Raw genomic sequence first — 72,089 nt, 5'->3', positions numbered from 1 at the left:
AGGCTTTGAGGGACCTGAAGAGGTACTTATCAAGCCCTCCATTACTTTCAAAATCAAAAGAAGGTGAAATATTGCTAGTCATCCTCGCAGTTTCAAAAGGTGCGGTAAGTGCGGTTTTAGTCCGGGAGGGAGAAAGTACGCAATTTCCCAGTTATTACATTAGCAAAATTTTAACGGGAGTAGAAACTCGCTACTCACATTTGGAAAAACTGGCCTTAGCTCTAGTAATCGTCGCTCGGAAGATAAGGCCCTACTTCCAATGCCACCCGATAGTTGTGGTCATTACTTTCCCTTTGCGGAACATCCTTCATAAACCAGAGCTCTCGGGCAAATTGGCCAAATGGGCCATCGAAATGAGTGAGTTCGACATAGAATATAAACCAAGGACTGCAATTAAGTCGCAAGTCTTGGCTGACTTTGTGGTTGATTTCAGTCCAAGACTACTGCCTTTGGCGACCAAGGAGACAGTAATGGTGTCGGAATCGACATCGGGGGTTTGGACCTTATTTACGGACAAAGTTTCCAACATAAAAGGGACCGGACTCGAAATAGTTTTAATCACGCCTTCGGGGGAAACCTTAAGGCAAGCCATCAAAACGATCCCTTTAACTAACAATGAAGCAGAGTATGAAGCTTTGATTACAGGGCTCGAATTGGCCCGGGGAATTGATTCCTAGGTTATCGAAATCAAATATGACTCGCAACTGGTGGTAAATCAGGTCTACGAGATCTTTGATACCAAAGAAGAATATATGCAACAATACGTGGTAAAGGTCCAGGTTCTTTTGGCACAATTCCGGGAGTGATTAATTACTCATATCCCGAGGGAGGATAATGCAAAAGCAGAGGCATTAGCAAACTTAGGATCATCGACAGAAATAAAGGGATCAGATTCCTTGACGGTAGTGCAACTGATGAACTCAATCCTGGATACGGATGGTTACTATGAGGTAAATTTGACTAGTCTGGTCTGGGACTGGAGAAATGAAATAATCGACTATCTCGAGCACAGGATGTTGCCCGAAGACCCCAAAGCATCACATGCATTACGCACCAAAGTTGCACGTTATAGCTTCAAGATAGGCCAATTGTATAGAAAATCCTTCCAAGGCCCACTGGCCCGGTGCTTAGGAGCGTCAGAAACTAATTATGTCATGAGAGAAGTCCACGAAGAGATATGCGGCAATCGCTCGGGCGCAAATTCTTTGGTGCTGAAGTTGGTACGGGCGGGATATTACAGGCCTCGCATGGAACAAGTCGCCAAAGACTTCGTCCGAAAATGTGATAAGTGCCAACGCTACGCACCACTAGTACACCAACCTGCAGAACCCTTACATTCGGTTCTGTCCCCATGGCTGTTTATGAAATGGGGGATGGACATCGTCGGACCGCTGCCACCGGCTCCCGAAAAGGTAAGGTTTCTTTTAATTCTGACTGACTATTTTTTTAAGTGGGTGGAATCAGGTCCTTATAAGAAGATCGGAGAAAGCGAAGTGGTCGATTTCCTGTGGAAAAATATAATTTGCAGGTTCGGAAAATCAAAAGAGATAGCATGCGACAATGGGCCACAGTTTATCGGTGCAAAATTTATAAAGTTCCTCAAAGATTTGAAAATAAAGAGGATCGCATCTTTTTCTTATACGGTCAAGCGGAGTCAACAAATAAAGTGATTATTCAAAACCTCAATAAAAGTTTGGAAGCAGCAAAAGGCAAATGGCCCGAAGAATTGCCCGAAGTTTTATGGGCCTACTGAACAACGGCCAAATTGAGCACGTGAGAAATTCCTTTTTCCATTGTGTACGGTCCTGAAGCCCTATTCCCGGTGAAAGTGGGTGAACTCACTTTGAGATATTTTTGGACAGATGAAGAATCGAACAACAAAGCAATGTTAATCAACTTGGAACTGCTCGAGGAACGCAGGGACTTGGCACGTGTAAGAATGGAAGCTCAAAAGCAGAGAATGGAGCGATATTATAATCGAACAGCCAACCTCCGTTATTTCAAAGTAGGATATTTGGTTCTAAGGAAAGTAACCCAAAATACACGGGAGCTCAACGCGGGTAAGCTAGGTCCGACATGGGAAGGTCCCTAACGGATTTCAGCTATCATTGGGAAAGGTTTATACGAGTTGGAGAATGGAGACAAGTTGCCTAGAAATTGGAACGTAGCACACCTCAAAAGATATTATTGTTGATGAACATTATTCAAGCGGAAAGTATGTACTGCACTTTTTTTTTCCCTTCGTTCAGTTTTTGTCCCAATTGAGTTTTTCTGGCAAGGTTTTTAATGAGGCAGCGATAGAAAGTATACTACGAAGACAACAACAGTAAGACCTTTGATAGCAAGGCAAACAAACAAGCTTCCACTCGGGAACGATTAGATAATCTTTGGTTCGATAAAAAATTCCCACTGGGAAGTTAAGTTTTCTACCAAACAAAGGTTACCTGATTGTTCACGAGCACAAACCACTAGAGGATTGTTAGATATTCTTTCGCTCGATAGCATGGATTCCTGAGGGGAAGTAAGGTACGTTGCCGAGTTAAGGATTATCTAGCAATTCATTAGTGGAATCTTTGAAGACACAAGACTTCCAGTGTTCCATTTCGCATTCTTCGCATTCGAACACTCGAGGGGAATGATATGAGGATACGACAACATTAACTTCCACGTCAATCGAGAAACAAAAATCCGGAAACTAAATGCATCATCGAGACCAGGGACTGTGCAGCTAGCCCCGTAGAAACATGTTGTACAAGATAGCCACAAGTAAATGGCAATTTATTTTAGCATAATAAATGGTAGCCACAAGTAATGGCAATTTCTTAGCATAATAAATGCTTGTGTACTTTTGAAAATAGAAGGAATTATATGAATTGAAATCCTTTTATTTTTATCTTGTTTCTTATTTGAACGATGAACTAACTTTGTCATTTGAAAGTTAAACAAGTACTTCAAATGTTAGTGTCATAATGAACAGGAGACGTCCTCTTCAAGAGCGCCATAAACATAATATGGCCCTTTCTTATGAAAACCCTTACGTTAAAGGGTTGGTTTCAGAAGAATTTGTGCCCGAAATCAAAATGCCTTCGAGGAAAAATGCACCCGAAGACATACACGAAAGGACGTAAAAAGTAAACTTGCGCAAATACTTATAGAAACCCTCACATAAAAGTAATAACGCTCGGAACCAAAGTGCTTCGAGGAAAATTCATCCGAGGCTACACATAATAAAGCGCAAACAGAAAAACGTGCGTAAAATTCTTAAGCAAATGCAAAGGTTAATGACTTACATGGATATTCAAATGAAAGTAAGACTCAAATAATACTAGAGCAAAAATATGTCTTTATTTACAAGAAAGTGCCAAAACGGTAAAAGTACAAAATGGAAAAAAGAAAGTAAAAGCCAAACTGCAGTGTCTCCGGAATCAGGAAGAAGAGAAGTGTCCGCATCCCCGGGAGAAGTAGGTGGGTCCATCGATGGTGCAACATTTTCATCAGTTTGGCCTTCGGCATCATCATCTTCTAATTTTTCATCAGTTCCCGAAAACTCAGAACCAGAACCAGAAGGGTCAGGTACATCGGGAGTCGACTTTTAGCAGCTAATTCAAGCTCGCGTGCCTTAGCAATTTCGGCATCAAAGTCACTGACACTAGCTTTGGCCTCTTCCAAGGTTTTTCTCCTCATGCTGTACATGGTGTAAGTTTTTTTAATAACGAGGGAAGCCTCTCGGAGCTTGAGTTCTTCTTTGAGTTCGGTTACCTCGGCAGAAAGTTTTTCCCTGGCGGACCTAGCAAATTTGAGGCTGACATCAAGGTCGCGGACAGTTGAAATAAAAAGCCTATTATGCTCGATAGTTTTCCTGTACTTATCTTCTAATTGGGCATGTTTCTCCCTCACAACAGCAAGCTCTTCGATTTTGGAGTTCAAGGCTGCTTCTAAGTCAGTCACTTTTTCAGTAGTAGCAGCCTCGTGCTCGGTTACAGCAAGAACAACGTCCTAAACTTCAGCCCATTTGGCCTTGGCTTCATCAAATCTAACTCTCAGCGGGCCAATTTCTTGGCTAAGGGTTACCACTTCTTGCTCACTTTTCCGCAAACGAGCTTCCAATACAACAACCTCAGCAGCTTTGGCTTCCAGTTCCGAAAGGCGAGCGATATGTTGCTTCTGCTCTGTCAAATATTGATCCCGTGCGGAAATAATCTCTTCGTTTTCATGAATCAACCCCTGAAGGACCTCGGAAGCAAGAAAGTTGGCCTACAAAGTAAGAAGGGTAAAATTCAGGATATGCTTACACCTAAAAATAGAAGAAGTAATAAAGGAAGAAAGGAACGTACCACTGTGGCGTTGTGCATGGCGTTGTTCAACAAACACTTTCCCAAGAGTGCCTGAATCTTTTCCCAGTCTTTCTCGACTTCAGATAATTAGCAAGCTCCACCGGCCGGGATAACAAGTTGCATCCAGTAGAGACCGAAAGAGTAACGTTCCTCATCCTTTGTGGATCTTCAGAAGGGATAACATAATTTTGCGCCAAATTCTCATGAATTGGGGATTGTGGAAGAGGAACACCTTTTTCATGGTTAGGTGCAACTGGTGGAGGTGATGTAGCAATTACTAGTGGAATAGTGGATGAAGATGGAAGTGATGTAGCAGTTGCTGGTATTAGTGAAGATGGAAGTGATGTAGCAGTTGCTGGTATTGGTGAAGATGGAGATGAAGCTGATAGAGTTGAAGAGTGAGAAGTAGCTGCATCAAATACAGTGCTAGATGTTGGATGCTCGCCAACAAAAGACGGCAAGGACCCGGTACTCAGCCCCGCAGTACCGAGAACAATAATTGGGGTCCGAAAATGGGAGTTGACATTATCTACCAAATCAAACTCTCCCCAAAGCGCCGAGGCATCATCCTCGGTTGGTGTAACTCTCTCAACAGGTCGAGTATCCTGTTGAGATGATGAGGATCGTTGTCTTCTATGTATAGAAGCTCCATCATCACTAGCTTCTTCATCATTATCAATCATCACGGTGTCTATGACCGGCCCGGAAGGAGGGCTCGTCACCATCTCTACCGGAGATGACTCGGGGGCATCAATCCTTGCCATTTTGTTCGTTTCCCTAGCCGCGGAGGAACGTGTTCTCTTTAGTTGTTTATCCTCCGGCCGAGGACTCCGTAAAGAAGTATTTGCGCCCGAAACAGGCCCGGAGATACCTGTTCGAGTAAGTGCCTCCTGATGCAGCCAAGACATCCCCCTCGGGGATAACAACAGAGCCCGCAGGTAGACCTAATTTCGTGAACAACTCAGAAGGGTTCAACCAAGTTCTCCATATACAAAAAAATAAAAGTAAGGTAAGTTAAAATTACCATGATTTTTGGTCTCCCACCCGTATTTAAGGGCCAGATCTTTCCACAAACGAGTTTCAGGCGTCGTGATGTCCAAGATCTTCTGAACCTACCGGTCCAAGCCTTCCACCACCGGTGGGATCCATCGAATTGCTGAAATATGCGAAGGGTGAAGAGTCGATACCACCATAGAAGAATATTTAGTGAAAGAAAATATATTAAATATAGATCTTATGAGTGTGGTTCCAAGCGGCCGGAAAGGATGAAGTCATTGTCGGAATAATATTATTAGTGGCAACTGCAACGAACCGTTCCGTCCACCCACGATCGTTATCATCATCCATGCTAGTCAACAGAGCATGGTGACTACGTTTGCAGAGGTTTATCATACCCCCACGGAAAATTTTGGGAGAGTAGAGATTTATCATACGAGCTAATGTTAGATCTTCTCCAGTTTCCAGGCACAAACGTCAAAGGTAGGCGACCGTCCTCCACACTGAAGGACTTACCTGTGCCAAACACACCTAGTAGCGAAGACAAAACTCCGCAATCAAGGAATCAAGCTCTCCACTCAAAGAAAACGCATCTAAAGTAAAGGGATACGTGTAAAAATATGTAAAACCTTCCTTGGGAAGGGTCACTCGCTCCAATAGATCAGGAGCAATGATATCTAACTCATGGAAGCAACAATTTTCCTTCACAGCAGAAATACTAGAAGGACGAATGGAAGAAAGGTTCCTACTAACAACCCATGTACGAGGGTTAGCAGTAGGGAATTTCTCTTCAAAGTCCTTTGTGGTACTGAGTCTTCTTGGGATGATGGAGCCCACCGTTGGAGGAGTAGAGTCCTCGGCTTTGTTCTTATTCTTTAAAGAACCAGCACGCTTGGAGGAAGAAGCCATTGAATAAGAAGAAGAAAAATGTTTTTATTTGAAGAGAATTAGAGAAATGATGGAGAACAAAGATGCAAATAAGAAGCTCGAGAAATTATGAAGTGCAAAGGAAAATTATGATGCATATAAGTAAAATTTTGGCAGCTAAATTCATGGCCGTGATTACCTCGATAATCGGCAAAAGTTGTGTTGAATTGTGAGATAACGCATGTTCGGGGCATTAAATGCGGAGAGACGTGCGTCTAATCAACCGTCAAAAGTCTTCAGAGGGAGTTATAGTAATTTCCTCCAAAAGAGTGTTTCTACCAACTTCCCGGTAACACAAAGTTATGTCACCGAAAAGCAGGGGGACTATCTTTATAGGGTGAAATATGATGTGGTCATCTAAAGGAAAGACATGTGGAACCCAAGACTGGGATGACCGAAGACCGAACGTATCCATTCTGCTTGTCACCGGAAGGGATAACATTCATAAAGATGTATTAAATGCTCTGCGTCCGGTAGCATTTAATAAGGAATATTCTGCAGCATTAAGAGCGACGACCCGTTACAGAGAATTTGGTATTTATGTTCACCGTTACATCTTCATCAATGACGCTCATAATTGACATTAAATGAGAGCACGATCCTAGAACCTCCTTTTCTAGACACAACTATAAATAGTGAGCCCAATTATCATTGTAAAGGACACGAATTTTCTCGCTAAACTTACACTATATTCTATACAAAGTTTAATACAATCTTACTTTTCCGCTTTTTGATTTCATCATTGTTGTGCCCGGAAACCTTGTTCCCGGAACTGTTATCTTTGTTGTTTCATCTACATTTTTAAGGCCAAGTATTCAAGTTTTTTTCACTTGTGGACTTCTAAATTCAGGTCCAAATTTAAGCTCAAAAACAAGAAATGATAATTAAAAGACCAAACAAGTATATTTATCGGATGATTTCAAATAAAAAGCAATTATTAGTGTCAGTATAGTAAATACATAGAAAATAATCATGATAAATTAAATAATACCACACAAAAATATTGTAAATGAAAAGAAAGAAGACGCACTTTGGAAGCCAATGGTAGGCTTTTACGTTACTTTCTTTCCTGGAAAGAGAGAAAATAATGTAACTGCTGGACTTTTTATTATATTTTTCGATTAATTATTGCCATTAATATAGACGGGTCGTAACAAATCTTAACCTTTGGAACGAAGGACACATATCTATAATCTAAACAACCATTGATATTTACTAGAGTAAAGTTCACACCGAAACTCCACTTGTAAGACTACACTGAGTATATTGTTATTATTGTTATTTGTAAAGCTCACTGGAGCGGAGCTGAACTCCTCTAATGTCTATCATTTATGAACTCATTTTATAACGCTTGAACTAAGATCCATAGATAATGTTTAATGATGCACAAACAATCAAACAAGTAAGAGCGTAACAAGAATGGGTAAATAGCTCAATAGTCAGTACGATAAAAACCAATTCACAAAATAATTAGAATCCACAACAATTATGCCAAGTTCTAATAACCCTAAATAACAAGTTTAGCCACATATAGCCATCGAAATCAACAAAATATATGAATAAAGAAAAAATAGATATCAAGGAAAAAAGATAGAAAAAAAAAAAAGATCTCCGTCAGACCTCCAACTCCACAATATAGCTCTCAAGAATCTCCACAAGTTTGATAACAAAATAACGAGCACCACAAATATTTATCATTGATACTTAAGTCTAGGAAAATATGAATTTGCCCCCAAAAGTCGTCTCTGTTAGATGGTTCAGCGCGGCATGCATTTTTAGGTGTCTTTAAATTGTGTATCTTGTTGCCCTCGCATTGCAATAAATGGTTTTTTGACAGTGCATTGCCATAAAACAACGGCAATACGTTTGTCTTTTGTTTCAGGGTAGTTTCTTTTTTTAATAATAGCTTGTTTTGATGATTGTTATGTATGATTTTATAATGTATCGTCTTAGTATATTATATTATATATTGTATTGTTTTGATGTATATAATGTTTGCATAAATTATATTGTTTGTCATTATTTCATAATCTCATGCATAAATAATACGAAGAATAAATTTGTAATATTAAAAAACAAGCTCTTCTTTTATGCTCCAAATAATTTCGAAGTCCATCTTTTTAGCCGCAAATAGTTCCATTATCTTCATTTTTTTCCATTAGTGGCGTCAAATAATTTGCCGACTTTATTGATGGGCAGCCGGCGAAAATATTTTGATTCTATTACCAACTCATTCATACTAGCATATACAGTTGAAAAGGCCATTCTTTTGTATTAATCACTAAAGAAGCTGTACAAACCATAGCCATGCTAACACGGCTAGCTATTTAAAATCAGACATTCAAAACAAATCAACTAATCTGCCTATCCTATTTTTTATGTATCAATCGTTAACTTTTGTACTAAAATCTTCTCTAGAAGCTAGGGGTGTACAAAGGAAACTGACAAATCGTATCAAATCGATAATTCGAGTCAAACAGAGAAAAAAAACTCGATTATGGTTTGGTTTGATTTGGTTTTGTATTGAAAAAAATAAAACCCGACCATAATTGGTTTGGTTTGGTTTTAACTAAAAAAAGTCAAACCGCAACCAAACCAACCCGACATTACACATATAGAATTTTTAGATATATTTAATACATAAATATACTTATTGTGATGTAATTTATAAATATTTCTTAAACTTTTTCATAATTTTATCTTTTAAGATATTTTTTCAAGGTTGTACTTAGAATTTTTGAATGTTCCAATAAGTTTTATAGCCATTAATATTAGTAACTCAAATAATGTTAACAAAAGCTCAAACCAAAATCAAATCAATAATAATGCTAACAAAAAGACATTCAATTCAATACTAGGAATGACAATGTATTGAATATCTATTGGTTGTTTTGCAATGATTTAGATAAAAATGCATAACCTATTTTTATTTTTTCTTTAGCGTTTAGTCATGTAATTAATATTCCCTTATTAGTCTACTTATTTTAGCATGACTTAGTACTTATAGATTATGTTTATTTTTATTATGATTTTTTAATTAGCAATATTTATATTACATAATTTTATTGTCTTTATTGTTGAATATTTTAAGATAATGCCATGACACATCTCATATTTTTTGTATTATTTTCTTGGAAAATACTTCTTATATAACAGCTGCTCAAATGTTGCACGCATAGGCTATCTCTCGCACCAGTCCATCAGTTCCTCTATACCTCTGCTCGAAGATCCTCATGTTTCTTTTTATCCATACTGTATGGGCATGCCTCGGCATATATACTATCTTGAAGATACTGGCCCTCTGTGATTTCCCCTTGCCCTGTTTTACAGCCCATTGTAAGTGGACAGATAATGGCTTTGCACTTAGGTCGTAATTTTCTAGACCTAACGGTGTTGGGTATTATTGGATATGTTAGTTGTTATACTTAGGTCGTATTTTTCTTCCACAATTACGTTCATCAGTGAAAGCACAAGTAACAAAGAGGTGTTCATCCTACTCTTGGCATAACACACACTCCCTAGTTGGCCAACCGCCAGCCAATCAGTTGTTAGCCACATTGTAAAGATGGCATTTGGTCCGGAAGATCAGACATTTCCAATTTACTCTGGCATATCTCCTAGTAGTTTCAGATATATTTGTCTGATGAGGCTCGTTTTTGCATCAAAATTACAGTGTATTTATTTTGTAGCAGTGTATCTCTAGCTCCATTATAATTATTTGTCTCACCATCCAACTAGCTTGACGAGGTAGAGGCATGTGTTTGTTTGACCAAAAAATGTAGACGTTTGATTAACTAATTAATTTTTTTATGACGAAGGGCTAAACCTAGTTAATAATAATAACTTCAGATCTATAATTGATTAACACAAATAACGCAAGACCAGTGTTGAGAGAAGATTAAATGTGATGTACATTTAATGTTTCAAGATCATTAATGATGGGAGAATATCAAGCAACAAATAACGAAATGACATTAAAGTAAATGAGGAGAATGATTCACCCAATATTGAATGAGGTGCATGATTCTTCTTTCTAACAATGATGAATGATAGACAAATACTAGAATGTTGGGACCCTTCTCGGATCTAATGGAAAAAGTGTAGAATAGTAGACAATCGAATCTCTTTAGAAAGGTAGTGATTGTCTTTTATCTAGAGTGAGTCTGCTTTTTCAAAGAATATTCTTATCAGAGAATATTACCCATCTCCATCTCCCCCTATCTCTTTTTCTATTTACATGGGACATTCCCCAGTCAATCCTAAAAGTACAGACACAATAGAATATTCTCCTGAATATTATGTTACAAAAACTAGCTGTTAGCACTGCCCTTGATACTTGACCTCGACCGTTATTGACTACTCGGCTACGAGTCCCGTTATCTACTAATCAACCTCGACCATATCGCTTTCTATGATACCGTTTCATGCTAAATCCCACTGAGATAGATTTTGACCCATATAATTAGTCCCTCCGTTTATTTATGTCGACCCTGGGCGACCTTGATGAGCGGACTCTGTCAGGTAGGGTTGAGAAGTTTTATGCAAGCAGGTCGAGTAGTAGCGCTTCGGACGGGAAGGAAACGTGGCCTTCAGTGAGCCACAACCTAGGATCACGTCGTTTCAGAGTGACGTCATGTCATCATGCGTCATTATTACGCATTTTTCCGATACCCTATATCGTTTCCCGCGCCTCTACCATTTCAATTTTTGAGCTGGGCAACTATGGTTTGCTTCCTCGATATTGATGCCCTAACTCTTATAAATGAGGATACTCGATCCTTTGATTCACTCTTTGCATTTTAAAAATCGGATTTTCATAACTTCTTCTTCCTCAATCAGAATCTTTGCTTTCTTGACCTTACTTCATACTCATGCCTTCACTGATTTCGGTGGTTCCTGCTACTCGACTCTTCTGTGTTTACATCCCCTCTATTCATAAACCAAAATGGTTAATGTGTCTTCCAGTTCTGGGGGGGGGGGGGAAGGGGTACCTGACCCTGTTCCTTTGGTATTGTGCATGCCTCCCTATGACGTTGGGGCTGTCATTGCTGCAGAAGATGAAAGATTTCCTACGGTGGAGGAAATAATTCCCTGTAGCGAAAAGGCTAGAACTGACTTCTCAAAGCTGCCAGAGGATGACCCTGAGGCCGTAGAGTCTGATATGGACGCGGCCGCCCTTGCTAATTTCAGGGCGTAGTTCAAAATTCCAGTCCACATCGATATGGTCCCAGCTGGACGCGATGTGGTGCAGATTCATCGCCCTGGATATTGCGTGTTCTACGCATATCCATTCTACGTGGGCTACTCTTTTCCCATTCTCCCATTGGCAGAGGAATTTCGCCGCTACTACGGCGTCTGCCCGGCTCAGTTTTCTCCTTATATATACAAGCTCATCCTCATGCTGACGAAGTATGCAGAGTTGGCTGGCTGCGGGGTCTCTCTTCGCCACTTGATGTACCTCTTCGCGCCGAGTTTCCATAGAGGGACGATGTTGCACCTTCGTCACCGTGGAGGCAAAAGCTTGGTAGTAAAGATGGACGATAAAGAAAATTATCGATTATGGTTTAATTACTTCTACATCAAGACTGAGGACGTGGTGGCGAATGCAAATGGATTTCCTGAGGCGTGGAATATGCCCGTAAGTATTTTCACTAAGTGCTTATTTTGCTCGTTCTGGTCATAGTCTAACCGTTTTGTCTTTTTTTTCTTCAGCTGAGACCGATCCCCCTCTTTTGGTCGCGGATATTCACAAATAGGTTAGCCAGATCTTGCCCCACAGTGGGGATTCGTGGGTGGCCGGCCTTTTTCCAGAAGTTCGGACCCAAGCTTTCAGCGACCGGTGAGTTTGTCCATCCATATACTGACTTTTTACATATGCCGTCCTGACCTTGTGGTCACGTGTTCGTCATGACTTTGAGAGTCGCCGTTCTAATCACTTTTGTAGGCCGAGGGTCTTTGAAGAGGCGGAAAGCTCCTGCTCCGGCATTCCGTAAGAGGAAGGCCATTTCTGTTCCTATTGCTACGGTGAGACCTGCTCGGTCGTCGACTACTGCGGTGAGTGTTTCCACTTTCCCTCTGCGTCATCTAGTTGACGAGGATGATGAGGAAGTATCGTCGCCGACTGATGATAATCTGCTTCCCAGCAAGAGGCAATCCGTCGGTATCAGCGAGGGAAGTGTCGATGATGGATGACTTTGTCATCAGAGAAACGACGACCATAGATCTCAGAATTGATGCCGAGCTGCTGTCCATGATTCTGCCGTCATCGGGGGCCGAGGGGTGTACGTTGCTCCTTGAAGTCGGAATGGGTTTTGAAGGGTCGTCGGTGCGAGTCCCTGACGCCTTACAAGGGGGTGAGACATCAATTTCGTTACCGACCGAGGACCCTTCCTCTCGGGTTGATACCAAGGGAAAAAGTGTTGTCGAAGAGGATTATGAGGCGGGCTCCGATATGGACGCCGAGGAGGTTAGGATGATGGGCGAAGGACTCACCCTGCTTGAGGTGAGGTTGGAAGGGAGCACGCGGACTATTACGATCCCTTTGGACCGTTATCTATTAGTTGACACGGAGGACGTAGTCCCTTCTCTTGGTCTACTCTGTTCCGATATGGAGGGTAAGACCCTCGAGAAGCTGAAGGATTCCACTTTGTAGAAGAGCATAGCCGGCCTTGCTCTTAGGGTATGTTTGGTATTCCATTTCTATATTCATCTTCTTTTTTTATGTTGATTTTGACTTTGTTCTTACCCGCTCTGGCTTTCTTTTCAGACTGTGATTTTGGAGATTGAATGTTCCCGCCGAGAGGAGAGGCGTAAGGATATCTTCCAAAATATGGAGCTGAAATATCGCGAATATCGTGATAAGCACCGTGAGCTTTGTCGACGACTTAGTGTTAGTAGCAACTTCCAGGCCCTCCGAAATGAGCTAAAGGAGAAGGATGACGAATTGGTGAAGGTCATCGGAAAATGTAGTGAGCTCGAGGGGGCATTGAAGGACAAAGAGGAGGAGCTCAAGGTGAGTAGGGGGGTTGAGGCCCAATGCGCCGACCTTCAGGCCCAAGTGGTCTCGCTGCGTGCCGAGCTGGAGGAGTGTCAACTTCGAGCGGCAGTTTTGAGTGGCGAGGTCACCGAGAAGGTAGCGAATTTGAAGAAGTTGGAGTCGGCCCAGTTATCAGTTGTGCGTAAAGCTGCAGCTTTAGAGGACACGATCTGTGTTATCCGTTCTGAATGGGATTGTGCCATGGAAACGGCTAGGCTCAGAGAGGAGCGGCTCGATGAGCAGATTGGGGAGTTAGAAAATGAGGTTGCAGACCTTAGTGATCGAGTTGTTGCCCTCGAGGCCGAAAAGGCACATTTATTGGTGCAGTCGTCCTCATCCCGTACTGCTTTTCCTGATGTTCCTCGGGATCTGTATGAGAAATGGATTCACGCTGATGCCCAGCTCGATATATTCAGGGATCTGATGGGGACGGTGTTGTTTCAGAAGCCGACTTAGAGAATGAACGTGCTAAGGCACGTGAAGCTCGATTTTCTTGTGGCTATGACCCCGCTACACCACAAGCTGGTGATACTGAGGAAGATGTGGAAGGGATTGAGCAGGATGCCTGGTACGAAGATAAGTATCCTAGCGGCGACGGCGATGGTGGAGAGACATGTGGATATATTGTTGTTGAGTTGGGTAGCGCGTAGTTGCTTTTCTTTCTTTTGCTTGTAGTTCTTGTACACACTTTTGTTGGCATCTGTTTTAGCCTTTGTAAGGAATATATTTGAAGTAAGAAATGTCGTTTTTGTTGTTTCATATCTAATTCTTTTCTTTCTGTTCGGGCCTGCACGTTTTTTTGTCGTTTTAATCATAAAAATTTGGTTTTGGTCATGGTCGAGGATTAGTAGGTGTTAATTCGAACGAGGTCGAATGTAACCTGTATTGAGTTGGTTCGAGTGAGGTCAAATATGAGTTAATTCGAGCGAGGTCGAATGTGAGTTGATTCGAGCGAGGTTGAATGTGAGTTAATTCGAGCAAGGTCGAATGTGAGTTAATTCGAACGAGGTCGAATGCAAGTTAATTCGAGCGAGGTCAAATGTGAGTTGATTCGAACGAGGTCGAATGTGAGTTAATTCGAGCGAGGTCGGATTTGAGTTGATTCGAATGAGGTCGAATGTGAGTTAATTCGAGTGAGGTCGAATGTGAGTTGATTCGAACGAGGTTTAATGTGAGTTAATTCGAGCGAGGTCAAATGTGAGTTGATTCTACGAGGTCGAATGTGAGTTACTTAATTGTGTCTGGGTAGATATTGAGGCGATGTTGTTCTGGCGAAAACATGGGCGAACTTCATACATTTGTGTTTTTCTCACATACTTGGAGAAATTTGCATGTTTTTCGGGCTGACATTCCAGTCCCAGTCTATCTAGTCCCTTCATTGGGTGACCTGGAGACGTGTTGAGAGGTTGGGCAATTAACTAACCGTCTGGTGTCTCTTTCCGTTCGTATTTCGACTTGGAAGTGTCCCCCCTGTCTCCTCGTTAAAAACCTCCTCGAGAAAACACAATTGGGACAAAACTCAAGTGAGGGAAAAAGAGTGTGACTTGGAGGACGTTTTTTCTTAAAAGTTAAAGTACTTGAGGTGGGCGACGTTCCAGTTGTTTGGCAGTAGTTTTCCTTCCATTGTTTCTAGTTAAAATGACCCTTTATTTGTTGTTGCCATGATTTTGTATGGGTCGTCCCAATTTATCCCCAGTTTGCCTTCCCGCAGGTCTTTACTTGCTTGTGTTTTGGCCGTGAGCACGTAGCCCCCGACTTTGAGTGGTCTGATTTTGGCCTTTTTGTTATAATAGTGTTCGTCCTGCTATTTTTGGGCGACCATCCTTATGTAGGCCATATCTCTCCGTTCTTTGGCTTCGTCGAGCTCTTGCCTTCTACTTTCATCATTCCTCGGCCTGCTCTCATGGGAATATCGCAAACTGGGCTCTCCGACTTTGACCAGTATTACCGCATCAGTCCCATAAACTAAAGAGTAAGGTGTCTCTCCTGTGCTCGTCTTTGGCATTGTGTGATAGGCCCAAAGCACTTCTGGTAATAGCTTTGGCCGTAATCCCTTGGCGTCCTCAAGTTTTTTCTTCATGATGTTTAGTATTGATTTATTGGAGGATTCCGCTTGCCCGTTTCCCGCGGGATGGTATAGTGTGGAGAGTATTCTTTTGATATGCCACTTGTCAAAAACTTCGACGACCCTTTTTCCAGTAAATTGGGGTCCATTGTCGCAATTGACCTCTTTGGGGAGGCCGAAGCGGCACACAATGTTTTTCATATGAAGGCGATCATTTCTTGTTCGTGTATTTGGGAGAATGCTCCTACTTCTACCCATTTAGAAATATAGTCAGTTAAAACCAAAAGAAATCGTACGTTACCTCGCCCTGCAGGAAGGGGACGACGATGTCCATTCCCCATTTGATGAAAGGCCAAGGGGAGGTGACCGAGTGGAGATGCTTGGCCGCTTGATGGATCATTGTGGTGTATTTTTGGCATTGTTCGCATTTTTTCACAAAGTCTGTGACCTTTCTTTTTTATGATAGGCCAGTAGTAACCTGCTCGTATGAGACATCTGACTAGATCTTGATTGCCTGAGTGAGCTCCGCAGTGGCCTTCTTCTAGGATACACCGCGTCTGATTCGGGCCTAAGCATTTCTCTAGGGGACCGTTGTACGTCCTTTTGTATAGGTCGTTGTGAATGATGTTGTACCTGACCGCTTGCATCCGAAGCTTCTTGGCTTCCTTTTTAACATCTGGGAGTACGCCGTCCTGCAAGTATGTAACAATACGGTTGCGCCAGTCTCATGTTAGATTTATAATCCTTACCTCGATTTGATCTATCATTAAGTGGAGGAGGGTGACCACGTTTCCTTCTCTGATTATGCTTTTAGTTGCTGCTGACAATTTGGTGAGGCCGTCCGCTTTGATGTTTTGTGCTCGAGGGATTTGGTCGAGCTGGCAATCGTCAAACTCAGGTAGTAGTTTGCAGATCTCGGCCTGGTATTTTTGTAACCTTTGCTCTTTGATCTAGAAAGTCCCTGTGACTTAGTTGACGACGAGTTGAGAGTCGCAGTGTAAGATGACCCGCCTCACCCCCGTACTTGAGTGCTAACCTTAACCCTACAATCACGGCCTCATACTCGGCCTCGTTGTTAGTCATGTCCGGACACCTTATGGACTGGCGAACCACTTCGCCTATCGGGACTTCGAGCACAAGTCCCAGTCCGTCCCCTGATGTATTGGAAGCACCGTTGGCGTACAAAATCCATCGATCTTGTGTTCGCGGAGAAGCATGGGCGGCTTCTTTTTCGACTTCGAGCATTATTTTTGAGCTGAAGTCGGCGACGAAGTCGGCAATGACTTGTGATTTTATCGCCGTCCGCGATTAATATGTGATATCATGCTCACTCAACTCTATGGCCCACTTGGTTAACCTGCCCGATAGCTCAGGCTTATGCAAAATACTTTGCAAGGGGAAAGCTGTGACTACCGATATGTGCTGGCATTGAAAGTAGGATCTAAGCTTTCGTGAAGCTACGACCAAGGCCATGGCCAATTTTTTGAGGTGGGCATACCTCGTCTCGGCGTTGATTAAGGTTCTGCTAATGTAATATATGAGGGATTGCGTACCTTTATCTTCTTGGACGAGACTGCACTCACCGCTACTTCAGATACGATGAGGTAGACGAGAAGGCGTTCCCCCAATTCCGCTTTGGAAAGCAACGGCGGTAATGACAGATAAGTCTTTAATTCCTTTAGGGCTTGAATGCACTTGGAAGTCCATTTGAGGTCGTTGTTTTACTTGAGTACGCCGAAAAACTTACGACATCTGTCTGATGATCGTAAGATGAATCTCGACAGGGCGGCGATGCGGCCGGTCAGCCTCTGAAACTGTTTTTTGCAGGTTAAGTGATATGGTATTCCTTCTATGGCTTTGATTTGTTCGGGGTTGACCTCAATACCCCTTTGCGATACTAGGAAGCCCAAGAATTTTCCTGAGGTCATGCCGAATGCACACTTTTCAGGATTCAGCTTCATTCCGTACCACCTGAGTATATCGAAGGCTTCTTTCAGGTGGTTGATTTGATCTTCTTTCCTTTTGGACTTGACCAACATGTCGTCTATGCAGACTTTCATGGTCTTGCCGAGTTGGTCTTTAAACATTTTGGTCACCAACCTTTGGTATGTCGCCCCCGCATCTTTCAGTCCGAAGGGCATCACTCTGTAGCAGTACGTTCCTTGGTGGGTGATGAAGGTGGCCTTATCCTGGTCCTCCTCTTCCATGTGGATCTGATTGTAGCCCGAGTAGGCATCCAAGAAGCTCAGCAGTTCATGCCCAACTATTGCGTCAATGAGCTGGTCAATGTGAGGTAGCGGGAATGAATCTTTGGGGCATGCTTTGTTTAAATCCGTAAAGTCTACGCACATCCGCCACTTTCCATTCTTCTTTTTCACAATGACCATATTGGCGACCCATTGGGGGTATTTTGATTCCCTGATGGAGCCATTTTCTAATAATTTTTTGACCTCCTCGCGGACTGCATCGTTTATTGTGGAATTAAACTTTCGCCTAACCTGCCTTATCGGGGGTAGAGTGGGTCGACATTCAACTTGTGTGTGGCGACCTCCTTCGGGATACCTAGCATGTCTACATGGGAAAAAGTAAACAAGTCCGCGTTAGCAGTTAAGAATTGAGGGAATTTACCTGGTTCTTGAAGTTTGCGGCCAATGCAGGCTTTCTTGCTGTGGTCGTTTTCGTCAAGTTGGACGGGGTCGAGGTCTTCTACGGTTGATCTTGTGGCGTCTATTATTTCAGGATCTCTGATGAAGTCCGCTTTTTCATCACAGCTCGACCTCGACCCTGTTAATTGCTATGTATCCTCTGCTTTGCCCTTCATTTGTTGGGTATTTGTACAATCCAGGGCGATGCGATAGCATTCTCGAGATGTGCGTTGTTCTCCTCGTATGCTGAATACTCCCTATGGGGTTGGAAATTTGATAATTTGGTACAAGGTGGAGGGGATAGCTCTCATGGCGTGTATCCAAGGTCGACCTATTACGACATTGTATGTCGTATCCTAGTCCATGATGTGGAATGTGGTTTCCAGAGTGAAGTTGCCGGCCAGGACGGGGAGTGTGATTTCCCCGGATGTTCGTTCAACTGCATTGTAAAAACCTGTTAGCGTGATGCAGTATGGCACTATCCTATCCTCGAGTTTTATTTGTGCAAGTACTCGAGGATGGACAATGCACGCGTCGCTCCCATCGTCTATCATAATACGTCTTACATCTGTATCTAATATCCGTAAAGTGATAACAATGGCATCATAGTGAGGGAAAGCCAAACCGTGGGTATCTAACTTATCGAAGATGATACTTTGTTCGAGTTCGTTGTACCATTCATGAGTGATTGACCGTTTGAGCTTGTGGGTTGTGGCTAACTTTACGTTGTTGATCAAAACATTGTCGCCACCCCCGATGATCATTTGAATGGTGTGAATCGGTGAGGGTGGCTTCAGCGGTCCTTGGTGTTGTTCACGTCCTCAGGCAAAGTTGGTCCTTCCTCGGTCGCTCAATAATTTTTTGAGGTGTCCTTGGTGAAGCATGTTCACAACCTCCTATCTTAGGGCGATGCAGTCCTCGGTTTTATGACCTCTCTCTTGGTGGACTCGTAGAGGGCATTTGATTTTCTAGTGCTTGGATCTGACCTCATCTTTTGTGGCCTCTTTACTTTTGGTCCGAGCTTCTCCAATGCGTAGACTATTTCTGAGGGTGACACACAAAAATTATGAGCAGATAGTAAAGGGGGTATACCTCTTTCGTTCCGGCGAGTTCCTATCCTTGGCCTAGATGGGCCCTCTTCGTGGGGGGAGGGGGGGGGGGGATGATGGCGCTTCCGATATATGGCTGATGCCTTTCTCAATTAGATCGTGGAGCTGCAAGATCTCTCCTGGCATCATTTCTTCGATCCTTCCTGGTTTCGGCTTATACCGAGGTCAATCGATGGGTTGGCCCATTCAAGTCATCTTCGTCAGGCACGAACCTTAGCCTAATAGGCGTTGTGTATTTCATCCCAAGTGGTTGGAGGATATTTCATACGCCGACTTAATAGTTTTCTAGTCGCCCTTGAGCCATTCCCGTTCAGCCCGTTCTGGAAAGCTGCTACATCCATTTCTTCCTATACATTTGGTAAGGTCATTCTTACTCTATTGAATCGGGAGAGGAAGTCCCTCAATACCTCTCCGGGTGATTGTTTGATGGCAAATATATCGTTCACTCTTGCCTCCGCCTTCTTATCCCCAACATGGGCCGTTACGAACTTGTCAGCCATCTCTTCGAATATTTCAATAGAGCGCGCGGGCAGCTGTAACTACCAAGTTAATGCTCCTCCGGTAAGGGTCTCGCCGAACTTTTTCAACAAGATAGAGGAGACTTGTTCTTTGGCGAGATCATTTCCCTTTACCGCAGTGACATAGTGAGTTACATGATCTTTGGGGTCGGTCGTACCGTCATAAATTTTCAGATAAGGCGGCATCTTGAAGGTCTTGGGTATGGCATGTGGGGAGGCTTCATCACTGTAGGGTTGCTCAACAAACCGACCAGCATCTCTTTTTGGCAAGAGTTTTGGGGCACCCGGTATTATGTCGACTCTTTCTTGGTGTTCTCTCATTTGAACCCGAAGCATTTTGTTTTCATTTTCCATTTCTTCCATTTTTCTCAGAATGGCCGTGAGGGTGTCGTTACCTGCATTATTAATATTGTGAGTGATACCTATTATTGGAGGGGAGGGCCGTGCTGCTTGGCCGTTGCTAGTGCAATGCAAGTCCTTGCATTTTCTCTAACTACCTCCTGAGTGGGCTTGTCGAGGATGCCGGTCAGTGTATTTGTCAGCCAAGCCTCGAGTAGCTTCTTCACCGCTGGTGGCACCTCCACCGCTGTGGACGTGGAAGCTCATTTACCACGGGATGTTGTGATACTACCGTGAGGGAGGGGCGACCCACTTCGCCTGGTAGAGGCGTTAGGCGTTATGTCTTCGCCTTCTGTTTTAGAGACCTCATTGATAGTGTTTAAGAGGTTGGTAGTGAGATCGGCCACTGCCTTCATTCTTTCTTCTCCATTACCTGCCATGTCAGATCCATGTGTACAAGGAAGTAGGAGCTTTTTTTTGTGAATTGTGCTAGTTATAGATCTAGAAGAAACTAAAAATTTAACTTGATAGTCCCCACAGACGGCGCCAAATTGTTTGACCAAAAAATGTAGACGTTTGATTAACTAATTAATTTTGTATGACGAAGGGCTAAACCTAGTTAATGATAATAACTTCAGATCTATAATCGATTAACACAAATAACGCCAGAACAGTATTGAGAATCGATTAAATGTACAAGAGCAGTATTTCAAGATCATTAATGATGGGTGAATATCAAGCAACAAATAACGATAAATAGCATTAAAGTAAATAAGAAGAATGATTCACCCAATATTAAATGAGGTGAATGATTCTTCTTTCTAATAATGATGAATGATAGACAAATACTAGAATGTTGGGACCTTTCTAGGATCTAATGGAAAAAGTGTAGAATAGTAGACAATCGAATCTCTTTAGAAAGATAGTGACTGTCTTTTATCTAGAGAGAGTCTACTTTTTCAAAGAATGTTCTTATCAGAGAATATTATCCATCTCCATCTCCCATATCTCTTTTTCAATTTATATATGACCCAAAAGGTCATCTTATGCTTTAGAACTCGAATCTGCGCTCTTAAGCCTTTAAAATCTTATTTTTACCCTCCTCGATTTACGTGCACAGTCCGGGCAGGTTTCCGAAAAGCTTTTATGATGAAAACTAATGCAAATAAGAATTTTTGCCTTAAAAGTTGATTTTAGTTGACTTCGGTCAACATTTTTGGTAAACAGGCCCGGATCCGTGCTTTGACGGTCCCGGTAGGTCTGTATCAAATTATGGGGCCTAAACGTATGCTCAAAATCGAATTCGGAGGTCCCTAGCTTGAGTTATGAATTCTTGATGAAAATTAAAAGTTTGGAAATAATTTGTTTTTAAGAATTGATTGATATTTTGCATTGTTAGTATCGAGTCCGTATTTTAGTTCCGGATCTCTGTACAAGTTTATTATGATATTTAAGACTTGTCGGTGAAATTTGGTGAGAAACAAAGTTGATTTGACGTGATTCGGACGTCCAGTTGAGAAAATAGAAATTTTAAAGTGTTCTTGAGAATTTCATTTGATTTGGTGCTAAATTCGTAGTTCTAGGTGTTATTATGGCAATTTGATAACGCGAGTAGGTCCGTATGATATTTTTAGACTTATGTGCATGTTCGGTTTGGAGCCCCGAGGGCTTGGGTGAGTTTCGGATAGGCTACGGGGTGATTTGCACTTAGAAAATCTGAGATTTTTACTGCAGCAGATGTTCTAGTATGCCCTTCTTCGCGTTCGCGTAGGTAGTGTCGCGAACACGAAAGGTAAAATGGGGGCAAGGGAATTTTCTTCTTCGCGAACGCGAAGGACTGGTCGTGAATGCGAAGCGTTGGGGGTGGTACCCTTCGGGAACGCGATCTGTCTCACGCGAACGCGATAGTTTAAGGGACCTGGGAGAGGGGAGTCATGTTCTTCTACGCGAACGCGTCCACTAGGTCGCGAACGCGAAGGCTTGGGGGGAGATGCCTTACGCGAATGCGTAGAAGGATTCGCGAACACGAAGGCCTTAGGCCGTTGTGCATCGCGATCGCGACAGGCCTCTCGCGAACGCGATGAAGGCCTGTCCAGTGACTTAAAACAGACTCCAAACACGGGTTTAAGCCATTTCTTAAACAGTATTTCAAGAACCAAACGGGTAGAGGCAATTTTCAAGAGTCATTTTCTTCCCCAAAGTATTGGTAAGTGATTCTAAACCATTTTCTTTCAATTACCCATTACATTTTATGAATTATCAACCTAAAATCTAGAGTTTTCATGGTAGAATTAGGGATTAGGGTAGAAACTAGGGATTTCAAAAATTTGAGGATTTAGACCCCAATTTGAGGTCGGATTCCAAAACTAATTACATATTCGGGCTTGAGGGTGAATGGGTAAAAGGATTTTGGTCCGAACCTCGGATTTTGACCAAGCGGGCCCGGGGTCGATCTTTCGACTTTTTGGAGGAAATTTTGGGGAAATTAATTTATGAAATATAATTGATTCCTTTAGAAATATTTGATATTATTGAGTCATTTTTGAATAGATACGAGTGGTTTGGAGGTGAATTCCAAAGGAAAAGCTATGATTGGAATTATGTGGCCTTCAGAGCGAGGTAAGTGTTGTGTCTAACTTTGGCTTGAGGGAATAGGTATTATATGTTCATTTGCTACGTTTTTAGTTGTTAAATACGATGTATAGGTGAGGTACGAGCATCTATGCATCATTGTCGAGTCATTGCATGCGAGTAAAATTATATTCTTGTCTATTTTGTAGCCTTAAATTCTACTATCCATGCTTATCGGATTATTTGAAATGATGGGTGACTCATATCTGGTTTCACTGAGATTTGGTAACTTTCGAATATTGATTCAAGGTTGAGATTACATTGTGCTATTGATTATGGGTAAAATACTGATTTCTTTGTGATACTCTTATCTATCCGTTGATATTGATTTTGTGATTGGTGAGAAGGAGTGTAAAGCACGAAGGGTGATGTCGTGCATGCATTATTTATATTGTGAGGAAGAGTGTAAAGCATGAAGGGTGATGCCGTGCATGCATTATTTATATTGTGAGGAAGAGTGTAAAGCACGAAGGGTGATGTTGTGTATGCATTATTTATATTGTGAGGAAGAGTGAAAAACACGAAGGATGATGTTGTGCCGTTCTATTTATTTATTTATTTGGTGAGGTTGAGAGTAAAAGCACTAAGGGTGATACCGTGCAGTTTTCCTTTCCTATTTTAATTACTCAATTCGTTCAATGATTTTCTGTTTAATTCTGTCTTCTCATTATTCTTACTCTTTATGTTGTATTCCCCCACTGTATGCCCACTTCCCATTATTTTTGCGTTATTGCTTTATTTACTGTTATTGCCACTAGCATGATTATACTGTTCAGGTTATATGTGGGTGTCTTATCCTAGGCTCTTCACTACTTCGCCGAGGTTAGGCTCGACACTTACCAGTACATGGGGTCGGTTGTACTGATGCTGCACTCTGCACTTTCTGTGCAGATTTTGATACCGGCTCAGGTTGATCGAGATTTGCTACTGGTCAGCTAGAGGTCGTCCCAGGGACGTAGTTCAGGGTGGTGGGACCCAGCCCCGGTGTTATGCTTTCCCAGCCAGGCCTGAGGCTAAGTCATCTGACGATGTTATCACAGGTACTGTTTCAGTTTACAATAGAGATGCTTTAGTTCTATTTGATCCGGGATCTACTTACTCCTATGTGTCATCCTATTTTGCTTCCTATTTGGTTGTGCCCCATGATTCTTTGAGTGCTCCTGTGTATGTGTCCACACCAGTTGGAGATGCTATTGTTGTAGATCGTGGTTATCGTTCGTGTGTGGTCACTATTGGGAGTCTTGTGACTCGTGTAGATCTCCTACTTCTCGACATGGTTGATTTTGATGTCATACTGGGTATAGATTGGCTGTCACCTTATCATGCTATATTAGATTGTCACGCTAAGACAGTGACCTTAGCCTTGTAGGGGTTGCCTCGATTAGAGTGGAGAGTAAATCTTGGCCATTCTACCAGCAGGGGTATCTCGTATGTGAAGGCTCGACATATGGTCGAGAAAGGGTGTCTAGCTTATTTGGCTTATGTCCGCGATTCTGGTGCGGAGGTTCCTTCCATAGATTCGGTGCCGGTTGTTCGTGAGTTTCCAGAGGTGTTTCCTGCAGACATGCCGGGGATGCCACCCGACAGGGATATTGATTTCTGCATTGATTTGGCTTCGGGCACTCAGCCTATTTCCATTCTTCCATATCGCATGGCCCCGCTAGAGTTGAAAGAATTGAAGGAGTAGTTGCAAGATTTGCTTGATAAGGGCTTCATTAGACCTAGTGTCTCGCCCTGGGGTGCACCTGTGTTGTTTGTGAAGAAGAAAGATGGATCGATGAGGATGTGTATAGATTATCGGTAGTTGAACAAAGTCACCATCAAGAACAAGTATCCATTGCCGAGGATTGATGATTTATTTGATCAGCTTCAGGATGCCATGGTGTTTTCAAAGATTGATTTGAGATCTGGATACGATCAATTGAGGATTAGGGCATCCGATGTTCCTAAGACAACTTTTTGGACTCGGTATGGGCATTATAAGTTTCTAGTGATGTTATTTGGGCTGACAAATGCCCCAGCATCATTCATAGATTTGATGAACCGGGTGTTCAAATCCTACTTGGATTCCTTTGTGGTTGTGTTTATTCATGATATCTTGATCTACTCCCACAGTCGAGAGGAGCACGAGCAGCACCTTCAGATCGTTCTTCAGACTCTGAAAGACAACCAATTATATGCTAAGTTCTCAAAATGCGAGTTTTGGTTGAGTTCAGTTGCTTTCTTGGGTCACGTTGTATCAGCAGAGAGTATTCAGGTGGATCCTAAGAAGATTGAGGCAGTCCAGAACTGTCCTAGACCCACATTAGCTACAGAGATCCGTAGTTTCCTGGGTTTGGCGGGCTATTACCGTCAATTGACCAGATTGACCCAGAAGGGTGCCCCGTTCAGGTGGTCAGACGAGTGTGAAGCGAGCTTTCAGAAGCTCAAGATAGCTTTGACTACGGCACCGGTATTGGTGTTACCCACAGGTTTAGAATCTTATACAGTATATTGTGATGCATCTCGTATTAGTCTGGGTGTGGTATTGATGTAGGGTGGCAAGGTTATTGCATATGCTTTATGGCAGCTGGAGGTTCACAATAAGAATTACCCAGTTCATGATCTAGAGTTGGCAGCCATTGTTCACGCGCTGAAGATTTGGAGGCACTACCTTTACGGCATGCCATGTGAGGTATTAACTGATCATCGGAACTTGTAGTATTTGTTCAAGCAGAAAGAACTCAATTTGAGGCAGATGAGGTGGCTGGAGCTATTGAAAGACTATGATATCACCATATCGTATCATCCCGGGAAGGCCACCGTGGTGGCCGACGCTTTGAGTAGAAAGTCAGTCAGTATGGGTAGCCTTACATATATTCCAGTTGGTGAGAGACCGCTTGCATTGGATGTTCAGGCCTTGGCCAACCAGTTCGTGAGGTTAGATGTTTCTGAGCCTAGTCGTGTTCTAGCTTGTACAGTCGCTCGGTCTTCTTTGTTTGAGCACATCAGAGATAGGCAAGATGACGATCTACATTTACTTGTCTTTAGAGACACAGTGCGGCATGGTGGTGCCAAGCAGGTTACTGTTGGAGATGACGGAGTTTTGAGGATGCAGGATCATATTTGTGTGCCTAATGTGGATGAACTTCTTGAGTTGATCCTTGAAGAGTCCCACAGTTCCCGGTATTCTATTCATCCAGGTGCTGCCAAGATGTATCAGGACTTGAGGCAACATTATTGGTGGAGGAGAATGAAGAAGGACATAGTTGCCTATGTAGCTCGGTGCCTAAATTGCCAGCAGGTAAAGTGTGAGCATCAGAGACCTGGTGGTTTACTTCAGAGGTTAGAAATTCCTGAGTGGAAGTGGGAGCGTATCACTATGGATTTTGTTGTTGGACTCCCACAGACTCAGAGGAAGTTCGATGCAGTTTGGGTCATTGTGGACAAGCTCACTAAGTCAGCGCATTTCATTCCTGTGGCAGTTACCTATTCCTTAAAGCGGTTGGAAGAGATTTACATTCGTGAGATCGTCCGTCTTCACGGTGTGCCAGTGTCTATCATTTCTGATCGAGGTGCGCAATTTATCTCGCACTTTTGGAGGGCAGTTCAGCGTAAGTTGGATATGCGGGTTGAGTTGAGCACAACATTTCATCCTCAGACGGACGGACAGTCCGAGCGTACTATTCAGATCTTGGAGGATATGCTCCACGCTTATGTTATAGACTTCGGAGGATCGTGGGATCAGTTCTTGCCCCTTGCAGAGTTTGCCTACAACAGCAGCTACCGGTCGAGCATTCAGATGGCTCCCTATGAGGCATTATATGGTAGGCGGTGTCTGTCGCTAGTTGGGTGGTTTGAGCCGGGAGAGGCTCGGTTGTTGGGCACAGACTTAATACATGATGCCTTGGATAAGGTCAAGATTATTCAGGATCGACTTCGCACAGCTCAGTCCAGGAAGAATATTTATGCCGGTCGTAGAGTTCGTGATGTTGCATTCATGGTCGGAGAGAGAGTGTTACTTCGGGTATCACCCATGAAGGGTGTAATGAGGTTCGGAAAGAAGGGCAAGTTGAGCCCTAGGTATATCGGACCTTTTGAGATTCTGGAGAGAGTGGGAGAGGTGGCTTACAGGCTTGCGTTGCCACCTAGTTTAGCAGTTGTTCATCCGATATTCCATGTGTCCATGCTTCGAAAGTATCACGACGATCCGTCCCATGTGTTAGATTTCAGCTCTGTCCAGTTGGACAAGGATTTGACTTACGAGGAGGAGCCAGTGGCAATTCTAGCCCGGCAAGTTTGCCAGTTGAGATCAAAGAGCTACCCTTCAGTTCGGGTGCAGTGGAGAGGTCAACATATTGAGGCAGCTAGTTGGGAGTCTGAGTCCGAATGCGGAGTAGATATACCCACATTTTCACCAGCCTAGGTACTTTTCTATGTCCGTTCGAGGACGAACGGTTGTTTTAGAGGTGGAGAATGTGATGACCCAAAAGGTCATCTTAAGCTTTAGAACTCGAATCTGCGCTCTTAAGACTTAAAAATCTCATTTTACCATCCTCGATTTACGTGCGCAGTCCGGGCAGGTTTCCGGAAAGCTTTTATATTGAAAACTAATCAAAATAAGAATTTTTGCCTTAAAAGTTGATTTTAGCTGACTTTGGTCAATATTTTTGATAAACGGGCTTGGATCCGTACTTTGATGGTCGCGGTAGGTCCGTATCGAATTATGGGACCTGGGCGTATGCCCGAAATCGAATTCGGAGGTCCCTAGCATGCGTTATGAATTCTTGATGAAATTAAAAGTTAAGAAATTATTTATTTTTAAGAATTGATTGATATTTTGCATTGTTAGCATCGGGTCCGTATTTTAGTTTTGGAGCTCGGTACATGTTCATTATGATATTTAAGACTTGTCGGTGAAATTTGGTGAGAAACGGAGTTGATTTGACGTGATTCAAATGTCCAGTTGAGAAAATAGAAATTTTAAAGTGTTCTTGAGAATTTTATTTGATTTGGTGCTAAATTCGTAGTTCTAGGTGTTATTTTGGCGATTTGATCACGCGATCAGGTCCGTATAATGTTCTTAGACTTATGTACATGTTTGATTTGGAGCCCCGAGGGCTCGGGTGAGTTTCGGATAGAGTACGGGGTGATTTGCACTTAGAAAATCTGAGATTTTTACTGCAGCAGCTGTTCTGGTGTGCCCTTCTTCGCGTTCGCGTAGGCAGTGTCGCGAACGCGAAAGGTAAAATGGAGAGAGGGGAATTTTCTTCTTCGTGAACGCGAAGGACTGGTCACGAACGCGAAGCGTTGGGGGTGGTACTCTTCGCGAACGAGATCTATCTCACGCGAACGCGATAGTTTAAGGGACCTAGGGGAGTCATGTTCTTCTAAATGAACACGTCCACTGGGTCGCGAACGCGAAGGCTTGGGGGGAGCTGCCTTACGCGAACGCGTAGAAGGACTCGCGAATACGAAGGCGTTAGGCTGTTGTGCATCGCGATCGTGACAGGCCTCTCGCGAACGCGATGAAGGCCTGTCTAGTGACTTAAAACAGACTCCAAATACGGGTTTAAGCCATTTCTTCAATAATTTTTCACGAACCAAACGGATAGAGGCGATTTGCAAGAGTTGGTAAGTGATTCTAAACTATTTTTTTTCAATTACCCATTACATTTTATGAATTATCAACCTAAAATCTTGAGTTTTCATGGTAGAATTAGGGGTTAGGGTAGAAACTAGGAATTTCGAAAATTTGAGGATTTAGACCAATTTGAGGTCGGATTCCAAAACTAATTACATATTCGGGCTCGGGAGTGAATGGGTAAAAGGATTTTGGTCCGAACCTCGGATTTTGACTAAGCGAGTCCGAGTCGATTTTTCGATTTTTTGGAGGAAAATTTGGGAAACTTAATTTATGAAATATAATTGATTCCTTTAGCAATATTTGATATTATTAAGTCATTATTGAATAGATACGAGTGGTTTGGAGGTGAATTCCAAAGGAAAAACTGTGATTGGGAATTAAGTGGCCTTCGGAGCGAGGTAAGTGTCGTGTCTAACCTTGGCTTGAGAGAATAGGTATTATGTGTTCATTTGCTACGTGTTTAGTTGTTAAATACGATGTATAGGTGAGGTGACGAGCATCTATGCGTCGTTGTCGAGTCATAGCATGCGAGTAAATTTCTATTCTTGTCTATTTTGTAACCTTAAATTCTACTATCCATGCTTATCAGGTTATTTGAAATGATGGGTGACTCATATCTGGTTTCACTGAGATTTGGTAACTTTCGAATATTGATTCAAGGTTGAGATTACATTGTGCTATTGATTATGGGTAAAATACTGGTTTCTTTGTGATACTCTTATCTATCCGTTATTATTGATTTTGTGATTGGTGAGGAGGAGTGTAAAGCACGAAGGGTAATGCCGTGCATGCATTATTTATATTGTGAGGAAGAGTGTAAAGCACGAAGGGTGATGCCGTGCATGCATTATTTTTATTGTGAGGAAGAGTGAAAAACACGAAGGGTGATGCCGTGCCGTTCTATTTATTTATTTGGTGAGGTTGAGAGTAAAAGCACGAAGGGTGATGCCGTGCCGTTTTTCTTCCTGTTTTAATTGCTCAATTCGTTCAAGAATTTTCTGTTTAATTCTTTCTTCTCATTATTCTCACTCTTTATGTTGTATTCCCCCACTGTATGCCCCCTTCCCATTATTTCTGCGTTATTGCTTTATTTACTGTTGTTATCATTAGCATGATCATATTGTTCAGGTTATATGTGGGTGTCTTGTCCTAGCCTCGTCACTACTTCGTCGAGGTTAGGCTCGACACTTACCGGTACATGGGGTCGGTTGTATTGATGCTATACTCTGTACTTTCTGTGCAGATTTTGATACCGGCTCAGGTTGATCGAGATTTGCTACTGGTCCGCTGTCCGGAGACTCAAGGTAGATCTGTCGGCGTTCGCAGACCTTGAAGTCCCCGTCTATCTTTTATGTCCTACTGTTTTCTTTCATTCAGACAGTTGTATTTCTTTCAAACTATTACTTGTAGTAAATTCTAGAATGCTCGAGAATTGTGACTCCAGATCCGGGTGCTAGCAGTTAATACAGTTTTATGATATTCAGCACTTATTATATTTCATCTTAGTTAATTATCGTTATTTACTGAATGGAAATAAAGAATTGGTTTAACGATTTTTCTAACGTTGGCTTGACTAGCAAGTGAAATGTTAGGCGTCATCACGGTCCCGTCGGTAGGAAATTTCGGGTCATGACATTATATGGGATATTTTCCAGTCAACCCTAAATGTATACACCAAGAATATTCTATAAAATATTCTCCTAAATATTCTGTTGCAAAAACTAGCTGTTAGCACTGCCCTTGATACTTGACCTCGCCCGTTATTGACTACTCGGCTACGAGCCCCGTTATCTACTAATCGACCTTGACCATATCGTTTTTCACGATACCGTTTCATGCTAAATCCCACTAAGACAGATTTTGACCCATACATTGTTGAATTATGACGTCTTACTATTTGAGATTTGAGATGCCATCTTATTATTTCGAGGAGCTGAATTATGACAATTTCTTTGCCGACGAAAAGCCCATAAAAAAATTCACAGATTCCAATAAATTATTTACTGTAATATTATTTAAAATATATATATATATATATATATATATATATATATATATATATATATATGAGCTTTTAAACAAACGGTTATAAACCATTCTATTCAAAATTGGCCCAAAAGAGCATCAGTCAACATTTTAAAAGTTAAAATAGCCAATTAAGGACAAAATCACAAACTTCCCAGTTTGATATTTATTTAAAAAAAAAAGAAGGCCAAAGAGCCTTGATATTGATGTTGGAAATTGATATTCTAAAGCTACACCTCATACCGCATAACAACTTATATATCGCAATCTAACGCATTAGTGAACTATTAAGTACAATCAAACCTCTTTTGTAAAAATATTTTTATATAATAGTTATTCACTATAAAATTTATTTTTTTTGGAAACTAATTTTTTATACAAGTATCATATTTTATTTTTCTATAACATCTTTTTACTTATAACTACAACCTCTATTTTTAGCAGTAATAGCCTGTTTGACCAAGTTTCTCCCCAAACCAGAAGTGCTTTTTTTTTTCTTTCAAAAAAGTATTTTTTTCCCCCTCAATTTAAGGTGTTTGGCCAAACTTGTTTTTAGGAAAAAAATACTTTTGGCTAGAAACAGAAACAATTTTGAAGAAGTAGAAAAAAATAGCTTCTCCCTAGAAGCAGAAGCAGTTTTGATTTTTTCTTCCTACCAAAAATACCATTTGCAAAATATTATATATACCAAAATAATCTTACTTAGTTTAAACTATTAAATAATATAAAATAACTTTTGGGATGAACTTTTATATTTATTGAATAATTTTTTGATATATTTAAATTATCTTGAAAGAATAAAGTACTTTTCAATTTTATTTTTATATTTTACTTAAATAAAATAAAAAAACTTAATTATTTTCTTTAATAATAAATATTTGTAATTATTTATCTACTTATATAATATTAACAATTAAGCAAATCTCTTCATGTCCTTATTTGTAATTTGGCACTTAAAAGCACTTTTCGAAAAGCTTGGCCAAACACAAATTATTGTTCAAAAGTATTTTTCAAATTGATTAGGCAAACACAAAATGCTTTTCTCCAAAAGTACTTTTTCGAAAAGCACTTTTGAAAAAAGTACTTCTCAAAATAAGCTGATTTTTCTAACTTGGCCAAACATGATATACGCTCTTTGTAAAATTATTCCTCTATAATAACTATGTAGAATTACTAAGATTACCAATAATAAATCTAAATATTTTGACTAAATAGTTTTAAAAAATTTATGTACAACTTATATTAAAAAAATATTATGTGACATACTTCCTTAATTAAAATTTTTATTGTATTGGGTAAAATATGTTACGGCACGTGGCCACCAAAGAAGGGGACACGTGGAACCAAAGCCGGAAGGACAAAAAATCGGGTACAACTACTTCGTGTATCACCGAGAAAGGCAAGTTCATAAAGGCATTAAGCACGTTGTGCCCGGTGACATTTAATGAAGAATATTCCACAACATTAAAGAGTAACGGCTTGTTACAGAGTTTTGAGCATTTATGTTTACCGCTATGTTTCCATTATCGCACATCAATAATTATAATTAGTCGCGGGCCCGACCATTACACCCACTAAGCTATAAATAATAGGCTCAATGCCCATTGTAAGGACTATCTTTTGGACATCAAAGAATATATTCTAACACGGCATCTTGATAGTATTTTTCTCTCTCTAGGTTGTTGGTCTTATCATTATTGTGCCCGGAGACTCTGTCCTAGGGCTCTTCAGATCTATAGTTCCATCTGCATTTTGGGCTAAGTATTTGGCATTCAAATTGCTTAATTCATCACTTCTTTGGGCCAGATTAATCCATATGTCTAGAAACTACGAACAAATTCAACTGTACTAATTTTCGAGTAAATAATTTGGCGCCCATCATGGGCCTAGGAAGTAGTGCGATTAAATTGGTCCTTGCTTTTCTCCATTCACAAGCTTTAATCGTTTTCTATCTTAGCAAAAAATCACCCAAAAAAATGGCAATCAATACTGTTAACAACGACCACAATCCTGAAATTCAAGGGGGACATCCTCATTTTGAGGACTCAATCAGCGAAACTCGCAATGAGGAGGATAACGCCATAGCGATATATGACGGGAGGTACCCTAGACGAGTGCGAGAGGCTACTCCTGACGATGCTGATAAAGAACACGTGGCGGATGCAGTAAGGATCCTACAAGAGCAACATTCAATCATCCTAAGCCATCTCACACGACAGGATCAGGTTATGACGGAACTAAAGTAGGCACTGTCAGGTGCTTCAAATAATGCGAACATGCAAGATCCAATTCCTCCTTCCTGCAAATCAAACAGCGCAGATAATCAACAACAACACTCCCAGGGGCGAAGTTGGCTCTGACGGGGCTGGGGAAAGTAGATCTGGTCTCAACAACGACAACGACCTATTTAAGGAAGAACTTTTGCGGTTCATGAAGGAAGTTAATTCCTGCATGGATCAGATCCCGGGCGCACCACCGATATTAAAAGGTCCGAACTCGAAGAAGTATATTATATTGCCATACAAGCCAAGTGCGTCCCCGGAACTAATCCCTAAGCGGTTTAAAACGCATGAAGTGGCGAAATATGATGGAACTTTAAATCCATATGAGCACATTACCACCTACACAATGGCAATAAAGGGAAATAATTTGGCTCCTCACGAAATTGAGTCTGTGTTATTAAAAAAATTTGATGAGACTTTCACGAGGGGAGCCTGGACGTGGTACTCATTATTGACCGAACATTCCATAGATTCCTTCAAAATGCTTGCGGATTCATTCATTAAAGCCCACGCCGGTACCAGAAAGGTACAAGCCCGAAAGGATGACATATTCAGGATCTCACAAAGAGAATCTGAGTTATTGCGGAGATTCGTTAGCCGATTCCAGAAGAAAGGATGTTGTTACCAGCTGTCCCGGAAGAATGGGCAGTTGAAGCATTCACTAAGGGTTTAAACCCAAGAAGTTCAGACACTTTCTGGAAGCTGAAAAAAATTTGCTCAAGTTTCAAGCAACAACTTGGGAGGATGTCCAGAACCGGTACGAGTAAAAAATAAGGATCGAAGACGATCGGGTTGACTTTCCGTCATCGGCAAAAGGACGGGAGAAGAACAAAGAAAAAATGAGAGACGATGTTGACTCGGATAGACGGACTTTAAAAGGCCAATTTCTGCCCTACGAGTGGACGGAAGGTCGTGACAGGGGCTTCCTGACGTCAGACAAGTTCACTATCGATAGAAGGATCGATCGTGGGTGGAACAACAGATCGCTGTAGGATAAAGAAACCTCAGGACCACGAGGTTCTTCTTATCCAAAGTTATCATAGTATAACTTCAACGTCAGCGTGGTAGAGTTAGTGTCGTCCATGAGAGATATCAAAGAGGCACAATTCTCGAGACCTATGAGGTCTGATCCTAGTTAGAGGGACCCAAATTTATGGTGTGAATACCACGGCACTAATGGTCATCGGACTGGAGACTGCCGACGCCTCCGGGAGGAAGTGGCAACGCTGTTAAGGAATGGTCACCTCAGAGAATTATTGAGTGACCGAGCCAAAAATAACTATGTCCAGGACAGGGCGATGCGTAAACCTCGAAAGCAAGGAGAGGGACCTCCACGCCAAACGATCAACGTGATCTTCGGGGGGAATATAATCAATGGAATCACATTCTTGGCCGCAAAGAAGACAAAAGTATCAACAACCTAGTAAGAGGCTCCGGGAGGATGATATCACTTTCACGGATGAAGATGCGGACGGATTACTACTGCCACACAATGACACACTGGTAACTTCTTTAGATGTGTTAAATTTTAAAATTAAACGTGTTTTACTGGATCCAGGAAGTTCCCCTAATATCATACAATGGAGAGTTCTGTATCAAGCTGAACTCACCAGGAGCATCATCCTGGCGACAAAGCTTCTTGTAAGATTCAACCTCGCAAGCGTGACAACCCGAGGGGAAATTTTATTGCTTGCGGATGCCAAGGGCATAACAAAGACAGCTCTCTTCGAAGTAGTAGATGGAGACATAGGCTATAATATCATCCTCGGAAGGCCATGGCTCCACAAGATGAAAGATGTGTCTTCGACGCACCACCAATTGCTGAAATTTCCCACACCTGAGGGGATCAAATAGATAGGAGGTGATCAACCGACCGCAAGAGAAATGAATGCGATATCGGTCTCCCATAGCAAAGGAAAGGAACTTGTGGCATAGTTGTTACCGGAACCGGCTTCCGCCCCCGAACCAGAGGGAATTTCCCTGGAGATAGAGGAGTCGGATCAATATCAGGTACCAAGGTATTTCCAAGTACTGGAAGAAACTGAAGCAACAAAGTCCACGGCAGAAGAACTGGAGCAAGTTGCATTGTTCGAAGAATTCCTAGAAAGGAAATTCCATTTGGGAACAGGACTACACCCAGAGCTCGAGTCTGCTTTTATAGAATTCCTTAAAATTAACGTTGATTGCTTTGCATGGTCGTATGAGGATATTACAGGGATCCCGACAGAGATAGTTGTGCATAGGTTAAGCTTGGATCCAAGCATACCTCCGGTAAGACAAAAGAAGCGCCCTATTGCAGAAGCAATGAATAAAGTTATTAGAGAAGAGGTAACCCGTTTACTTGAGATTGGTTCGATTCGAGAGGTATGATATCCAAATTGGCTAGCTAATGTAGTAGTGGTTCCTAATAAAAATAATAAATTTTGCATGTACGTAGATTATAAGGATCTTAATAAGGCATGTCCAAAGGACTCATTCCCATTGCCGAATATTGATCAAATGATTGATGCCACGACCGGGCACGAGTTAATGAGTTTCCTCGATACCTACTCTGGTACAATAAAACCAAAATGAACCCAGAATACTGGTAAAAGACTTCGTTTATAATGGATTTTGGCACATATTGTTATAACGTAATGCCTTTCGGGCTAAAAACGCAGGAGCCACTTACTAACGGCTCGTGAATAAAATGATCGAAAAACAAATAGGAAAGACTATGGAAGTATATATAGACGATCTGATCGTTAAGTCTTTGAATGCAGGTGATCACCCGATGCATCTGCAAGAAACATTTGACACACTGAGGAAGCATAATATGAAGCTTAACCCCGATAAGTGTGCGCTCGGGGTCAGTTCAGGTAAATTCTTAGGATTCCTGGTCTCACAAAGGGGAATTGAGGTAAATCTCGACAAAATCAAGGCCATAGAGAACATCCCGGATCAACTATTCAACGTAAAAGAAGTCTAGAGATCACAGACAGATTAGCGGCTTTGAGCAGGTTCATTTCTCGATCATCAAAAAAGTGTCATTGCTTCTTCGCACTACTCAAAAAGAAAAATAATTTCGAATGGACGCTGGAGTGTCGACAAGACTTGAAGGAATTGAAGGAATATTTGTCAAGCCCTCTGTTGCTCTCGAAACCAAAAGAAGGAGAAACATTGCTGGTCTACCTAGCGGTCTCAGAAATTGCAGTAAGCGCAGTCTTAGTCTGGGAAGATAAAGGTACATAATTTCCCACTTATTATGTTAGCAAAATGTTAACGGAAGCAGAAACGTGTTACCCGCATCTGGAAAAACTGGCCTTAGCTCTCGTAGTTATCGCTCGAAAGCTAAGGCCCTACTTCCAATGCCACCCAATAGCCATGGTAACTACATTTACTTTAAGGAATATACTCCATAAACCCGAGCTCTCAGGTAGATTAGCCAAATGGGTCGTTCAAATGAGCGAGTTCGACATAGAGTATAAACCGAGGACAGCGATTAAATCACAAGTCCTGATTGACTTCGTGGCCGATTTTAGCTCGGGACTATTCCCCTAGCTGCCAAAGAGGCAATAATGGTGTCGGAACCGACATCGGGAGTCTGGACCTTGTTTACGGACGGAGCTTAAAACGTGAAAGGGTCCGGACTCGGGGATAGTCTTGATCACGCCTTCGGGGGAAACTTTAAGGCAAGCCATTAGAACGATTCCTTTAACTAACAATGATGCAGAGTACGAAGCTTTGATTTCAGGGCTCGAATTAGACCGGGGGATTGACTCCGAAGCCGTCAAAATCAAATGTGATTCACAGTTGGTGGTAAATCAAATCTACAGAATTTTTGACACCAAAGATGAGCGTATGCAACAATACGTAGTAAAGGTCCAGGCTTTATTGTCACGATTTCGAGAGTGGTCAATAACCCATATCCCGAGGGAAGAAAATGCGAAAGCGGATGCATTAGCAAATCTAGGCTAATCAATAGAAATCTGAGGACCGAAATCAGGTACAGTAGTACAACGGATGAACTCAGCCTTGGACACAGATAATTACTACGAGGTAAATTCGACTAGTCTGGTCTGGGACTGGAGAAATGATATAATTAATTATCTCGAGCATAGAAAGTTTCCCAAAGACCCCAAAGCATCGAGAACGTTGCGCGCCAAAGCCGCACGATATATCTTCAAGAAATACCAATTGTACAGAAAATCCTTTCAAGTCCCGTTGCCCCGGTGCTTAGGTGCATCAGAAGCCAATTATGTCATGAGAGAAGTCCATGAAGGGATATGGGCAACTACTCGGGTGCAGATTCTCTGGTGTTGAAGTTAGTCCGGCCAGGATATTACTGGCCCCGTATGGAACAAGATGCCAAACACTTTGTACGAAAATGTGATAAGTGCCAATGCCACGCACCACTAGTACATCAACAGGCAGAACCCCTACATTTAGTTATGTCCCCATGGCCGTTCATGAAATAGGGAATGGACATCATCGGACCACTACCACCGGCTCCTGGAGAGGTAAGGTTTCTTTTAATTTTGTCTGACTATTTTTCAAAATGGGTGGAAGCAGGTCCTTATCAAAAGATCGGAGAACGCAAAATGGTCTAATTCTTGTGGGAAAACATAATTTACAGGTCCGGAATACCGAAATAGATTGCATGCGACAACGAGCCACAATTTATCGGCGCAAAAGTTACAAAATTCCTTGAAGATTTGAAGATAAAAAGGATTACCTCTTCACCTTACCATACGAGCGCAAACGGCCAAGCGAAGTCAACAAATAAAAAATTTGTGCAAAACCTAAAGAAAAGGTTAGAACTAGCAAAAGGCCATTGGCCCGGAGAATTACCAGGGGTACTATACCGAACAACGGCCAACTGAAGCACAGGAGAAACCCCTTTTTTTCCTTCTGTATGGCGCAGAAGCTTTGATACTGATGGAAGTAGGGGAACCAATCTTAAGGTATTTTCAAGCAAAAGAAGAGTCAAACAACGAGGCAATGCTAATCAAATTAGAACTGCTTGAAGAACACAATGACTTGGCACATGTAAGAATGGCAACTCAAAAGTAGAGAATGGAGCGATATTACAATCAAAGAGCCAACATCCGTTATTTCAAAGTGGGAGACTTGGTATTGAGGAAGGTGGCTTAGAACACCCGAGAACTCAACGCGCGCAAATTAGCCTCTACGTGGGAAGCCCTTACCGGGTTTCAGCTATCATTGGTAAGGGGTCGTACGAGTTGGAAAACCACATCGGAGACAAGTTGCCCAACAACTGGAACGTGGCTCACCTCAAAAAATATTACTACTGACAAATAATAGACAAATGGAAGCAATGGAAAAACATATTACCAAGACATCAGTGATAAGACCTTTGGTGACAAGGCAAACAAATAAGTTTCCACTCGGCGACGATAAGGTAATCTTTACTTTGATAGCAAATTCCCACCGGGAAGCTAAGTTTGCTATCGAACAAAGGTTACACGATCGTTCACGAGCACAAACCACTAGAGGACTGTTAGGTTTTCTTTCGCTTGATAGCATAGATTCCTAATGGGAATCAAGATATGTTGCCGAATGAAGGATTACCTAGTGATTCATTTGTGGGATCTTCAAAGATACAAGACTTCTGGTGTTCCAATTCGCATTCTTCGCATTCGAACACTGGGGGGTTAATGATATGATTACAAGGCAACACTGAATGCCACGTCAATCGGAAACAAAAATCCGGTAAGGCAACACTGAATGCCACATCAATCGGGAACAAAAATCTGGCAAGGCAACACTGAATGCCACTTCAACCGGAAACGAAAATCCGGCAAGGCAACACTGAATGTCACGTCAACCGGGAATGAAAATCCGACAAGGCAACACTGAATGCCACGCGTCATCGGGACCGGGGACCGCACAGACAACCCCGTAGAAACAAGTTGTACCAGATAGCCACAAGTCATGACAACTTCTTTTCTACATAGCAAAATGCCTATGTAAACTATGAAAACAGAAGAAATGAAATAAATCCTTTTGATTTTATCTTGTTTCTTGTCTGAACGATGACCTAATTTTGTCATTTGAAAGTTAAACAAGTACTTCAAATGCTAGTATCGTAATAAACATGAGACGTCCTCTTCAAGAGCACTATAAATATAAGACGGAAAAAAATACACCTGAAGCCACATATAAAAAAGACGCAGAAACCAAACTTGCGCAAATACTTATTGAAACCCTCATGTAAAAGGGATAATTCTCGGAGACAAAAGTGCATCGAAGAAAATACATCCGAGACCACATACAGGAAAATATGCACAGATATTCAAGAAAAAGTAAGACTCAAACAAACATTTGAGCAAAATATATCTTCGTTTACAAGAATGAGCCAAAAGAAATACAAAACAAGGAAAGAAAAAGATAAGCTATAGCATCATCGAAATCAGGAGGAAGGGAAGTATCCATATCCCCGGAAGCAGTAGACGGTTCAACCGATGGCTCAACATCTTCCCCAACTTAATCTTCAGCATCATCGCCTTTCGATTCCTCTTCAGTGTCCGAAAATTCGGAACCGGAATCAAAAGAACCGGGAGCATCAGACCGTGCCGGGAGTCTATTTTTTGTAGCCAACTCAAGCTCTCAGGCCTTAGCAATTTCGGCATCAATGTAAATGATACCATTCTTGGCCTCTTCCAAGGTTTTCCTCCTCATGCTATACATAGCATAAGTCTTTTCAACAACTAGGGAAGCCTCTCGACACTTGAGTTCTTCTTTTAGCTGAGTTATCTCGGTAGAAAGACTGTCCCGAGCGGACTTGGTAGACCTGAGACTAACATCGAGATCATGAATAGTTGAACTATAGAGACTGTTATGCTCGATAGTTTTCTTATACTTCTCCTCTAACCAGGCATGTTTCGCCCCCGCAGCAGCAAGCTCTTCGACCTTATAATTCAAGGCTGCTTCTAAATTGGTTACCCTTTCAGCAGCAGCAGCCTCACGATCGTTGGTAGCAAGAATGGCATTCTGGACCTCAGCCCATTTAGCCTTGACTTCATCAAAACCGACCCTCAGCGGCCCAACTTCTTCACTGAGGGTTACCACTTCCTGCTCACTTTTCCACAAACGGGCTTCCAAAACAATGACCTCAGTGGCCCTGGTTTCCAGTTCCGAAAGGCGAAGAACAGTCTGGTCCCGTTCTGCCAAAAGCTGATCCTGTTCAGAAGAGAGTTCCTCCTTCTTGCGGATTAACCTTTGTAGGCCCTCGGAAGCAAAAAAATTAGCTTGCAATATAAAAATAGGTAAAACATAAAATGCATTCATTCAGAAGATGGAAAAAATAGCAGAGGAAGATAGAAACATACCGCTGCAGCATTATGTATGGCATTGTTCAACAAACACTCTCCCGAGAGTGTCTGAATCTTTTTCCAATCCTTCTATGAAGCCAAGGGCTTCAGATAATTTGCAAGCTCCACCGGCCGGAAAAGAAGGTTGCACCCGGTAGAGATCGAAAGGGTAACACTCCTCCTTCTCTAAGGATCTTCAGAAGGGGCAGCATAATTTTTTCCCAAATTCCCATGAACAAGGGACCGAGGAAGAGGAACTCCTTTAGCACGGTCAGGTGTGGCCGTTGGAGATGATGTTGTTGGTGGAAGCGTGGATGAAGATGGAAATAATGTAGTAGCTGTTGGTGGCGAAGAAAGTTGTGATAAAGCTGATAAAGGGGAAGAACGGGAAATAACTGTATCGAAGGCAGCACTGGGTGCTGGGTGCTCACCAACCGAATATGGAAAGGACCCGGTACTCTACCTCACAGTACCGGGCACAACAATTGGGGCCAAAGAATGGGAGTTGGTATTTTTCACCAAATCAAACTCTCCCCAAAGTGCCGAGACATCATCCTCGGCGGATGTGACTGCATCAACAGGTTGAGCACCCTGTTGAGAGGATAAGGATCGTTGTCTTCTATGTAAAGAAGCTCTCTCATCACTAGCTTCTTCATCATCATCGATCATCACAGTGTCGATGACCAACCCAGAAGGAGGACGGGCCAATGTCACCACCAGGGATGACTCGGGAGCATCAACCTTTGCCCTCCTTTTCTTTTCCCCGATCGCAGAGGAACTCATTCTTTTCAATTGTTTGTTCTCCGGTCGGGGGCTCTGTAAAGACACGCTTGCGCCCGAAGCGGACCTGGAGGCACCAGTTCGAGTTAGTGCCTCTTGAAGTAGCCTTGCCGCATCAGCAGGTTCGGCCAAAGCATCCTCTTCTGGGACCTTAACTGAGCTCACAGGTAGACCTAATTTCATGAATCATGAACGAATCAGAAGTGTCCAACCAAATTCCTCATATATAGAAGCTAAAGCAAGGCAAAATTAAGTTACCATGATTTTTGGTCTTCCATCCATATTTAATGAACAACTCTTTCCACAAGCGAATTTCGGGCGTGATGATGTCCAAGATCTTCTGAACCTATCGATCCAAGCCTTCTACCACCGGTGGGATCCATCGAGTCGCTGTAACATACGAGAGTTAAAGGATCAATACTTATACAGACGATAAAGAATATTTAGGAGGAAAAGACGTGTTAAAAGGAACTTACAAGAGCAGTTCCAAGCAGCCAGAAATGATGAAGCCGTTGTTGGAATAATGTCACCAGAGGCAACTGCAATGAACTGTTCCATCCACCCTCGGTCGTTGTCATCATCCATGCTAGATATCAAAGCATGGTGGCCACACTTGCAAAGGTTTATCATTCCTTCGTGGAAGATATTAGGGGAATATAAGTTCACCATGTGAGCCAATGCTAGCTCTTCTTTGATTTTCAGGAAAAAGCGCCAAAAGCAGGCAACCGTCCTCCACACAGAAGGACTTACCTGTACCAAACACACATGATAACAGAGACAGAATTCCGCTATCACAATGTCAAGCTCTCCAGTTAAATAAAACGCACCCAAAGTAAAAGAGGTATGTGTAAAAATATGTAAAACCCTCCCGGGGAAGAGTCAATCGCTCCGATAAATCAGGATCAATAATGTCCAGTTCTTGGCAGCTGCAATCTTCATTTACAGTAGGAATACTGGAAGGACGAATGGAAGATGGGTACCTGTTAACCGCCCATGAACGAGGGTTTTTAGTGGAAATTTTCTCTTTAAAATCTTTCGAAGTATTGAGCCTTCTTGGAATTATGGAACTTACTATTGGAAGAGCGAAATCCTTGATTTTGTTCTTGCTCTTCGAAGAACCAGTACATTTGGATGAAGATGCCATGAGGAAAGGGGGAAGAAAAGATTTTGTGTTTGTAGGAAATTAGAGAAGGGATGAAGAACATGGATACAAGCCGGAAGTTCAAGCAGTATTGAGACTCAAAGAAAAGGGAAGTTGATGTATGGTTGGAGTTTTGAGTAGCTAAATACTTGGCTAAGGTTACCTCGATAACCGGCAAAAGGCGTGTTAAATCATAGGAAGACGTGTATTCGGGGCATTAAATGCAGAGAGACAGGCGTCTAATCAACTATCAGTAACCTCCAAAAGGAATTATAGTAATTTCCGCCAAAAGAGAATTTTCACCAACTTTCCGGTAACACAAAGTTATGTCACCGGAAAGCAGGGGGACTATCTATATTGGGTAAAATATGTTACGACATGTGGCCACCAAAGAAGGGGACACGTGGAACCAAAGTCGGGAGGACGAAAAACTGGGCACAACTACTTCGTGTGTCACCGAGAAAGGCAAGTTCATAAAGGCATTAAGCATGCTGCGCCCGGTGGCATTTAATGAAGTATATTCCACAGTATTAAAGAGTAACGACATGTTATAAAGTTTTGAGCATTTATGTTTACCGTTAGGTTTTTATTATCATACTTCAATAATTATCATTAGTGGTGGGCCCGACCATTACGCCCATTAAGCTATAAATAATAGGCTCAATGCCCATTGTAAGGACAGTCTTTTGGACATTAAAGAATATATTCTAACACAACATCTTGATACTATTTTTCTCTCTCTAGCTTGTTGGTTTTATCATTATTGTGCCCGGAGACTCTGTCCTAGGGCTCTTCAGCTCTATGGTTTCATCTGCATTTTAGGCTAAGTATTTGGCATCCAAATTGATTAATTCATCACTTCTTTGGGTCAGATTAATCCATCTGTCTAGAAACCACGAACAAATTCAATTGTACCAATTTTCGGGTAAACATTCATATAATTTCATTAAAATATGAGCTGGTATAATTTTACTTCGTTGTACAAACGTATTCATCGTGCATAATGTCTAATATTTGAAGATCTTTACACAAATTTTCTATTAGATAAAGTTTTCGTCTTGCATAATACTTAAGATTTAAAGATTAATCATTAGTGTCTTACATTACTTTCAAGGGAGCGATACTTTTTCTGGTGAAAGTTTAGACACAAATCTTTGCTAATTTAAGCGTTATATCGCTAGTAAGAGACTGCAATCTATGAAACAAGCTAAAATTACATAGTTCTTCCATCGATCTTGAAAGATTTTATTTTTAGTAGCTTTAAAATGTGTGCTTTAATAATAAATCTTTGTAGTTTAGTTATGGATATTTCAATAATGTATTAGATTTTTTAAATATTTAATTAGTGAAATATGCATATCTTTTGAGATTCTAAATTTGAATAATTTTTTTATCTTTTATATGTAACAAAAAAAAATAAAGTAATTAATTTTTGGATAATTATTTCTTATAATAGTCAAAAATTATTTATACTTCAAATATTGTTATAGATGTATAATAATTATTCACTATAAAAATTAAAAAATATCGAAACAAACCATGTTATTATAAAAAAGTTTGATTGTAATTAGCTCGATCCCTCATCTTTCTTTAAAAGTAATTATATTTAAACCATCCAATTCTACGGGACTACTTTTCTACCACAGTGCACTATCTTCTAGTAATTCTTTTCGTTTGTTTAGTTTTTTTTTTTTTTTAAAAAAAATTTAAATTAAACAATTAGTCCCCTTTAAACTTGTAGCAGTTTATATCTTAATAATGACCATATACACACGTCGTGTATGCTACGGCTTCTAAGCGATTAAATTTTTCTTTGAAAACATTAAATTTCAAAATGTTGGAGAAGTAAAACTTTGGGAAGTATACGTTTTTTTATGGTGAATATGTATTTTAAAAAGAATGATACTTTTTTCGTATTTTGATATAATTAACGTTAAACTTCATATTTTGTGATTTCTAGCTACTAATATTTATTACTTGTTTTATACAAAAAGTTTCAATTTTTTTAATTTTTTAAATTCTATGCACGGTCAAAAAATGATATATAAACTGGGAGGGAGGGAACAATCTTATAAATTGGCATTTCTTGGAACTAAATTTAGTTTCTTACTAAATCTAGCCTCCTTGAAAAAAGAAAAACAAAAAAAGAGTTGCCTTGCCTGCTTTTTAAAAGTGAAAAAGAGAGGAAATAGCAAAAGCAGGTAGCAGGTAAAAACTTGCCCGTTAACATTGACAAAATTTGAAAACTTACCAAAAATAAAACCAATCATACGGCTGAGATTACTTTACATACAAATCATCCACCGTTGACCAGTCCCAAATGAGTTTTTGAAACCTTAAAAACCCTATACTCCGCCCTCCCTTAACATTTGAATTTCCTAAGAGACCGTTTTTCTCATTATTTTCTTCAAACAACACAACACACCCACTTCTCTTTCTCTCTCTAGACTAGACTTTCTCTGTCTAAATTTTAATCAGTGCATTTGCAGATCTTACAAGTTATCTCTGAATTTTTGTCCTTTTTGTATTTGGGATCTGCAAATGTGCTTTGTTTTTATTACTCCATTGGTTTTCTTGGATTTTTTGAAGCTGAGTTCGGTAAGTGCACTTTTTTACTATCTTTTTTTTTTTTCTTGAAAAATTTGATGGTTAATTGGTTTTCTTTAATTATCTCTTCTGGGTTTGATTGATTTGTTAATTAATGATTTCTTGGGTATTTGGGTATGGAAAAGTTTGAATCTTGATTTTGTGAAAAGTTGTATCTTTGAACCCTAATTTGATTTTTATTTTAAAAATTACACCTGAATTAATAAGGAAACCAATGAGTTTGATCAGATTCTTTTTGTTGGATCATTTTAGTAATTTCTTATTCTTGATCTTTCTTGAAGTTGCTGTCGATTTTGCTGATTTTGTTTAGTGTATTCTTTACCTAAATTTGTGTGTTTAATTCTTACTGAACCCTCAATTTATGATTTGTGACGTCGATGATAATGCAGATTTTATAGATTTTGGCTTTCACTTTTTCAGTTTGAAGGAAGCTGACTATAGTTATTAGGAGAGATGCGGCTTTACTTTGTTTTAGTATTTGTGCATAGGTGATTTTTGAAATTTATTAATCAAGAGAAGAAAATTGAAAGGGGCTAAGAATTAAATTTCAGTATTAATTTAGGCCTCAAAGAAAGACAAAAAGAATTAAGATTAATGAGTTGACAGCAAAGTTTTAAATTCAGTTCAACTGTTACAACCTAGTTTATTAAAACTTATCATTTCACATTAAATTGTATGCTATATTCTCTTGTTTCTGATCATGACACCCAAAAGGATAAGCTGATTGTATAATATTCATTGACCCCACATGGCTTAGAATACTTGAATGGTATGTGAGGAGGGTGGACGTTTTCTATGCTTTCGTCGATTCAGTAGGAATTCATATGCTGGATTTTCTTTCCTTTGTTTGTTCGAATTTCTTGCTTTTCATTTAAATAAACTTCATGTGAAATGGATTCTTTAGAACTATATACAATTAGGACATTGCACAATTTGAACAACATAACGTTAAAAGCTAGTTTACGTCCAAAACTATAAGAATTAGCATCAAACATGCTTAATTGCTGAAATTGGGACTTCTGGTTTGTTCATGAAAGAGCAGATGTGGCATAATGATAAATGAGGCAGTCGAGGCCTCTTTGAATGGTTATTATTTCTTTAATAGTTATCTCATGCTTTTTAGCAACCATGATGTTGTTGTTTTTGCTCTAATCTGAGCCATGAATTTTATTATGGAATCAGGTAGGAGATCCAACATCTTAGGGTGGCATATAATGAATTGGAGAAGACATTCTGGAGAGAATTATCAACCTTTGGGTGGTGGGTTATGCAGATTTTCCTTTGTGTCAAACAACCATGGAAAGTGATAGAATAAGCACTCCTTCAGATGGCACTAGCAGTAGTCTCCAAAGAGTTCGGCCTTTGCATGGGTAATTTTCAAAGCACTGGACCATTGCTTCTTTCATACCATATATTTTGAGTGCCACTATGTGATTTTGTGCACTTTCTTTATCGAACTGCTATATTACACAAACCCTTCAGTCTTTTAGTGGATAGCGCATGACAAGGCTATTGAGATGATTTTGAGAAAGATTACTAACTTCAATAAATCTCACTCGAATAGCGTGTCGAATATTGAACTACCCTCTCATCTGGTGCTAATATTAACAGGAGAACTAGTGGTCCTACGAGACGTTCAACAAAGGGGCAGTGGACTACTGAAGAAGTAAGTGGGCACTTCCTCCATCGAAAAAAAAGTCAAAATTTCTTGCATTCAAGCTATTCTTTATTTATTTCCTTTCATTTTGGTAAGCAATGGATAGTTACTTTTTTTAATGCATGTGCTTTTCCTTTTTGTTCTTTTTCCTTGCTAAAATTTTCTTTTCCTCTGTTGGGAGAGGGTGGTAATACGTTCCTAGTATAGACATACAAACTTGCGTGTGTGCGTTGTAGCTGCTGAGCTCTCAAAACTTCTTTTGTTCTTGCATTCCAAATATCACATATGATGCTGGCAGGCATAGCGAAACATATGGGCCTGATTGTTTTTGTCCATTTTCCTACCTAGCAGCGGCAGATAGCCTCCTTAACTTGTATAAATATAGCCCAAAAATATCTGGTTCCCCCTTTTCTTCGAAGGGTCTATAGCTATTTCTCACGATCTATACATTCAACGGTACTCAATTTGAATCTACATGATAGTAAGGATTTAATTTGATTGAGAAGTCACTATGTAGAAAGAACGCTAGTAGTGTCCTATGTGGTAGATGCCTATTGATTGGACATCTTAGTTGAAGTTTTATATGCATTAGTTCCTGACTTCTAAGGTTCCTTCTGAAATCCCTAGGTTTCGATTTTCATTTTCTACATATAGTATGACCAATTTCAGTACCTTTTGTTTTATATAGTCGTAACAATACAAATCCTTTTCTCTTTCAGGACGAGATCCTACGCAAAGCTGTCCAACGTTTTAAGGGCAAAAACTGGAAAAAAATAGGTAAAGTACTGCATCATCCTGTTATTTAACAGCATAATGTGCCTGACATTCATGGCCTCATGGGGCATGCTGCTGATCTTTCACCTTTAACATATGATGCTGATGGTAAACGCCATCTCTCTTCCACTTTAACAGGACTGGCTCTGCCGGTGGAATAATAAAAATATGGAATTTCTAAGTGGATTGCTTGAGTTATACAGTCAGAAAGCTGATGTGTTGTTTTTACTATAGTGTGAGTTTATCTGAATGAGTGGTCACTTTACGGCCGTATGAAATAGAAGTTATTTATCAGCTTCAGTAAACTGCCAGTTTCTCTTAGGCTTTTGTCATACGAGCAGAACTGTTTCTCTAATTAGCTTACATTCAAGCCCTTTCAATGATGTGTGCACTAGTGCTCCTCCTTGTTTTGACCTGCTATAATGTGCTAAACCATAATTTCAGGATGAAAGACCTTATTTACATTTATGCTTAGTGTCAACATATACTTTGCGTTAAAAGAAAAAGTCAAACGTAGTTCACGAAATAAAGGTCCAAACTAGGGCTGCTATTCGATGTGCAAGACACAATTAGTGGACATTTCAAGATGGACTAAGTAAATTAACGTACAAGTCTCTGAGAAATGCTGGCCAAAAGCATACTCTTGGTTCACTTTGGTTCCTTCTCATTTTGGTCAAACCTGCAGAAATCAACATTTACTTTGAGTTGAAAGAGTTGGAAGTTGATCATAGCTCAAGAATAAGACCTTGTGGTCCTCTTTGGGAGGCTGTTTTCTTTTCAGGAATAGGATATGGTGTGTTTATATTTGTGGAGTTCTTTCGGATTCATCACAGGAATCTACTCAAGGAAGCTTTTAAAGACAAAACTTTTCATATTCCAAGAGTGAAATAGAGTGTTCACTTTTAACTTATTTTACGGTTATTTTACTTCTCTATCCCACAACATAAAATAAAAAAAAACATCTCGCTTCTCTTTGGTCCTGGGTCAGTACAAAACAAATCCCCCTCCTTTCAGCCTTTTCTCCCATGAAGTTTCTCCGCAATGCTAGTTTTCTCATAACAGGTTTTAAAGCAACAGTTAACTCGTTGCTTCCAGATTGTTCTCCATTTGACATTAAGTACACATTCATTATGTACATCTTAATAGTAGTACTTAGTTGAAGTAAACCTTGTCGGTTTGGAGCAACTCTAACCTGATAGCTCAGAGATTTGTTGTCATTGTCTTCTGCATCAAATGTTCAATTGGTCATTTTCCCCTACTTCTTCTGCTCATATTTTCAATCATAGTATCCATATTTGATAAGAGGAAGCAGCTGGTAGTCACATATCTCCTAGCTCAATTAATGAATAAATTGATTGAACTGAGTTAGAGATGTTCTAGTTAAATGAGTTGGTCTTCCCAGTTTGTCGGGAAACAAAACCTTTCTCGCTATCATTTTCTGTAGAAATGTTTTGCTGTATTCATTTTTTGAGGCATTGGAGTCTCTCCCTGTTATAACTTATAATATATGCTATGTTTGAATCGGTTAACTTACAATTGCATTTGAAGTTTTATGACACACCCAATTGTTATAGCAGAAACTATTTGACATAAAATCAGCTTACTGCTACTTCAGCATTAAGGGCATGAAGTTGAAGTACTGATCTGAGAAATTTACTCCATGCAGCGGAATGTTTTAAAGACCGGACTGATGTACAATGCTTGCACCGGTGGCAGAAAGTTCTTAATCCTGAACTTGTCAAAGGTCCATGGTCTAAAGAGGTAAGTTTCATATGCTTGCATAATATGTGATTATTCTGGAACACTCGACATCCATGTCCTTTATATTGCTAATAACTATTTTACTTTTTGACTTACTTGCAGGAGGATGAAGTAATAGTTGAATTAGTTAAGAAATATGGCCCCAAAAAGTGGTCCACCATCGCTCAACATTTGCCGGGACGTATTGGAAAACAATGTCGAGAAAGGTAAGCAAGTAGTTGATTCTTTTGTTTCCTAAATGGTATATGTATCGCTCTTCTTTTTTCACTTTGTTTAGTGTCAATTTTCTCCAAATTTCTGCTCTGAGTACGAGAGTTTGTGTGAGGCAGCTTGTGGGATTTCAACTTCCTAATTCTTCCTAACTTGTTTAATTCAGTTTAAATGAGAAATCTACACTCCTAGCAACTCTCTTAACCTCATAAGATGCCCCCGTATGCAGCCATCTCGCAATGAACATTAAGTTTTGTAACGAACTTGATTGCTGTTTTCCCATTCGAACCATTTTCACTAACCGCTAGATGCTATTCATCAACTTATACTTTGACAAGTCTCCACAATGGCATGATAAGAGGCATCTTGTCTTTCCATAGAAGAATATTTGTTTTTTCATGGAACTTCGCCCTTGGCACTACATATGTCCTTAGATCTCATAGGAGTTTTCTGGTGTCATTTGTCTTCTATTTTCTTTTAGCATAATTGAAATTGCAGGTGACTGTTTGTAGCCGAGCGTTGTCCTTGTTTGTAACGGTAGCTTTAGTACATGACTTGGTGTCATTTGTGTATTTTCGTATTCCCTGACTTCTGTTGTTATTTGTTGTTGCTTTTGTTTCGGTTTTCTGATTGCAGTACCTAGTGTTAGTTTTGTATTTTCGCTTCGGTTTTCTGATTGGTGTGCTTGTTGTTGTCGGTCTACCAGAAATAGCCTCTCTGCCTTTTTGAAGGTAGGGGTAAGGTCTGCGTACACACTACCCTCCCCAGACCCCACTTGTGGGATTACACTGGGTTTGTAGTTGTTGTTGGTTCTCAAGAATATGAAGCTCTAAATTTTTTTCACTTATATTAGTGAATTTGCTATAATAACTATTAAGAGTGATCTTTCCAGGTGGCACAATCATCTGAATCCTGGAATAAACAAGGAAGCTTGGACGCAGGAGGAGGAGTTGACTCTGATTCGTGCCCATCAAATTTACGGGAATAAATGGGCAGAGTTAACGAAGTATTTGCCTGGAAGGTACTTTCAAGCTGTTGGCCACTCTCTTTTATAGAACAAGAGTTTGTTTTGGTCTATGTTACTCGGACTCTTCAAAAATGTTGTTGGGTGCGTGTCGGATCCTCCAAATTTAGTGCATTTTTGAAGGATCCGACACGGGTGCGACAACACTTTTGGAGAGTTCGAGCAACATAGGTTTTGGTTCCATTTTCTTTTTAAGCTGTCATCACTGAGCATTCCTACACTATTCTTTATGACATGTAAAGACTTTGCTACAATTTTCAGGACAGATAATGCAATAAAAAATCACTGGAATAGTTCCGTCAAAAAGAAATTGGACTCGTATTTGGCATCAGGTTTACTTGCACAGTTCCCTGCTTTGCCTAATGTCAACCGTCAGAACCAATCAATCCCTTCTTCGGCGAAGTTGCAACAGAGTAGTGAAGATGATAGTGTTCGTAAAGAAGGAACCGAAATGGAGGAAGCTTCAGAATGCAGTCAAGGGTCAAATCTTGCTGGCTGTTCCCAGTCTACAAGTGACATGGGCAACAAATTTGTACATACAAGAGAGGAGGGCAAGTTGCTGGAGGATTCAAATTATAGGAAGGACCCAAGCTCCAGTTCAGCACCATGCTCTGAATACTATACCCCAGCCTTTGAAGATATTACCTTTTCAATGGCAGAAGTGCCTAGTGAACTTGACGAATCCAAGCTCCTGGAGCATACCTTCTCACATGACTGGGCAGCATCCATTGGAAAAGAATGGCAGTTTAATCCAGATGACATACCTAATATTTCTCCGCTGGAGTTGATGCAGGATTCTTCAGGGCTCTTCATGCAGTGTTTAACTGGTAATGGGAATCACGATATGGTTACCTTTCCACAGCAAAATGCAGTGAAGTTTGAAACGACTAATGTCGGGAGCATGGTTGTGGGTTTTGATAAGCCCAATGAGATGTTTACCTCTGTGGAGGGTTGCAGGATGGTATACCCTGAGGCAGGAATTCCACAATACATTCCCTCTGAAGCTGGTACGAACGGTGCTGATGAAACTGCAGATTCTTTGATTTGCCAATCATCGAACTATCAGATCTCTGAAGGTGGAAATATGTCTATAGAGAATTGCAACCCTCTCTGTTCAGATGTTATGGGAACTTCATCCGGCCAACCATTTTCCATTCCTTCACAGTTTTCTTCAGAGCAAAGCTCACTCATGTTTGGTACTGCCGCAAATCAGTTTCATAATCCATTGCAGGGAAACCCAGCACAGGAGTCCCACACAAGTAACTCTGATGGTTTTCTATATCCCTTTGAATCTGGTACTCCTTGTGACAACATAATGGACGATCCTCTCCTGGAAGAGCAACTGGATCAAACTAAAGATTCTCTACAGCTAGTTTCTGTCAATGATTTTCGCACAACTCCTTCAAATACTATTCAAACATGTCCATTGGTGAACGAAAATTCGAGCATACCAGTAGAGCAGAAGGATGGAGGAGCCTTATACTATGAGCCTCCTCGTTTTCCGAGCTTGGACATTCCATTTTTCAGTTGTGATCTTATACAATCTGGTACAGATGCACAGCAAGAGTACAGCCCTCTTGGCATCCGCCAGTTGATGATGACTTCTGTGAACTGTCTTACTCCATTTAGGCTGTGGGATTCACCATCTAGAGATGGAAGTACAGATGCCGTCCTGAGAAGTGCTGCCAAAACTTTCACCAGCACACCTTCTATATTAAAGAAGCGACACCGTGATTTGGTGTCACCTTTGTCAGAAAAGAGATGTGAAAAGAAGCTTGGAAGTGATTTCCGTCAAGAATCATTCTCTGATCTGTCTAAGGATTTTTCTCGACTAGATGTTATGTTTGACGAGGCTGCAAATGAAAAAGCAACAAAGTCTTCTCTAACTACGGATCAAACATTGGAACTTGAAGCTTCATCTGAAGATAAAGAAAACATAAATCCAACTGAAGATGGAAGTAAGGAGGAGGACAAGGTACGTAATGGACTTTCCAACGAGAGACAGTTAGATGGAGGTGAAGTTCACTATAAAGAGAAAGGAACAAGGGAGGGCACAAAGGGTGGAGCCAATAGTGCAATTGGAAAGGTGAGTTGAGTCATATTTTTTTCCTTTGGCACCACTTTGTGTTTTCTGAGAATGGTGGTGGTGTCAGTATTTAGCATTACCAATCGATTTTAAATATCCGAAAATAATTTAATGAAAAATTTATACAACCAAAAAACTGGTGCTCTATGTTGAGAAAGTCCTTCCTTTCGGTTCACGCATCTTGACTGTCTGTGTTTCCTTTGTTTCCATTATTCTTAACGTGCTGGTGCTGTAGTCTTATATTGTTGTTGCAAGATACTGTAACATCTTGTTTATAGTCAATCTAATTTTCGGTTGATGCTTAAATTCATACACAGTTTTAATATGGTTATGACAACCGAATGTTTATTCGGATATGTTCGTAAGACCCGATCAAATTATTAGACAGAGAATCCTTTAATTGGATATAACTTTTATGCTCTGCTTGTTTCAGATAAAACAACCTTCTGGAGTTCTGGTTGAACTGAACGCAAGTGACCTGTTCTTCTCTCCTGATCGTTTTGGAGCCAAGTCTGGTAGAGCTACATATCTCAGCAGTAAAGCTCTAGGAAATCAGTACGCTAGACGACTCGAAGCTGCATCAAATCAAGGTTCTGTTTCATCTTCATTTGAGACTTCATGTTTTTCTGTTATTTGCTCTCCTCGTATACGTGGAAAGAAAGACGGAAGTAGTTTTATCATCACTACATCAATGCAATCTGCTCCAGCACCAACAGCCTTGGACAACTCAGCTGAAACTTCAGGAAATGGAGTTGGCGCGGAGACTGTAAGCATGTAAGACCGTTGAAGCATTTTACCCTATGCTTTCTCCTTTGCTTTCTCTTCATCCTTTCCACGTTGCATTTCTGGGCCTGCAAATTTAATTGCCATTGATCCTATTCATATCAGATCTGGAGAAACGCCTTATAAAAGGAGTATTGAATCTCCTTCAGCTTGGAAATCTCCATGGTTCATCAACTCTCTTCTGTCAAGCCCAAGACTTGATAATGAACTTAATTTTGAGGTAAACAGGATTTTGTAAATTACATTATATGTTCTATTGCGTGACTAATATCTTTATGTTTGCTCTTTTAATATGTTGAAATTCCATGCTCATACTTAACTACTTTGAAACTTTGTAGGATCTTGCACTGTTTATGAGTCCAGGTGACAGAAGCTATGATGCTATTGGATTGATGAAGCAATTGAGTGAGCAGACTGCAGGGGCATTTGCAGACGCACAGGAGGTCTTGGGAGGTGAAACTCCAGAGTCAATCCTACGGGGGAGGAACTCCAAAAACCAGAAAGCAGATGAAAATCATTCACTTTTGTCTGCAAATGTTATGGTATGTCCAATCCCATTGTCGTGCGCAGCAACGGACAAACTTTTATCTCCTACGCTAATTCATTTGTGTTTTCAGATATAGTAACCATGCAGTTTTTGAGAATTTTAACATCACTTTTCCTCATCGGTTTTTATTTAAAAAAAACTCCGTAAAAATGAAATTGAAGGAAAATACTGTTATTCGAGCAGAAATAATAATATACCCCCTTTTTTCCACTTTACATGACACTATTTCCTTTTTCATTGTACCAAAAGGATGACACCTTTCTATATTTGAAAATAATTTGACTTTAAAATGTCATGGCAAGTTTAAGACTACAAGCTCTAAGGGTACTTTCAATATGTGTCGAGCGTCTCTTTCTTTCTTAAACTTCGTGCCTAGTCAAACACCGCCATATAAAATGAAAATAAGGCATTTAGATTAGAGTAACAGCTTTCTTGTAGTTTCCTGGTCTTTCTTAATATAACATGTTCAAAGTTTCTCAGCATAAGTGGACCTGAAGCATGAAAAATTAGGAAGCTGCTCATCTGTAAATTCCTATTCAAGAGAGTTATTGTAACTGAAATTTATAACTTTCCTATTATCTGTTCATTTGCAGAGTGAGAGGCGTACTCTTGATTTCAGTGAATGTGGATCACCTGGAAAGGGAAAGGAAACTGAAAATTTTTGCACGAGCAACAACAGCTTTTCAAGTCCTTCCTCCTACCTATTGAAAGGCTGCAGGTAGCAGCAAGTCCTTTCAAGGTAGAACTTGTCGCTGTAATATATATATAAGATCGATATACCTGTGTGTATTTTTTTATTTTTTGGCCTTATATACAAATACTTGTCCAATTGTTTGTCAAAAGATATGGATTAGATATGATTATTTCATTTAACATTATTTTGCTCAACTCCATTTGCTAAATAAGGAAACCAATTTGTACAAGCCTTTCTTGAAGCTTCATTTTGCAAGAGGCATGATAGTATGGTATGTATACCCTGGGGAGAAAATAAGGATAGCGGCGTAGAATTTGTGAGATTGCTTTGGTTATGGTTGGATAATACTTAAAATACAGTAGTGTTTTGCCATGTGTCATTTTAGTGCAAGTTTACAAATATATGGGGTTGATCACTGTATGGTGCCTATCTTAGAGGTAAAAGGTGATAAATTCATTACTAAGTGCAAGATGTAAAAGTAGACCCAGCAGAGCAGCAACTGAATGTAGAGTTGCAGCATTCAGAGGTTCGGTGTTCAAATGCCTCCGTTACCTATCAAATAACGCCGCCACTGACCACTGTAAACGTTCTTATTCCTTTTCATAGATATATATCGGGAAATATGGCTAGCAGTTTACTTTGATAGCCCAGATGGCCCCAAATACTTTCAATGCTCGTAGCAGCCAAGTTCACGAATCCTTCAACAAGCAAGACGTGAATCAGAAAGGCCGACTAGAATTACTCCCTCCCTTCACTTTTAGTTGTCCAGTTTTGACTTTGTACCCCCCTTTAAGAAAATAAACAAAGTATGTATTTTACAATTTACCCATAATTTGGGAAATAAGTAGTTAGGGTAAAATAACTCTTGATTTGCTAAAATGGACAAATAAAAGTAAAAATATATTTTTAATATAGTGGATATTTAAAGTCAACGGAGGGAGTATTAACCAACTCATCAGTCCTATGAAACTTCCAATTCCAATATGTCCAATCGTTTTCATATGATTGTTCCAGAAAGCTATTTCAAAAGAGTGAGTCTACTTCTTTCGATGGAGGTGAAGAAAGAGAAGACAAGCGGAAGCGAAAAGAGGTACTTGTCTATTGAATCAACTATTTAGTAGGCGAAAAGAAAAGCTTGGGTTAAGCACATTGCCTTAAGAACAATTTTATCCATCAATGGCAGCTATACGAGATAGCATTGGTTTATACCTTAGGAACAAACAGAACAGGAATAATGGACCTAAACAGAACAAGGCGAATGAAGTTCCCCGATGTTTCAACTAATGCAGACTATTCAAAATACTACTGTTGAAGCGCACACGCGCATACTCGTTATAGAATGTGTCAATGCTGGGAGATAAGCTTAACTAAGATAAGATGATAATTAAATGTGTTTTAACTTTCATTAAAACAAGAGAAATTGGTAGTAACAGTTGTACGTAACAGATTATTAAAGAGGATTGCTACATTAAACAAAAACTGTTTATTCTAGTTCTAGTTATTACAAATATAGGTTTATCTCAAACTCCAACTTAGGAGGAAACCACTTATTACGCTTCAACCACCATATACCCGCAAAGAGAGGGAATTGCAATCGAATTTACTTGAACAACAGAAGATACTCGGTCAACCAGAATGATAGCAGCGAACAACTCAGAAGAACCGGAAGGAAACAGTAGTAGGCAGTAACAAACTCAACGAGCTCGAGCAACAGCAGCATGTATGGCATCTGCTAGATGTGGAACTGTCCTGGAGCTCAGACCTGCCATACTGATGCGTCTGCAAAATGAAATATGTGATGTATGTCAAAGGCTTTGGATTATCTGATATCCTAAGCTTAATTGAAGTTGCCACAATTAAATACAAACTTAGAAAGAACCATGCTCTAGAAATGTTCATTAGTACCGCCACATTTCTCTTAGCGAACATCAAAGCTAAGGTAGCAAGAATACTACAAGAAAAGAACAAACTGACGGCTGATAAGATTTTAAATCCCTTCCCTCTTTCTGTTTTACCATCCGAGCTTACGAGGTAATAAAATCACATATCAGATGTAGGGGGGACATGGTAGTCTGATATGACATATACAGAACTTTGTGCTAAGAAATGACACATTACCCATCTGATGTCATGTAGATGTGGTACTCTTTGGTCATGAAGGCAACTTGCTCTGAGTTAAGTCCCGTGAAAGTAAACATTCCAATCTGCTTGATAATGTGACTCCAGTCACCAGGTGTACCTGCCAATCAATTGAAGTCAATAGAAATAGATATCTTGTTCATGCAATGCTTGACCTTTAAGCCGACTAAAAAATGCCCGACTTGCCCATCAATTCATGTAAATAGTAATAGGTATCCTATTCATGCAATGCTCGACACTTGCATTGATTAAAGAATGCCTGACACTGAAGAAAGGAGTTGACGACATGAGACTTTGTCTATTGCCAATTTATGAAGACATGATGATTCTAACACCTGATGTGCCAAAATGGAAGTTTCCAATGACATTTTTTTGTAACACAATGAGGACAACGTCCAAATCACAAACTTTAAGGGGAATGCTGAAAGAATGCAACCTATCAGGAAAAAATCTGATCCAACAATTTTTCTTTATTGGGGGATAGTTTCTTGCCTGATCCAACAGTTCATGTCCCCAAAAGGATCGTGCAAGGGACATCTTTGGGGATGGTTTTCCAAAGGTAGAGAATCCAGTCAGAGCCAAAGTTAAGAGGTGAATTACCTAAGAAGTTGATGAAAGCACTAAGAAGGATCGAGATGTATTAAGATTTGGAGAAATGTTTGAATTTGTCGAATTCCATGTTTTGTTTGCTTAATCTTTTTCCTTCGTTAAGCTTTCATTCAGGAGAGTCAGCTGTGAAGATTGGTCCTTTTCATCAATTATCTAGACAAATGAGCTGGAACGAGTTGCAGCATATTTTATATGTAGAAGTATACGCCACGAACATGTAGCATTTATAATGACACTTGAACCGAAATTATCAAAAATGAGAAAAATATCCGAAGTCGATGCAGCAAGAAACATGTAATAAGAGCACGCATACGTGAAAATAATGCAGCAAATTTACCTCTAGCACGTAAAGCATCAAATAATTGCTGACGCATTCTGATGATTCTATCAGCCATTGCTTTCAGCTCAAGGGTCCATTCATGGTACATGTTTCTGCAGAAATTTAGTGATTTATTTTGCAGAACAATGACTAAACATAATTTTTGATCATACACTGGATTCTATCATATAGAAAGAAAGGAAATGGCTTTTTTGGGGTCCCAAGAAGCAATTTCCTGATGGTTGATATATTACCTGTCTTTAAGGATTGTGGCAACTATTGACGCACCATGGATGGGCGGATTGGAATACATTGGCCTAATCACCAACTTCAGCTGGCTCTCAACTCTGCTCGCCACATCAGCATTTCTGCAGACCTACAGATTCGAGAAAATTTTGAAGAATTATATCTGTCAGCAGAGTTTAACTGAGGGTTCAGAACTATATCCTTCAATTTTTTTCATTTGTGTGATAAACTACACTATATGCATAACTGTGTGACAAACAACACCATATGACATGCAAAGTGCCTGTTATAACAGGCTCTTTATTCATTCTTGAGAAATTAAAAACTTTTTATGCCTCAGGATGAAAACAAGGGCAACCCAGTGCACTAAGCTCCCGCTATGTGCAGGGGTCCGAGGAAGGGCCGGACCACAAGGGTCTATTGTACGCAACCTTACCCTACATTTCTGCAAGAGGTTGTTTCCACATCTCGACCCCGTGATATAAAATAATTTATATGTGATGTCCAAGGCTCACAGTTATATATTTGGAAGTAAGCTATATAAGCTTTAACAGTTCATAACTACCAAATTTTAAGATCACAAAAGAACACTATGAAAACAGTAAGACAGTTCATGCATCATGAGAATCAATCTGAGAAAAATAAAGGTAATGCAACAAATGAACAACTGGAGATATAAATTTTCAGAAACAAGGCACAGTTGTCCTTTGTCCTTTGAGACATACGATGCTTAGAGCTCCGACACGTTCACCATAAAGCCCCATATTCTTTGCATAACTTTGAGCAACAAGTACTTCACCTCCATCTGCGACAAACATGCGAACAGACTGTGCATCTGTATCTAGGCTTCCACTGGCAAAGCCCTAGAATATCAAAGTTTGAATATCAAGGTTAATTGACATATACTGAATAAACCGCCTCACTTTTAAATGCTCATACAGCAACAACTCCAACAGCCAAAGTGCTCTGAACATCTGTTGATGATTTCTTACCTGATATGCACTATCAAAGAAGGGCAACAATCCTCTTGATCTCATCAATCTCCTAATTTGCTCCCACTGATCAATGGTTGGATCAACACCAGTGGGGTTATGGGCACAAGCATGAAGTAGCACTATCGCTCCCGATGGAGCAGATCCAAGGTCTTCCAACAAACCTGTCATGTATGAAAAATAAAGTTCTTGTAAACAAGTCGGCGACATGCGAAGTTGTGAACACAAGCATGAAAGGTTAAGTGTCACGTGTCATACTTTTAGATGTAAAAGTTGTGTTAAAATTAAAGTTAGTCATTCGGATTTAAACGTATGGATTGTATTTTATCAAGTAATCCATTTATTTTCGTCCACTCTCTTAGTTTCTCACATAGCATTAGAGCATCCATGATCTTGTGGAGACCTAAATAGATTTTGTCTTTCAAAGAGTCTCCCAGCCACAATTCACTTTCTTATGATAGTTCTACAATTCGAGCCTTTCCAGTGACCATTCTGATGGCACCACTTCTCTTTATTCTGACTGACTGCTGTCACAACATCAAGCCTTCTTTCCAGTGACTGTTTCAATCTCTGACTCGTTTCTATGCATCAGCATTCGATAATCCTTCTGGTACCACTGTGCCTCTTTCAGATGGTGTTTCCCGGCCCCTCTCCAATGGCCTTTTAGTGGCACCTCCTCTATTTGACCCGCATTATTGAATTTCTTCCTCCTATTCTTCCGACCATTGTGGTTGCAGTAATTTTTTCCAAGAACATTTTGGCAACTGAATTTTTTTTTGACAAGATTCCAGGACTTGTTTGGTTACTTTTCTATGTTATCAGCTATTCCCACCTTTGGTTCCGTGCGACATTAGAATGTCAATCTTTTTCCTTCTTTTTTTTGATAAGGTGTTAAAAAGTCAAAATGTTAAGAGCTAATGTCAAATGCTGATGTTAGTTGGTCCCTAATATGTTAAATTAGGCGTTTGTTGCATTCCATTATTATCAAGTTATATCTCCATCTCTCTGCTCTTATTTCCTCGCAGAAAAAAGGTATAAAGAAAAAGCATAGATGATGACGGATTTACAAGTTTGCTGGATTACAATGCAATCAATCAAGTGAAACCATCTATCCACAACTTGATTCAGACTTGTGATAATTTGTAATCAAATACCAGAATAAGACTAAAAGAACATCCATCATCCTGGAAGAGAGTAATAGGAAACAGCATGGCCATAGATATCTAATGGGACAATATCCCGTTACATCATTATATTGAAGGGAAGTGTTTCATACCTTGAAAATTGAGTCCACGAGTTGCTGGATCATAGTAGCGGTAACTCTTTACTGATAACCCAGCTAAAGTGAAAACTTTTGGGTGGTTTCCCCATGTTGGTTGGGGAATATAAATAGTGCGCTGCAGGAATGGTTACATCAAGGTCAATTCAACTTTGAAGATTGTTTACCCACGAAGGCTAAGAAAACGAAGGAGAGTGAAAGGTAGGTTAAGAAGACGTAGCAGTTTACTTGATGATAATGTCGAGCCAAAAATTCAGCTCCAACCCTCAATGAGCCTGTGCCAGACAAGCACTGCACAGTTGTTACTCTGTTCTCTTGAATAGCAGGGCTGTACCAAGCAAAGAAAGTAAGAGCTCGTAAGGACCACAGGTAAAAGAGGAATTAAAAATGTGAAAATTGAAGTATATTAACAACTCTCCTTTAACATAAATGTATATGAAGCAAGTCAAAGTTTAAGCTGGCCTAAAAAGATTACATAGAACATCTGGAAGATCTTGCAAACGCATAAGATAAATTTAACATCTGACAGCTCTAGACAGCAATCATACACTTCACCACATGCATCAAGAGTTGCCTGCTTTACACGCTAATCAAAGAGACACTACCCAAATTTCAAAACAACATGTACAGATATTATCACATAAATCAGATCACCAGAATGCGACCACACAGAAATTATGAGTAGAGTTGAGAGAAACCAACACTACGGCAGTAACATGTATGCAAGTGAACAGCATTTTCATGAATAACTGACACGTGGAATGGCATGGATGGGATGGGAAGTTGGTTTTAAAAAAACGTGAGCAAATGTTAATAGATGCTTCACAAAGATCTACCAAGCCATCAAACACTTGGAATGGAGCCTTATTATCTGAAGATATCATCCTATGCAACAGGAAAATACATGCTTTATCTCCCTGCATATCTTATCAGCAACACTATACAGAGAACAGGAACTTTTATACCTGTCGGCGCCAAGTATCAGCTTAGCACTCAATTTATTGAAGTCTGCCAGTCCAGTAATAGATAGGTACTCTTTAACGCGAGACCTGCAGAAATCTTGAAGTTTAATCACATAGAATTAAGGAAACATTTTATTCATACTCCATGAAATGGCAACACAAGTACCTGTCATTTACTAGTAGCTGCTCTGCTTGTCTTACAACATTCAAAACAAGCGGTTTTCCTTCCTGATAACCCCACAAAAGGGAGAAAGAAAAAGAAACACGTTAGTTTTATTAGCTGAAACATTTCAATATAGCAACACAAACTGTGGAGCCCCATATTCAACAGTCAGCGAGAAAAACCATCAAGAGATACTTATGAAATTTGAAAAAGAACTAAGTATACACAACTACTAGCCCTTCATCAATAAACCTCCTTCCTCTCCCTCTACCTTTAAGGATTTAAGATATTAAGAAACATAAATTCAGCTAGGAATTTTAATAGCTCCCACTTTACTCTCACAGCCAAATATAGAACTTGTTTTACTCGATTGAAAAATCAACACATCAACTCAAGAGATTCATTGTTTTGAGTCCACATAAGAAAGCTAGCAGATTGCTGAGAGCAATTCACAAAACCCCAAGAAATAACCACCTCATGACAAATTTGTTGATGACCCAAGTTTCTTAACTAACAGGTAAAATGCGATGTAACAAGTTGTGTTTGACAGAGTCTGAGCCAACTAGACTACAAAACATAAGTGCAATCTTCTCTGTGATCTTTTGAACAAAGACACCACAGATCCAAGAATTATCATTTATTACAAGGTGTGAAAAATAGAAATCACAAAGTTCCAAACTAGGTAGATATATCATAAACCGTATGTGTTTGATAGTGCAATGACAGGAATGCGGAAGCTACTTAATTTTCTCACTAATTATGAAAATCAAAGGTAATTTTTTCATATGCGTTACAAGTTATGCAAACGCAGAACATCCAGCCAAGTACTTTTAATATTAAATTTTATCAGTTATGGCAGACCATAATCTTAAACATTTCTCTTGGCAGCACATCAGCCAAACATTAGTACACTACGGCGTCGGATTAACTATATGAAGCCAAAACAACACCACAATCACCAAGACAATCATAATATTTTTTCAATTAACAGAAATGCGTAAATCTGAAGAAACCAAAACACAGATCCATCAGTAAATTTCTTTTTATTCGTGTTTTTGGATTTCAATCAAGGAAATATCAAAAAGGATGATTATCCAGCTACTGATAATAGTGCTCCATCGACGATAATAGCGCAAATACAAAAGCCAAAAAGGATGATCACCTCTGTGCGATATGCACCAACTCCCAAATTCAACTTCATGGGGCTGCTATCTTTATTGTATGCAATAGTAACCTAATAACCAAAACATAACACCAATATGTCACGAAGACTTCAACAAACAATATTCAAATTTCAAAAGAAAAAAGGCAAAGATTATAACAGAAACTAAATCACAGTATATCTCTACATTTAACAACATTTTTGAAGATATCAACACTCGAATTTCTCTTTTTATTCGCTCAATTAATATGTAAACACCATCATTTTTCACTTCTATCAACTTGAAATCGAAATTTCGTAGTGATCGGACTCAAAAAACTGCTTAAATTCGTCATCCATAAGAAAAAAGGAATATTTAATTCAATACGAAGAGAATGAGTATGCAAGCTCTTGCGATTAGCAAATAACACTACAATTCCTCTAAAATTCAGCTTATAACAAGAGAACATTTGATACGGAACAAATGAATATATACAGAACATTTGAGCACGCATATACTTAAATACTTATACATATGTTATGTGAGTGAGTGCGTGTGGATGAAGAGAGAGAGAGAGAGAGAGAGAGAGAGAGAGAGAGAAAGTTACCCCGAGAATAGGATCTTCGGGAGCACGAACGATGTGAGAGAAGACAGAGTTGGTTCCAGCATTTCCAGAGGTAGGAGCAGCGACGATGGAGGTTTCGACGGTGGCGGAGGACGACGGTTCAAGGTGCCTCGCCAAAACACTCAACCTCCGGTCAGCGGACGGTGATTGTTGTGACATGTTCATTTTGGCAGTACGAAACCTTTGCTTGCTACAGTACGCTTTCCTTTTTTTGCAAGTCTATTAGTAAGAATCAATAATCTTGATTCGTGTAATTTCATTTCATCTCATTATATATAGGAGGGAGAGCTAGGGTGACGCGGCGGGTGATGGAATTCGGTGTTATCTGATGACGTGGAAGTTGTGGGACCGGTACTAACTGTCAATTCATGGGAATTTGGGAATTGGGGAGGTGGGCGATAGGCTTAAATTTCCTTGTGGCACGTACTTTAAGAATGAAGGCTTTTTTTTTTGTTTTTTACGTAACCATTTGTTTTTTCTTCCAAGGAAGCTATTAGAGATATTGACAGAAGTATTAACAATAGATAAATTAAAAAAAAATATTTTTATATTAAAAATTATTTATTTATTTAGTACTTTACTCAAAAGATTACTACAGTCAGAAGGTAATATATTCGTCATTAATAACGTGACATTTGATTTTTCAAGTCACAAAATAGAAAACATTAAACTCAAACTATGTTAACCAAAAACCTCATTCGTTCAATGGCATTTGTTTAGCATACATAAAGTGATTCTATGTTTACAGGTATTGGGACTTCTATTAGTTATTATTTGGTTAAAATGAATGTTGGTTTTAATGTTTTTTATTTTTTCACTTTGTCACACCCCTTTTTAACCCCACAAAGATAAAGTATTATGAATTTTTGTGTGTTAAAGAATTTTTCCAATTAAAGTGACAAATTTGAGTAGGAATTATTTTATTTACAGAGTCGTCACTTGGAATTGAGTTTTTGGGTGTTCCAAATCACCTTTTATTTGAATCTCTAGTCAAAAGAAGATTTGACTCTATTATTATTGGTCTGCAAAAATAAAGTCCGGGTAAGGAATTCTGTTGACCGGGGAGAAGGTGTAAGACATTCCCAGAGTCCCGTGGTTCTAGCACAGTCGCTTTATTGACTACATTTGGTTTTAATTATTTTTAGATAAACTGTGTTGTATTGGTTTTCATATTTTACCTATGTCCTCTTTTATTGCTTGATTAGATTTATGAAAAATTATCTTAAAAGAAGTCACGCACACGTGTACTCATTTTATTTGGCGTGTCAAGAATCATCTCAGGTGTACGTGTACACAATCAATAACAGATTTATTGTTATTAAGGTTGTTTGGTCAAAGTCGCGTGGACGCATATCTTGATTTATTTTGGGATCATAGTTATGTCACGCGAACACATACATAACTATGATAATGGATTAAGGCACGCCTAAAGCATTCGACGAGTATTCATTATTTGTTTTCTTAAACTACTTCGAAATTATTGTGAGATCAAGAATTATGGATATAAAATTATGGAAAAACTAATCTAGCTAAGATGATCTATTTGGCCCAAAATCGTTCAAAGTTTCAACTCAATTATCCAAGTGTCGTAACCATACGGCCCAAATGAGCTAACAAATAATGTTCCCAATTAAATAACAAATGATAGGTGTAATCTAAAGCCCAAAATTGTACCAATTCCTAAAGACCCGTTAACTTACAAAATTCACGTGGCTCATCATTCTCAAACTCCAATGATCCAAAATAATTAAGCTCTAAGTAGAGACAAATCGGGTGAGATAAAGAATAACTAAACAGTAAGAGCCAAATTATGATTTTTAAAATCCAATAAAGATACCATAATTTGGAACCAAGAACAAATTAATTCACATAACACATTTTGGTCATTGCCATAGTTATTCTAAAGCCCCATAACGATCTAGCAAAACCATCTCACAAAAATAAAGAACAAGAGCTTAAGATAGGAGAAAATGAGTTTTCATACAATACAAACAAATCAAGAATAAAATCTTGCACAAAAAAAGTAACAAACAACAACAACAAAAAAATGAACTAAAACAAGAACGTGAAAACTATTATTAAAACAATAGATGAGGTAAAGTAATACACCATCAAAAAGCTTTCCTCATTAAAATGATCCTTCGGCAAAAACTTTACAGCATTGGCTATTTGACGCGAAGAAAGACAAAAATCGACGCCGGAAACCTCGCACACAACCTCGATTGTTTTTTACAATAGTTTAAGGTAGTTTTTGGTAACTGTTTTGCTGCGTTTTTGGGGCTATTTTTGGTGGTTGAAGGTGACCTTACATAGCTGAAAATGGAGGGACAAAAATAGTGATTTTATATGGAAACAATGGTGGCTTTCATGGTTGGTTTTTTCAGTAGCAACACAGATGTTTCGAGGGCTGTTTTGGGATCGTTTATTGACAAAGAAGAGGATTGCTTTGGTGATAAAAATAGAAGAGCTAAAGTGAGAAAAATGGTGCTTTAAATATTTATCTTTCTTTTCTCTTTGCTTTATCATGCGAGATAGGAGAAGCGAGTTGTTTTTTCATGGCTGAAAAATGGGACAACATTGGTGATCTTTCAAAGAGAAGATGGAGTTTTTGGGGAAGTTAAGCAATGCGTTTTCATGGCTATTGAGTTGTTGCGTTTTGGGAAGAAAAGAACATTGCTTTGCTGCTTTCTGACTTTTCACCCAGATCTCTTTTCCTCCCTCTCGTCACTCTCAATCTTTGTTTTTGTTTTTCAGATCCTTTTTTCCCTTTCTCATTCCTTTCTTTCCTTTTTGATTTTCCTCCTCCCCTTTTTGACTTTTCTCCTTCCCTTTTTGACTTTTCTCCTCTCCTTTTGACCTTTTGTTGTATGTGTTTGGGGTAGAGATGAATCTACTCTTTATTTTTTTGTCCGTGTATGTTGGTGGAGAGATTATATGAAGGAAGTACATGGGGAAAGTGAGAGTGTGAGTGAAAAAATATTCACGCATAGTCAAACATTAGGTTCTCACAACATGCCCCTCTTTGCTTGAAAACATGAAGAGTTTTCAAGCAAAGACAAGGTGAGCGATATGACTAATTTTTGGCCATACCATTATTCAAAAGGGAAGAGAGAAAAGAGTGCAACCGAATCCTGGTTTTGGACGGCCTACATATCCCGGTTTATAAGGGAATCATATCGCGTGTAGCTCAAGGAAAAGGATGGAATGCTGAGTTGGAGAGTCGAGTGAGGTTCCGTCAAGGCTCCGGTCTGTAGTCGTGTTATTACATCAAAATCAAAAGAGACTAAACAAGCCTATCAACTATGAGTTATAAGATTCATATAAATAAGTCTTCTAAAACTTGATTTTGAGTTTTGACTGGTTCTTCACGCATACTCTAATATGAACCTTGATGTTTGCTCGCTGCAGGTGCCACCCGGAACTATGAGCTGGATCCCCTTAGGCGAAATAGTTCTACCTGAGTTAAGCTACGTAAAAACACCATGAGCGAAGAGTACTTCTACCCAGAACTATGAGTTGGATCCCCCAGGGCGAAAAGGTTTTACCCGAGTTAAGCTACGTAAAACATCCTGAGCGAAGACTACTTCTACCCGGAATTATGAGCTGGATCCCTCTAGGAGAAATGGTTCTACCTGAGTTAAGCTACGTAAAAACACCCTGAGCGAAAAGTACTTCTACCCAAAACTATTAGCTAGATCCCCCGAGGCGAAAAGGTTCTACCCGAGTTAAGCTACATAAAACATCCTAAGTGAAGAGTACTTCTACCTGGAAACTATCAGCTGGATCCCCCTAGGCGAAAAGGTTCTACCTGGGTTAAGCTACATAAAACATCTTGAGCGAAGAGTACTTCAACCCGGAACTATGAGCTGGATCTCCCTAGGCGAAAAAGTTCTACCTGGGTTAAGCTACGTTAAACGTCCTGAGCAAAGAGTACTTCTACCCGGAACTATAAGCTGGATCCCCCTAGGCAAAAAATTTCTACGTGGGTTAAGCTACGTAAAACAGCCTGAGCGAAGATTACTTCTACCCGGAACTATGAGCTAGATCCCCCTAGGTGAAAAGGTTCTACCTTGGTTAAGCTATGTAAAACATCCTGAGCAAAGAGTACTTCTACCCGGAACTATGAGCTGGATCCCCCTAGGCAAAAAGGTTCTACCTGGGTTAAGCTACGTAAAACAACCTGAGCGAAGAGTACTTCTACCCAAAACTATGCACCGGATCCCCCCAGGCGAAAAGGTTCCACTCGAGTTAAGCTACGTAAAACATCCTAAGCGAAGAGTACTTCTACTCGGAAACTATGAGCTGGATCCCCCAAGGCAAAAAAGTTCTACCTGGGTTAAGCTATATAAAACATCCTGAGTGAAGAGTATTTCTACCCGGAACTATAAGCTGGATCACTCTAGGCGAAAAGGTTCTACCTGGGTTAAGCTACGTAAAACATCTTGAGCAAAGAGTATTTCTACCCGGAACTATGAGTTGGATCCCCTTAGGGAAAAGGTTCTACCTGGGTTAAGCTACGTAAAACAACCTGAGCGAAGAGTACTTCTACCCGGAACTATGAGCTGGATCCCCCTAGGCAAAAAGGCTCTACCTGGGTTAAGCTACGTAAAACAACCTAAGTGAAGAGTACTTCTACCCGGAACTATGAGATGGATCCCCTAGGCGAAAAGGCTCTACCCGAGTTAAGCTAAGTAAAACATCCTGAGCGAAGAGTACTTCTACCTGGAACTATGAGTTGGATCCCCCTAGGCAAAAAGGTTCTACCTAGGTTAAGCTACGTAAAACATCATGAGCGAAGAGTACTTCTACCCGGAACTATAAGATGGATCCCCCTAGAAGAAAAGGTTTTACCTGGGTTAAGCTACATAAAACAGCCTGAGCGAAGAGTACTTCTACCCGAAACTATGAGCTGGATTCCCCTAGGCAAAAAAGGTTTTATCTGGGTTAAGCTACGTAAAACATCCTGAGTAAAGAGTACTTCTACCCGAAACTATGAGCTGGATCCCCCTGGGTGAAAATTTTCTACCTGGGTTAAGCTATGTAAAACAACGTGAGGGAAGAGTACTTCTACCCGGAACTATGAGTTGGATCCCCTAGGCGAAAAGGTTCTACCTGGGTTAAGCTAGGTAAAACATCCTGAACGAAGAGTACTTCTACCCGGAACTATGAGCTAGATCCCCCTAGGCGAAATGGTTCTACCTGAGTTAAGCTATGTAAAACATCTTGAGCGAAGAGTACTTGTACCAGGAACTATGAGCTGGATCCCCGTAGGCGAAGGGGTTATACCTGGGTTAAGCTACGTAAAACATCTTGAGCGAAGAGTACTTCTACCCGAAATTATGAACTGGATCCCCCTAGGCGAAAAGGTTTTACCTTCGTTAAGCTACGTAAAACATCCTGAGCGAAGAGTACTTCTACCCAGAACTATGAGCTGGATCCCCTTAGGCGAAAAGTTTCTACCTGGGTTAAGCTACGTAAAACATCCTGAGCGAAGAGTACTTCTACCAGGAACTATGAGCTGGATCCCCCTAGACGAAAAGGCTCTACCTGGGTTACGCTACGTAAAACAGCCTGGGCAAAGAGTACTTCTACCCGAAAATATGAGCTAGATCCCCCTAGACGAAAATGGTCTACCTAGGTTAAGCTACATAAAACAACCTCGGCGAAGAGTACTTCTACCCGGAACTATGAGTTGGATCCCCCTAGGCGAGAAGGTTCTACGTGAGTTAAGCTACGAAAATGGGAGGTATGAATAGTAGGGACTCATGCTAAAAAAAATAGAGATTTTGAGGAACTTAAATTTTGTGACGTTCGCCATTGGAGAATTGTCATTATGCGCTGCTTTGTTCCTGCTTCAAACAAAGAAAAATTGTGAGTGTTCAAAGTGGTGGTCAGTTTGTGGCCTTGATGCTCTTACCGAGGTTGGGTGCCTTTTCAATGTATTCGTTCGCTTCAAATGAGAGCCCTGTAATCGGTCTTACCATCCTTTCTTTGCCTTTATTTCGACACGAAGTTATACCGAAAGGGATTCAAAGAAAAACAACAATGGAATGGAGAATGAGTTTAAACAAGAAGTGTCCCTTTCGGGGAATAAAAATCAAAGAAGGACCTATCTGGGAGTACATGCGGACTTCAATGAATATGACATTGCTTGGACTGGACGCCTGATCCTTGTAAACCATCCGACCCTTAAAAATTCATCACAATTCTTTGCCTCGAAACCGAGAAACCTTGCCCGGGATTGTGTCGATACTAGTGACTGTGAGGATCCTCTTTTCGATCAGTAGTGCCTTTTGCGGGTTTTCACCAGCTGTCCTCTCTTATTTCTCTTCTCACCATCGCCTTATAGTGCTCTTTGCGAGTTTTCACTAACAAGACTCTCATTTTAGCCTCTTTACTCCCTCATCGCCTTACGGTGCCCGTGAGAGTTTTCACCAATAAGACCCTCTTATTTTATTTCTCTTATTTTGGTTGCATTAGATCCAAGTGATTGTATCCTCCAACTTTGAACATTCTCGTTGATTGATCGGAAGGACTTGAAAAAGATTTGGGTAAAAAAGATTTGGATTGAATTACAACTTTGGAATCTTTTAAGGCGAAACCATCGTCGAACCATTATAACATCTGCCCTAGTTTCAACTTTTGGGGGAATGTGTATTTTTATTTTGGTGTGACTGAACCCCAGAGAGAGGCTGCCTACATGTCCTTTCGGAATCAAGTCGAACATAGTTTAATGAACATGAACTTGTTTGGATTTTTATTTTGTTTTCTTTTTCTTCCTCTTTCTCTTTCTTTTTTTTTTCTTTTCCTTCTTTTTTTTCTTCCTTATTATTATTTTTTTCTTTTTTCTTTCTTTCTTTTTCCTTTTAATATCATCTTCAGGTTCCAAAGTGGGTAATCAAAGAAAGGTAACCGGCTCAAAAGGGTTAGCAAAGGGTCGATGGTGTTTGGGTAGCGAGAATGAAAGCTTTCATCATCCCAATCAGAGAACATTAATACTACATAGAGGGTCAAACATAATACCTTTTGATCGCGTATGTATTGACAGTTGTCTTGGGGTAATTTCCCTCAATGACTCCCGAATACAGCGCTCCCTTCGGTAACACTCTTCTTATAATGTATGGACTATTCCAATTTGGAGCAAATTTTTCTTTGGCTTCTTCTTGATGCAGGAGAATACATCTCAGAACGAGTTGGCCCACTTCGAATTTTTTGGGCCGCACTTTCTTGTTATAGGCACGGGACATTCTTTGGTGGTACAACTACCCATGGCAAACTGCGACCATCCACAATTCATCAATCATAGTCAACTGTTCTAACCGGGTCTTGGCCTATTCATCATCCTCGATCTCGGCTTCAACAATGATTCGAAGAGAGGGAATCTCAACTTCGTTCCAATTTTCTATTTATTTTTTTACAAGCCTTGTCTTCAAAACATTTTATTTCTTGATTCATTATTTCGGGGCCTGAGAGCATTTTTAGGATCTGGGCATGAAGTCCGCAAGCATGTCATGTTATTAAAATCTGCATTAACAGAACTGAAAAGAGAATAAAAAAAGTGACAAGATTAAGAAAAGAGACATTCCTCAACAATGAAATATTAATTTCATTTGATTTTTTAAAAAAAAATTAAAAATAGAAGGATTTACATCAGAAATTAAGACAGTAAAGTAAAACATCCGGATTACACCCTGAAATAATCTGGACGCAGAAAGGATAGCAAGACTGGCTACCGAGACTCCCGTCTAACAAGGAACTTTCAGGTTTGGCGATTTATTTTTGGCTTTTCTTCTGTCTCGGCAATGGTTATCATGGCCTTCAGTGCCGTATCAAATTACTCATCATCACAGATTATTCCAATGATTGGCCAAGTATTGTGAGCTTGCAATAGATCGTTCATCACATCAAGAGCCTCTTCGTCCTAAAGAACGATTCTTTCGGCTTCAATCAAGTCTTCAACTGACCTCTTGAGGGTCCAACAGTCCTCAGTATCGTGTCTCATTGCTCTAGAGTGGTATTCACATCTAGCATCAGCTTGGTGCGAGGGGGACTCGGGGTTTGGCCGGTTCGAGGCCACTGGCTGCAGCAGACCTAGCCCGATTAGCTTTTGAAACAAACTTGAATATGATTCACCAATAGGGGTGAATTGATTCCTTTTGAGGGGCTCTCTTGGGCGAGGATTGTATTGGGGAACATTTGGTTGGGATTTATATGGAGCTTGGTAGGGACGGACATTTCTGGGATATGGAGCTCGGTTTTGTGTATAATGCTCTAGCCGCGTGTAAGGTTGCATGTTCATCACCGCATAGGGAGGCGGTGCCACGACATAAGCATCATCTTGATGGGGATAATCGTGTTGTGGGACCTTAGAAAGCATATATGATTGGTTGAATGACCTGCGGGCTCCCCTCGAGCTCGAAGCCATCATGGGTCCCTCTTCCCTCCTGTTTATGTTCATCAAACTCCCCGAACCATTCTGAACGGTCTGTGACGTGGCCTTAAAGGCAGCATGACTCAAGATTCGGCCTGTTTTTAAATCATTTTCGACCATCTCTCCAATTTTGATAGCTTCGGCGAACGGATTACCTATAGCGGACATCATGTAGTCTACCTCTTGGGTCTGTAGAAAGATCGTAACCATTTCTGCTTCGTCCATTTGAGGCTTTACTCTGGCGGCTTGCTCGCACCATTTGACAGCATACCCACAGAAGTTTTTCGCGATTATCTTTTTCAAATTGGACAAAGAGTTCTCTTTTTTGATTTTTTTCACTCTTGCTTTCTTTTTATTTTTCGCTCTAATGTTTTTCTTTGTTATTTTTTGTCACTCCTTTCTTTCTTTTTATTTTTCTTTTTCTCTTTTGTTTTCACTCAATTTATTTAGTGGCAATGATCGAATCTCTATTATTTTAGTCACTCTTTTCTTTCTTTTTTTTCACTCAAATTTATTTTTCTTAATTGCAATGATCGAATCCGATGGGGATTTTCTATGTATCATGACGCTGCATGAATCATATCATTACGTAGTTCAGGAAGATTAGAAATAAAATAGATAAACTAACTCTCTCTTTTTTATTCGTATATAAATAATCTGACAAAATCTCCTAGCAACGAAAATATTTTTAATTTTTTTTTTTGATTTCAATTTTGTTTTTCTTTTTGGGAATTGGTGAAAGAAAAACTTCTAAAGAAAAAAGATAATATTTTTGAATTTTGAATTTTTTTTTTTTTTGGTAAATTTAAAAAGAAAGAAAATATTTTTTTGGATTTTGATTTTTTTTTTTAATTTTGGGAGAAAGACTTTTTTTTTTAAAAAGAAAAAAAAATATTTTTGGATTTTTGGATTTGACGTCTCAAAGAAAAATTTCTAAAGAAGGAATTAAAGGAAAATAGCTTTTTGGATTTTTGAAAATTGGGGGCCGGAACCGATGAGGTTTGCCTACGTATCTCACATCCGGTGAGAATCAGACCCGCATAGTTCGGTCAAAATTGACTATTTTTCTCTTTTTGATTTTTATGAAAATTAATCTTTACACCTCACGCTAGACTACTACAACATCTTAGTAAAAAAAAAGATTATTTGTACTAAGCTAGGAGAATGATTTTTTTTTAATAATTTCGCTCAACTAATTTTCTAAAGACGGTCAACAATGCAATCAAGCCTTCCAAATGATTTAGCAAGTATCACATAAGTGAACATGATGGT

At 40.1% G+C, this 72,089-nt stretch overlaps 2 protein-coding genes across 3 annotated transcripts; one reads left to right on the top strand and one right to left on the bottom strand.

The window, feature by feature from the left end:
- The first annotated feature begins 44,037 nt into the window (after nt 1-44,037).
- LOC107773772 (myb-related protein 3R-1-like) lies at nt 44,038-54,104 on the top strand. 2 transcript variants are annotated; one of them, XM_075245218.1, is made up of 12 exons: nt 44,038-44,365; nt 45,557-45,744; nt 45,986-46,040; nt 46,751-46,808; nt 48,472-48,566; nt 48,669-48,772; nt 49,669-49,797; nt 50,062-51,886; nt 52,320-52,660; nt 52,775-52,889; nt 53,008-53,211; nt 53,810-54,104. In XM_075245218.1, the coding sequence occupies exons 2-12, from the start codon at nt 45,671-45,673 to the stop codon at nt 53,936-53,938; spliced, it is 3,129 nt and encodes a 1,042-aa protein (XP_075101319.1). In that variant the 5' UTR covers nt 44,038-44,365; nt 45,557-45,670; the 3' UTR covers nt 53,939-54,104. The 2 variants fall into 2 exon arrangements, with proteins under 2 accessions (XP_075101319.1, NP_001312096.1); NM_001325167.1 differs by lacking the exon at nt 44,038-44,365 and having other exon boundaries at nt 45,671-45,744; nt 53,810-53,938.
- A 1,187-nt stretch (nt 54,105-55,291) lies between these two features.
- LOC107773771 (aspartate aminotransferase, cytoplasmic) lies at nt 55,292-62,635 on the bottom strand. Its single transcript, XM_016593198.2, has 12 exons — nt 62,369-62,635; nt 61,782-61,853; nt 60,623-60,684; nt 60,460-60,543; nt 59,723-59,822; nt 59,492-59,612; nt 58,216-58,379; nt 57,949-58,086; nt 57,232-57,353; nt 56,996-57,090; nt 56,029-56,149; nt 55,292-55,689 (listed from the first exon to the last, which is right to left on the bottom strand). Exons 1-12 carry the CDS (start codon nt 62,549-62,551, stop codon nt 55,605-55,607), a joined length of 1,347 nt encoding a protein of 448 aa, XP_016448684.1. The 5' UTR covers nt 62,552-62,635; the 3' UTR covers nt 55,292-55,604.
- Nucleotides 62,636-72,089: the final 9,454 nt, after the last annotated feature.

The sequence above is a fragment of the Nicotiana tabacum genome, chromosome 23 (assembly GCF_000715075.1).
Source record: "Nicotiana tabacum cultivar K326 chromosome 23, ASM71507v2, whole genome shotgun sequence".
NCBI classification, from domain to species: Eukaryota; Viridiplantae; Streptophyta; class Magnoliopsida; order Solanales; family Solanaceae; genus Nicotiana; species Nicotiana tabacum.
Note: the sequence above shows the minus strand (reverse complement) of the source record. Positions and strands in the feature narration are given on the sequence as shown.

Excerpts from the sequence above, each read along its gene's own strand:
- LOC107773772 (XM_075245218.1), top strand. The coding sequence starts at position 45,671 with ATGGAAAGTGATAGAATAAGCACTCCTTCAGATGGCACTAGCAGTAGT. Across the intron at positions 48,773-49,668 it reads GGAAAACAATGTCGAGAAAG|GTGGCACAATCATCTGAATC; the intron begins GTAAGCAAGTAG and ends TGATCTTTCCAG. Across the intron at positions 49,798-50,061 it reads ACGAAGTATTTGCCTGGAAG|GACAGATAATGCAATAAAAA; the intron begins GTACTTTCAAGC and ends TACAATTTTCAG.
- LOC107773771 (XM_016593198.2), bottom strand. The coding sequence starts at position 62,551 with ATGAACATGTCACAACAATCACCGTCCGCTGACCGGAGGTTGAGTGTT. Across the intron at positions 58,380-59,491 it reads TCGTGGACTCAATTTTCAAG|GTTTGTTGGAAGACCTTGGA; the intron begins GTATGAAACACT and ends CATACATGACAG. Across the intron at positions 55,690-56,028 it reads ATCTACATGACATCAGATGG|ACGCATCAGTATGGCAGGTC; the intron begins GTAATGTGTCAT and ends TTCATTTTGCAG.